General features: G+C 41.0%; 2 protein-coding genes across 2 annotated transcripts; both read right to left on the bottom strand.

Annotated features, from left to right (window-relative positions):
• Nucleotides 1-23711: 23711 nt before the first annotated feature.
• Nucleotides 23712-25611, bottom strand: kcne4 (potassium voltage-gated channel, Isk-related family, member 4). The gene is made up of 2 exons (XM_074679870.1): nt 25512-25611; nt 23712-25074 (listed from the first exon to the last, which is right to left on the bottom strand). The coding sequence occupies exon 2, from the start codon at nt 25035-25037 to the stop codon at nt 24516-24518; it is 522 nt and encodes a 173-aa protein (XP_074535971.1). The 5' UTR covers nt 25038-25074; nt 25512-25611; the 3' UTR covers nt 23712-24515.
• Nucleotides 25612-26757: 1146 nt separating this feature from the next.
• Nucleotides 26758-71544, bottom strand: acsl3a (acyl-CoA synthetase long chain family member 3a). Its single transcript, XM_074679605.1, has 15 exons — nt 71405-71544; nt 63432-63965; nt 59969-60146; nt 49641-49750; nt 49012-49150; nt 46130-46280; nt 43162-43285; nt 41419-41490; nt 34846-34985; nt 34575-34747; nt 33829-33903; nt 31178-31369; nt 30699-30813; nt 28225-28382; nt 26758-28133 (listed from the first exon to the last, which is right to left on the bottom strand). Exons 2-15 carry the CDS (start codon nt 63804-63806, stop codon nt 27976-27978), a joined length of 2160 nt encoding a protein of 719 aa, XP_074535706.1. The 5' UTR covers nt 63807-63965; nt 71405-71544; the 3' UTR covers nt 26758-27975.
• Nucleotides 71545-72089: the final 545 nt, after the last annotated feature.

The following is a 72089-nucleotide window of genomic DNA, read 5'->3' as shown; positions in this document are numbered from 1 at the left end:
CCATGCCATCCCAGGTGAGAAAAATGCATCCTGAATCAAGTCTGAGGGCTAAAACCTCTGTTTCGGGTATTACCACATAGAGCTCAGAATGTCAGGTCGGGACCTGAAATTTGGAGCCAAAAATCAAATTTTCAGTTTGGCTGAAAGTACATGAAATATGTGTCCCCCGTGGAAGCCCATGCCATCCCAGGTGAGAAAAATGCATCCTGAATCAAGTCTGAGGGCTAAAACCTCTGTTTCAGGTTTTACCACATTGAGCTCAGAACGTAAGGTCGGGACCTGAAATTTGGAGCCAAAATTCAAATTTTCAGTTTGGCTGAAAGAACATGAAATATGTGTCCCCCGTGGAAGCCCATGCCATCCCAGGTGAGAAAAATGCATCCTGAATCAAGTCTGAGGGCTAAAACCTCTGTTTCGGGTTTTACCACATTGAGCTCAGAACGTAAGGTCGGGACCTGAAATTTGGAGCCAAAATTCAAATTTTCAGTTTGGCTGAAATTACATGAAATATGTGTCCCCCGTGGAAGCCCATGCCATCCCAGGTGAGAAAAATGCATCCTGAATCAAGTCTGAGGGCTAAAACCTCTGTTTCGGGTTTTACCATATGAGCTCAGAACGTAAGGTCGGGACCTGAAATTTGGAGCCAAAAATCAAATTTTCAGTTTGGCTGAAAGAGCATGAAATATGTGTCCCCCGTGGAAGCCCATGCCATCCCAGGTGAGAAAAATGCATCCTGAATCAAGTCTGAGGGCTAAAACCTCTGTTTTGGGTATTACCACATTGACCTCAGAATGTCAGGTCGGGACCTGAAATTTGGAGCCAAAAATCAAATTTTCAGTTTGGCTAAAAGTACATGAAATATGTGTCCCCCGTGGAAGCCAATGCCATCCCAGGTGAGAAAAATGCATCCTGAATCAAGTCTGAGGGCTAAAACCTCTGTTTCGGGTTTTACCACATTGAGCTCAGAACGTAAGGTCGGGACCTGAAATTTGGAGCCAAAATTCAAATTTTCAGTTTGGCTGAAAGAACATGAAATATGTGTCCCCCGTGGAAGCCCATGCCATCCCAGGTGAGAAAAATGCAATCTGAATCAAATCTGAGGGCTAAAACCTCTGTTTCGGGTTTCACCATATGAGCTCAGAACGTAAGGTCGGGACCTGAAATTTGGAGCCAAAATTCAAATTTTCAGTTTGGCTGAAAGTACATGAAATATGTGTCCCCCGTGGAAGCCCATGCCATCCCAGGTGAGAAAAATGCATCCTGAATCAAGTCTGAGGGCTAAAACCTCTGTTTCGGGTTTTACCACATTGAGCTCAGAACGTAAGGTCGGGACCTGAAATTTGGAGCCAAAATTCAAATTTTCAGTTTGGCTGAAATTACATGAAATATGTGTCCCCCGTGGAAGCCCATGCCATCCCAGGTGAGAAAAATGCATCCTGAATCAAGTCTGAGGGCTAAAACCTCTGTTTCGGGTTTTACCATATGAGCTCAGAACGTAAGGTCGGGACCTGAAATTTGGAGCCAAAAATCAAATTTTCAGTTTGGCTGAAAGAGCATGAAATATGTGTCCCCCGTGGAAGCCCATGCCATCCCAGGTGAGAAAAATGCATCCTGAATCAAGTCTGAGGGCTAAAACCTCTGTTTTGGGTATTACCACATTGACCTCAGAATGTCAGGTCGGGACCTGAAATTTGGAGCCAAAAATCAAATTTTCAGTTTGGCTAAAAGTACATGAAATATGTGTCCCCCGTGGAAGCCAATGCCATCCCAGGTGAGAAAAATGCATCCTGAATCAAGTCTGAGGGCTAAAACCTCTGTTTCGGGTTTTACCACATTGAGCTCAGAACGTAAGGTCGGGACCTGAAATTTGGAGCCAAAATTCAAATTTTCAGTTTGGCTGAAAGAACATGAAATATGTGTCCCCCGTGGAAGCCCATGCCATCCCAGGTGAGAAAAATGCAATCTGAATCAAATCTGAGGGCTAAAACCTCTGTTTCGGGTTTCACCATATGAGCTCAGAACGTAAGGTCGGGACCTGAAATTTGGAGCCAAAATTCAAATTTTCAGTTTGGCTGAAAGTACATGAAATATGTGTCCCCCGTGGAAGCCCATGCCATCCCAGGTGAGAAAAATGCATCCTGAATCAAGTCTGAGGGCTAAAACCTCTGTTTCGGGTTTTACCACATTGAGCTCAGAACGTAAGGTCGGGACCTGAAATTTGGAGCCAAAATTCAAATTTTCAGTTTGGCTGAAAGAACATGAAATATGTGTCCCCCGTGGAAGCCCATGCCATCCCAGGTGAGAAAAATGCAATCTGAATCAAATCTGAGGGCTAAAACCTCTGTTTCGGGTTTCACCATATGAGCTCAGAACGTAAGGTCGGGACCTGAAATTTGGAGCCAAAATTCAAATTTTCAGTTTGGCTGAAATTACATGATATATGTGTCCCCCGTGGAAGCCCATGCCATCCCAGGTGTGAAAAATGCATCCTGAATCAAGTCTGAGGGCTAAAACCTCTGTTTCGGGTTTTACCACATTGACATCAGAATGTAAGGTCGGGACCTGAAATTTGGAGCCAAAATTCAAATTTTCAGTTTGGCTGAAAGAACATGAAATATGTGTCCCCCGTGGAAGCCCATGCCATCCCAGGTGAGAAAAATGCAATCTGAATCAAATCTGAGGGCTAAAACCTCTGTTTCGGGTTTCACCATATGAGCTCAGAACGTAAGGTCGGGACCTGAAATTTGGAGCCAAAACTCAAATTTTCAGTTTGGCTAAAAGTACATGAAATATGTGACCCCCGTGGAAGCCCATGCCATCCCAGGTGAGAAAAATGATTCCTGAATCAAGTCTGAGGGCTAAAACCTCTGTTTCGGGTTTTACCACATTGAGCTCAGAACGTAAGGTCGGGACCTGAAATTTGGAGCCAAAATTCAAATTTTCAGTTTGGCTGAAATTACATGATATATGTGTCCCCCGTGGAAGCCCATGCCATCCCAGGTGTGAAAAATGCATCCTGAATCAAGTCTGAGGGCTAAAACCTCTGTTTCGGGTTTTACCACATTGAGCTCAGAACGTAAGGTCCGGACCTGAGATTTGGAGCTAAAATTCAAATTTTCAGTTTGGCTGAAAGAACATGAAATATGTGTCCCCCGTGGAAGCCCATGCCATCCCAGTTGAGAAAAATGCATCCTGAATCAATTCTGAGGGCTAAAACCTCTGTTTCAGGTTTTACCAAATTGACATCAGAATGTAAGGTCGGGACCTGAAATTTGGAGCCAAAATTCAAATTATCAGTTTGGCTGAAATTACATGAAATATGTGTCCCCCGTGGAAGCCCATGCCATCCCAGGTGAAAATGCATCCTGAATTAAGTCTGAGTATAAAACCTCTGTTTCGGGTATTACCACATTGACCTCAGAACGTAAGGTCGGGACCTTAAATTTGGAGCCAAAATTCAAATTTTCAGTTTGGCTGAAAGTACATGAAATATGTGTCCCCCGTGGAAGCCCATGCCACCCCAGGTGAGAAAAAAGCATCCTGAATCAAGTCTGAGGGCTAAAACCTCTGTTTCGGGTATTACCACATTGACCTCAGAATGTCAGGTCGGGACCTGAAATTTGGAGCCAAAAATCAAATTTTCAGTTTGGCTAAAAGTACATGAAATATGTGTCCCCCGTGGAAGCCCATGCCATCCCAGGTGAGAAAAATGCATCCTGAATCAAGTCTGAGGGCTAAAACCTCTGTTTCGGGTTTTACCACATTGAGCTCAGAACGTAAGGTAGGGACCTGAAATTTGGAGCCAAAATTCGAATTTTCAGTTTGGCTGAAAGAACATGATATATGTGTCCCCCGTGGAAGCCCATGCCATCCCAGGTGAGAAAAATGCATCCTGAATCAAGTCTGAGGGCTAAAACCTCTGTTTCGGGTATTACCACATTGAGCTCAGAATGTCAGGTCGGGACCTGAAATTTGGAGCCAAAATTCAAATTTTCAGTTTGGCTAAAAGTACATGAAATATGTGTCCCCCGTGGAAGCCCATGCCATCCCAGGTGTGAAAAATGCATCCTGAATCAAGTCTGAGGGCTAAAACCTCATTTCGGGTTTTACCACATTGAGCTCAGAACGTAAGGTCGGGACCTGAAATTTGGAGCCAAAAATCAAATTTTCAGTTTGGCTGATATTACATGGAATATGTGTCCCCCGTGGAAGCCCATGCCATCCCAGGTGAGAAAAATGCATCCTGAATCAAGTCTGAGGGCTAAAACCTCTGTTTCGGGTTTTACCATATGAGCTCAAAACGTAAGGTCGGAACCTGAAATTTGGAGCCAAAATTCAAATTTTCAGTTTGGCTGAAAGAGCATGAAATATGTGTCCCCCGTGGAAGCCCATGCCATCCCAGGTGAGAAAAATGCATCCTGAATCAAGTCTGAGGGCTAAAACCTCTGTTTCGGGTATTACCACATTGACCTCAGAATATCAGGTCGGGACCTGAAATTTGGAGCCAAAAATCAAATTTTCAGTTTGGCTAAAAGTACATGAAATATGTGTCCCCCGTGGAAGCCCATGCCATCCCAGGTGAGAAAAATGCATCCTGAATCAAGTCTGAGGGCTAAAACCTCTGTTTCGGGTTTCACCATATGAGCTCAGAACGTAAGGTCGGGACCTGAAATTTGGAGCCAAAATTCAAATTTTCAGTTTGGCTGAAATTACATGATATATGTGTCCCCCGTGGAAGCCCATGCCATCCCAGGTGTGAAAAATGCATCCTGAATCAAGTCTGAGGGCTAAAACCTCTGTTTCGGGTTTTACCACATTGAGCTCAGAACGTAAGGTCCGGACCTGAGATTTGGAGCTAAAATTCAAATTTTCAGTTTGGCTGAAAGAACATGAAATATGTGTCCCCCGTGGAAGCCCATGCCATCCCAGTTGAGAAAAATGCATCCTGAATCAATTCTGAGGGCTAAAACCTCTGTTTCAGGTTTCACCAAATTGACATCAGAATGTAAGGTCGGGACCTGAAATTTGGAGCCAAAATTCAAATTATCAGTTTGGCTGAAATTACATGAAATATGTGTCCCCCGTGGAAGCCCATGCCATCCCAGGTGAAAATGCATCCTGAATTAAGTCTGAGTATAAAACCTCTGTTTCGGGTATTACCACATTGACCTCAGAACGTAAGGTCGGGACCTTAAATTTGGAGCCAAAATTCAAATTTTCAGTTTGGCTGAAAGTACATGAAATATGTGTCCCCCGTGGAAGCCCATGCCACCCCAGGTGAGAAAAAAGCATCCTGAATCAAGTCTGAGGGCTAAAACCTCTGTTTCGGGTATTACCACATTGACCTCAGAATGTCAGGTCGGGACCTGAAATTTGGAGCCAAAAATCAAATTTTCAGTTTGGCTAAAAGTACATGAAATATGTGTCCCCCGTGGAAGCCCATGCCATCCCAGGTGAGAAAAATGCATCCTGAATCAAGTCTGAGGGCTAAAACCTCTGTTTCGGGTTTTACCACATTGAGCTCAGAACGTAAGGTCGGGACCTGAAATTTGGAGCCAAAATTCGAATTTTCAGTTTGGCTGAAAGAACATGATATATGTGTCCCCCGTGGAAGCCCATGCCATCCCAGGTGAGAAAAAAGCATCCTGAATCAAGTCTGAGGGCTAAAACCTCTGTTTCGGGTATTACCACATTGACCTCAGAATGTCAGGTCGGGACCTGAAATTTGGAGCCAAAATTCAAATTTTCAGTTTGGCTAAAAGTACATGAAATATGTGTCCCCCGTGGAAGCCCATGCCATCCCAGGTGAGAAAAATGCATCCTGAATCAAGTCTGAGGGCTAAAACCTCTGTTTCGGGTTTTACCATATGAGCTCAAAACGTAAGGTCGGAACCTGAAATTTGGAGCCAAAATTCAAATTTTCAGTTTGGCTGAAAGAGCATGAAATATGTGTCCCCCGTGGAAGCCCATGCCATCCCAGGTGAGAAAAATGCATCCTGAATCAAGTCTGAGGGCTAAAACCTCTGTTTCGGGTATTACCACATTGACCTCAGAATATCAGGTCGGGACCTGAAATTTGGAGCCAAAAATCAAATTTTCAGTTTGGCTAAAAGTACATGAAATATGTGTCCCCCGTGGAAGCCCATGCCATCCCAGGTGAGAAAAATGCATCCTGAATCAAGTCTGAGGGCTAAAACCTCTGTTTCGGGTTTTACCACATTGACCTCAGAACGTAAGGTAGGGACCTGAAATTTGGAGCCAAAATTCGAATTTTCAGTTTGGCTGAAAGAACATGATATATGTGTCCCCCGTGGAAGCCCATGCCATCCCAGGTGAGAAAAATGCATCCTGAATCAAGTCTGAGGGCTAAAACCTCTGTTTCGGGTTTTACCACATTGAGCTCAGAACGTAAGGTCGGGACCTGAAATTTGGAGCCAAAACTCAAATTTTTAGTTTGGCTAAAAGTACATGAAATATGTGTCCCCCGTGGAAGCCCATGCCATCCCAGGTGAGAAAAATGCATCCTGAATCAAGTCTGAGGGCTAAAACCTCTGTTTCGGGTATTACCACATAGAGCTCAGAATGTCAGGTCGGGACCTGAAATTTGGAGCCAAAAATCAAATTTTCAGTTTGGCTGAAAGTACATGAAATATGTGTCCCCCGTGGAAGCCCATGCCATCCCAGGTGAGAAAAATGCATCCTGAATCAAGTCTGAGGGATAAAACCTCTGTTTCAGGTTTTACCACATTGAGCTCAGAATGTCAGTTCAGGACCTGAGATTTGGAGCTAAAATTCAAATTTTCAGTTTGGCTGAAATTACATGAAATATGTGTCCCCCGTGGCAGCCCATGCCATCCCAGGTGAGAAAAATGCATCCTGAATCAAGTCTGAGGGCTAAAACCTCTGTTTCGGGTATTACCACATTGAGCTCAGAATGTCAGGTCGGGACCTGAAATTTGGAGCCAAAAATCAAATTTTCAGTTTGGCTGAAAGTACATGAAATATGTGTCCCCCGTGGAAGCCCAGGTCATCCCAGGTGTGAAAAATGCATCCTGAATCAAGTCTGAGGGCTAAAACCTCTGTTTCGGGTTTTACCACATTGACCTCAGAACGTAAGGTAGGGACCTGAAATTTGGAGCCAAAATTCGAATTTTCAGTTTGGCTGAAAGAACATGATATATGTGTCCCCCGTGGAAGCCCATGCCATCCCAGGTGAGAAAAATGCATCCTGAATCAAGTCTGAGGGCTAAAACCTCTGTTTCGGGTATTACCACATAGAGCTCAGAATGTCAGGTCGGGACCTGAAATTTGGAGCCAAAAATCAAATTTTCAGTTTGGCTGAAAGTACATGAAATATGTGTCCCCCGTGGAAGCCCATGCCATCCCAGGTGTGAAAAATGCATCCTGAATCAAGTCTGAGGGCTAAAACCTCTGTATCTGGTTTTACCACATTGAGCTCAGAATGTAAGGTCGGGACCTGAAATTTGGAGCCAAAACTCAAATTTTCAGTTTGGCTGAAAGTACATGAAATATGTGTCCCCCGTGGAAGCCCATGCCATCCCAGGTGAGAAAAATGCATCCTGAATCAAGTCTGAGGGCTAAAACCTCTGTTTCGGGTATTACCACATAGAGCTCAGAATGTCAGGTCGGGACCTGAAATTTGGAGCCAAAAATCAAATTTTCAGTTTGGCTGAAAGTACATGAAATATGTGTCCCCCGTGGAAGCCCATGCCATCCCAGGTGAGAAAAATGCATCCTGAATCAAGTCTGAGGGCTAAAACCTCTGTTTCGGGTTTTACCACATTGAGCTCAGAACGTAAGGTCGGGACCTGAAATTTGGAGCCAAAACTCAAATTTTCAGTTTGGCTAAAAGTACATGAAATATGTGTCCCCCGTGGAAGCCCATGCCATCCCAGGTGAGAAAAATGCATCCTGAATCAAGTCTGAGGGCTAAAACCTCTGTTTCGGGTATTACCACATAGAGCTCAGAATGTCAGGTCGGGACCTGAAATTTGGAGCCAAAATTCGAATTTTCAGTTTGGCTGAAAGTACATGAAATATGTGTCCCCCGTGGAAGCCCATGCCATCCCAGGTGAGAAAAATGCATCCTGAATCAAGTCTGAGGGCTAAAACCTCTGTTTGGGGTATTACCACATTGAGCTCAGAACGTAAGGTCGGGACCTGAAATTTGGAGCCAAAATTCAAATTTTCAGTTTGGCTGAAAGTACATGAAATATGTGTCCCCCGTGGAAGCCCATGCCATCCCAGGTGAGAAAAATGCATCCTGAATCAAGTCTAAGGGCTAAAACATCTGTTTCGGGTATTACCACATTGAGCTCAGAACGAAAGGTCGGGACCTGAAATTTTGAGCAAAAATTCAAATTTTCAGTTTGGCTGAAAGAACATGAAATATGTGTCCCCCGTGGAAGCCCATGCCATCCCAGGTGAGAAAAATGCATCCTGAATCAAGTCTGAGGGCTGAAACCTCTGTTTCGGGTTGTACCACATTGAGCTCAGAATGTCAGGTCGGGACCTGAAATTTGGAGCCAAAATTCAAATTTTCAGTTTGGCAGAAAGTACATGAAATATGTGTCCCCCGTGGAAGCCCATGCCATCCCAGGTGAATAAAAATGCATCCTGAATCAAGTCTGAGGGCTAAAACCTCTGTTTCGGGTTTTACCACATTGACCTCAGAACGTAAGGTCGGGACCTGAAATTTGGAGCCAAAACTCAAATTTTCAGTTTGGCTAAAAGTACATGAAATATGTGTCCCCCGTGGAAGCCCATGCCATCCCAGGTGAGAAAAATGATTCCTGAATCAAGTCTGAGGGCTAAAACCTCTGTTTCGGGTTTTACCACATTGACCTCAGAACGTAAGGTCGGGACCTGAAATTTGGAGCCAAAACTCAAATTTTCAGTTTGGCTAAAAGTACATGAAATATGTGACCCCCGTGGAAGCCCATGCCATCCCAGGTGAGAAAAATGATTCCTGAATCAAGTCTGAGGGCTAAAACCTCTGTTTCGGGTTTTACCACATTGACCTCAGAACGTAAGGTCGGGACCTGAAATTTGGAGCCAAAATTCAAATTTTCAGTTTGGCTGAAATTACATGATATATGTGTCCCCCGTGGAAGCCTATGCCATCCCAGGTGAGAAAAATGCATCCTGAATCAAGTCTGAGGGCTAAAACCTCTGTTTGGGGTATTACCACATTGAGCTCAGAACGTAAGGTTGGGACCTGAAATTTGGAGCCAAAATTCAAATTTTCAGTTTGGCTGAAAGTACATGAAATATGTGTCCCCCGTGGAAGCCCATGCCATCCCAGGTGAGAAAAATGCATCCTGAATCAGGTCTGAGGGCTAAAACCTCTGTTTTGGGTATTACCACATTGAGCTCAGAACGAAAGGTCGGGACCTGAAATTTTGAGCCAAAATTCAAATTTTCAGTTTGGCTGAAATTACATGAAATATGTGTCCCCCGTGGAAGCCCATGCCATCCCAGGTGAGAAAAATGCATCCTGAATCAAGTCTGAGGGCTGAAACCTCTGTTTCGGGTTGTACCACATTGAGCTCAGAATGTCAGGTCGGGACCTGAAATTTGGAGCCAAAATTCAAATTTTCAGTTTGGCAGAAAGTACATGAAATATGTGTCCCCCGTGGAAGCCCATGCCATCCCAGGTGAATAAAAATGCATCCTGAATCAAGTCTGAGGGCTAAAACCTCTGTTTCGGGTTTTACCACATTGAGCTCAGAACGTAAGGTCGGGACCTGAAATTTGGAGCCAAAACTCAAATTTTCAGTTTGGCTGAAAGTACATGATATATGTGTCCCCCGTGGAAGCCCATGCCATCCCAGGTGAGAAAAATGATTCCTGAATCAAGTCTGAGGGCTAAAACCTCTGTTTCGGGTTTTACCACATTGACCTCAGAACGTAAGGTCGGGACCTGAAATTTGGAGCCAAAATTCAAATTTTCAGTTTGGCTGAAAATACCTGAAATATGTGTCCCCCCTGGAAGCCCATGCCATCCCAGGTGAGAAAAATGCATCCTGAATCAAGTCTGAGGGCTTAAACCTCTGTTTCGGGTATTACCACATTGAGCTTGGAACGTAAGGTCGGGACCTGAAATTTGGAGCCAAAAATCAAATTTTCAGTTTGGCTGAAATTACATGATATATGTGTCCCCCGTGAAAGCCCATGCCATCCCAGGTTAGAAAAATGCATCCTGAATCAGGTCTGAGGGCTAAAACCTCTGTTTTGGGTATTACCACATTGAGCTCAGAACGTAAGGTCGGGACCTGAAATTTTGAGCCAAAATTCAAATTTTCAGTTTGGCTGAAATTACATGATATATGTGTCCCCCGTGGAAGCCCATGCCATCCCAGGTGAGAAAAATGCATCCTGAATCAAGTCTGAGGGCTAAAACCTCTGTTTCGGGTTTTACCACATTGAGCTCAGAACGTAAGGTCGGGACCTGAAATTTGGAGCCAAAATTCAAATTTTCAGTTTGGCTGAAATAACATGATATATGTGTCCCCCGTGGAAGCCCATGCCATCCCAGGTGAGAAAAATGCATCCTGAATCAAGTCTGAGGGCTAAAACCTCTGTTTTGGGTTTTACCACATTGACCTCAGAATGTCAGGTCGGGACCTGAAATTTGGAGTCAAAAATCAAATTTTCAGTTTGGCTGAAAGTACATGAAATATGTGTCCCCCGTGGAAGCCCATGCCATCCCACGTGAGAAAAATGCATCCTGAATCAAGTCTGAGGGCTAAAAACTCTGTTTCGGGTATTACCACATTGAGCTCAGAATGTCAGATAGGGACCTGAAATTTGGAGCCAAAAATCAAATTTTCAGTTTGGCTAAAAGTACATGAAATATGTGTCCCTTGTGGAAGCCCATGCCATCCCAGGTGAGAAAAATGCATCCTGAATCAAGTCTGAGGGCTAAAACCTCTGTTTCGGGTTTTACCACATTGAGCTCAGAACGTAAGGTCGGGACCTGAAATTTGGAGCCAAAACTCAAATTTTCAGTTTGGCTAAAAGTACATGAAATATGTGACCCCCGTGGAAGCCCATGCCATCCCAGGTGAGAAAAATGATTCCTGAATCAAGTCTGAGGGCTAAAACCTCTGTTTCGGGTTTTACCACATTGAGCTCAGAACGTAAGGTCGGGACCTGAAATTTGGAGCCAAAATTCAAATTCTCAGTTTGGCTGAAAATACATGAAATATGTTTCCCCCCTGGAAGCCCATGCCATCCCAGGTGAGAAAAATGCATCCTGAATCAAGTCTGAGGGCTAAAAACTCTGTTTCGGGTATTACCACATTGAGCTTGGAACGTAAGGTTGGGACCTGAAATTTGGAGCCAAAAATCAAATTTCCAGTTTGGCTAAAAGTACATGAAATATGTGTCCCCCGTGGAAGCCCATGCCATCCCAGGTGAGAAAAATGCATCCTGAATCAGGTCTGAGGGCTAAAACCTCTGTTTTGGGTATTACCACATTGAGCTCAGAATGTAAGGTCGGGACCTGAAATTTGGAGTCAAAAATCAAATTTTCAGTTTGGCTGAAAGAACATGAAATATGTGTCCCACGTGGAAGCCCATGCCATCCCACGTGAGAAAAATGCATCCTGAATCAAGTCTGAGGGCTAAAACCTCTGTTTCGGGTATTACCACATTGAGCTCAGAATGTCAGGTCGGGACCTGAAATTTGGAGCCAAAAATCAAATTTTCAGTTTGGCTAAAAGTACATGAAATATGTGTCCCCCCTGGAAGCCCATGCCATCCCAGGTGAGAAAAATGCATCCTGAATCAAGTCTGAGGGCTAAAACCTCTGTTTCAGGTTTTACCACATTGAGCTCAGAACGTAAGGTCGGGACCTGAAATTTGGAGCCAAAATTCAAATTTTCAGTTTGGCTGAAAGAACATGAAATATATGTCCCCCGTGGAAGCCCATGCCATCCCAGGTGAGAAAAATGCATCCTGAAATAAGTCTGAGGGCTAAAACCTCTGTTTCGGGTATAACCACATTGAGCTCAGAATGTAAGGTCGGAACCTGAAATTTGGAGCCAAAAATCAAATTTCCAGTTTGGCTAAAAGTACATGAAATATGTGTCCCCCGTGGAAGCCCATGCCATCCCAGGTGAGAAAAATGCATCCTGAATCAGGTCTGAGGGCTAAAACCTCTGTTTTGGGTATTACCACATTGAGCTCAGAATGTAAGGTCGGGACCTGAAATTTGGAGTCAAAAATCAAATTTTCAGTTTGGCTGAAAGAACATGAAATATGTGTCCCACGTGGAAGCCCATGCCATCCCACGTGAGAAAAATGCATCCTGAATCAAGTCTGAGGGCTAAAACCTCTGTTTCGGGTATTACCACATTGAGCTCAGAATGTCAGGTCGGGACCTGAAATTTGGAGCCAAAAATCAAATTTTCAGTTTGGCTAAAAGTACATGAAATATGTGTCCCTTGTGGAAGCCCATGCCATCCCAGGTGAGAAAAATGCATCCTGAATCAAGTCTGAGGGCTAAAACCTCTGTTTCAGGTTTTACCACATTGAGCTCAGAACGTAAGGTCGGAACCTGAAATTTGGAGCCAAAAATCCAATTTTCAGTTTGGCTAAAAGTACATGAAATATGTGTCCCCCGTGGAAGCCCATGCCATCCCAGGTGAGAAAAATGCATCCTGAATCAAGTCTGAGGGCTAAAACCTCTGTTTCGGGTATTACCACATTGAGCTCAGAATGTCAGGTCGGGACCTGAAATTTGGAGCCAAAAATCAAATTTTCAGTTTGGCTAAAAGTACATGAAATATGTGTCCCCCCTGGAAGCCCATGCCATCCCAGGTGAGAAAAATGCATCCTGAATCAGGTCTGAGGGCTAAAACCTCTGTTTTGGGTATTACCACATTGAGCTCAGAATGTCAGGTCGGGACCTGAAATTTGGAGCCAAAAATCAAATTTTCAGTTTGGCTAAAAGTACATGAAATATGTGTCCCTTGTGGAAGCCCATGCCATCCCAGGTGAGAAAAATGCATCCTGAATCAAGTCTGAGGGCTAAAACCTCTGTTTCGGGTTTTACCACATTGAGCTCAGAACGTAAGGTCGGGACCTGAAATTTGGAGCCAAAATTCAAATTTTCAGTTTGGCTGAAAGTACATGAAATATGTGTCCCCCGTGGAAGCCCATGCCATCCCAGGTGAGAAAAATGCATCCTGAATCAAGTCTGAGGGCTAAAACATCTGTTTCGGGTTTTACCACATTGACCTCAGAACGTAAGGTCGGGACCTGAAATTTGGAGCCAAAATTCAAATTTTCAGTTTGGCTGAAAGAACATGAAATATATGTCCCCCGTGGAAGCCCATGCCATCCCAGGTGAGAAAAATGCATCCTGAATCAAGTCTGAGGGCTAAAACCTCTGTTTCGGGTATAACCACATTGAGCTCAGAATGTAAGGTCGGAACCTGAAATTTGGAGCCAAAAATCCAATTTTCAGTTTGGCTAAAAGTACATGAAATATGTGTCCCCCGTGGAAGCCCATGCCATCCCAGGTGAGAAAAATGCATCCTGAATCAAGTCTGAGGGCTAAAACCTCTGTTTCGGGTATTACCACATTGAGCTCAGAATGTCAGGTCGGGACCTGAAATTTGGAGCCAAAAATCAACTTTTCAGTTTGGCTAAAGTACATGAAATATGTGTCCCCCCTGGAAGCCCATGCCATCCCAGGTTAGAAAAATGCATCCTGAATCAGGTCTGAGGGCTAAAACCTCTGTTTTGGGTATTACCACATTGAGCTCAGAACGTAAGGTCGGGACCTGAAATTTGGAGCCAAAATTCAAATTTTCAGTTTGGCTGAAAGAACATGAAATATGTGTCCCCCGTGGAAGCCCATGCCATCCCAGGTGAGAAAAATGCATCCTGAATCAAGTCTGAGGGCTAAAACCTCTGTTTCGGGTTTTACCACATTGAGCTCAGAACGTAAGGTCGGGACCTGAAATTTGGAGCCAAAATTCAAATTTTCAGTTTGGCTGAAAGTACATGAAATATGTGTCCCCCGTGGAAGCCCATGCCATCCCAGGTGAGAAAAATGCATCCTGAATCAAGTCTGAGGGCTAAAACATCTGTTTCGGGTATTACCACATTGAGCTCAGAACGAAAGGTCGGGACCTGAAATTTTGAGCCAAAATTCAAATTTTCAGTTTGGCTTAAATTACATGATATATGTGTCCCCCGTGGAAGCCCATGCCATCCCAGGTGAGAAAAATGCATCCTGAATCAAGTCTGAGGGCTGAAACCTCTGTTTCGGGTTGTACCACATTGAGCTCAGAATGTCAGGTCGGGACCTGAAATTTGGAGCCAAAATTCAAATTTTCAGTTTGGCAGAAAGTACATGAAATATGTGTCCCCCGTGGAAGCCCATGCCATCCCAGGTGAATAAAAATGCATCCTGAATCAAGTCTGAGGGCTAAAACCTCTGTTTCGGGTTTTACCACATTGAGCTCAGAACGTAAGGTCGGGACCTGAAATTTGGAGCCAAAACTCAAATTTTCAGTTTGGCTAAAAGTACATGAAATATGTGTCCCCCGTGGAAGCCCATGCCATCCCAGGTGAGAAAAATGCATCCTGAATCAAGTCTGAGGGCTAAAACCTCTGTTTCGGGTATTACCACATTGAGCTTGGAACGTAAGGTCGGGACCTGAAATTTGGAGCCAAAAATCAAATTTTCAGTTTGGCTGAAATTACATGATATATGTGTCCCCCGTGGAAGCCCATGCCATCCCAGGTTAGAAAAATGCATCCTGAATCAGGTCTGAGGGCTAAAACCTCTGTTTTGGGTATTACCACATTGAGCTCAGAACGTAAGGTCGGGACCTGAAATTTGGAGCCAAAATTCAAATTTTCAGTTTGGCTGAAAGAACATGAAATATGTGTCCCCCGTGGAAGCCCATGCCATCCCAGGTGAGAAAAATGCATCCTGAATCAAGTCTGAGGGCTAAAACCTCTGTTTCGGGTTTTACCACATTGAGTTCAGAACGTAAGGTTGGGACCTGAAATTTGGAGCCAAAACTCAAATTTTCAGTTTGGCTAAAAGTACATGAAATATGTGTCCCCCGTGGAAGCCCATGCCATCCCAGGTGAGAAAAATGATTCCTGAATCAAGTCTGAGGGCTAAAACCTCTGTTTCGGGTTTTACCACATTGACCTCAGAACGTAAGGTCGGGACCTGAAATTTGGAGCCAAAATTCAAATTTTCAGTTTGGCTGAAAATACATGAAATATGTGTCCCCCCTGGAAGCCCATGCCATCCCAGGTGAGAAAAATGCATCCTGAATCAAGTCTGAGGGCTAAAACCTCTGTTTCGGGTATTACCACATTGAGCTCAGAATGTCAGATCGGGACCTGAAATTTGGAGCCAAAAATCAAATTTTCAGTTTGGCTAAAAGTACATGAAATATGTGTCCCTTGTGGAAGCCCATGCCATCCCAGGTGAGAAAAATGCATCCTGAATCAAGTCTGAGGGCTAAAACCTCTGTTTCAGGTTTTACCACATTGAGCTCAGAACGTAAGGTCGGGACCTGAAATTTGGAGCCAAAATTCAAATTTTCAGTTTGGCTGAAAGTACATGAAATATGTGTCCCCCGTGGAAGCCCATGCCATCCCAGGTGAGAAAAATGCATCATGAATCAAGTCTGAGGGCTAAAACCTCTGTTTCGGGTATTACCACATTGAGCTCAGAATGTCAGGTCGGGACCTGAAATTTGGAGCCAAAAATCAACTTTTCAGTTTGGCTAAAAGTACATGAAATATGTGTCCCCCCTGGAAGCCCATGCCATCCCAGGTTAGAAAAATGCATCCTGAATCAGGTCTGAGGGCTAAAACCTCTGTTTTGGGTATTACCACATTGAGCTCAGAACGTAAGGTTGGGACCTGAAATTTGGAGCCAAAATTCAAATTTTCAGTTTGGCTGAAAGAACATGAAATATGTGTCCCCCGTGGAAGCCCATGCCATCCCAGGTGAGAAAAATGCATCCTGAATCAAGTCTGAGGGCTAAAACCTCTGTTTCGGGTTTTACCACATTGAGCTCAGAACGTAAGGTCGGGACCTGAAATTTGGAGCCAAAACTCAAATTTTCAGTTTGGCTGAAAGTACATGAAATATGTGTCCCCCGTGGAAGCCCATGCCATCCCAGGTGAGAAAAATGATTCCTGAATCAAGTCTGAGGGCTAAACCCTCTGTTTCGGGTTTTACCACATTGACCTCAGAACGTAAGGTCGGGACCTGAAATTTGGAGCCAAAATTCAAATTTTCAGTTTGGCTGAAAATACATGAAATATGTGTCCCCCCTGGAAGCCCATGCCATCCCAGGTGAGAAAAATGCATCCTGAATCAAGTCTGAGGGCTAAAACCTCTGTTTCGGGTATTACCACATTGAGCTTGGAACGTAAGGTCGGGACCTGAAATTTGGAGCCAAAAATCAAATTTTCAGTTTGGCTGAAAGTACATGAAATATGTGTCCCCCGTGGAAGCCCATGCCATCCCAGGTGAGAAAAATGCATCATGAATCAAGTCTGAGGGCTAAAACCTCTGTTTCGGGTTTTACCACATTGACCTCAGAACGTAAGGTCGGGACCTGAAATTTGGAGCCAAAATTCAAATTTTCAGTTTGGCTGAAAGAACATGAAATATATGTCCCCCGTGGAAGCCCATGCCATCCCAGGTGAGAAAAATGCATCCTGAATCAAGTCTGAGGGCTAAAACCTCTGTTTCGGGTATAACCACATTGAGCTCAGAATGTAAGGTCGGAACCTGAAATTTGGAGCCAAAAATCCAATTTTCAGTTTGGCTAAAAGTACATGAAATATGTGTCCCCCGTGGAAGCCCATGCCATCCCAGGTGAGAAAAATGCATCCTGAATCAAGTCTGAGGGCTAAAACCTCTGTTTTGGGTATTACCACATTGACCTCAGAATGTCAGGTTTGGGACCTGAAATTTGGAGCCAAAAATCAAATTTTCAGTTTGGCTAAAAGTACATGAAATATGTGTCCCCCCTGGAAGCCCATGCCATCCCAGGTTAGAAAAATGCATCCTGAATCAGGTCTGAGGGCTAAAACCTCTGTTTTGGGTATTACCACATTGAGCTCAGAACGTAAGGTCGGGACCTGAAATTTGGAGCCAAAATTCAAATTTTCAGTTTGGCTGAAAGAACATGAAATATGTGTCCCCCGTGGAAGCCCATGCCATCCCAGGTGAGAAAAATGATTCCTGAATCAAGTCTGAGGGCTAAAACCTCTGTTTCGGGTTTTACCACATTGACCTCAGAACGTAAGGTCGGGACCTGAAATTTGGAGCCAAAATTCAAATTTTCAGTTTGGCTGAAAATACATGAAATATGTGTCCCCCCTGGAAGCCCATGCCATCCCAGGTGAGAAAAATGCATCCTGAATCAAGTCTGAGGGCTAAAACCTCTGTTTGGGGTATTACCACATTGAGCTTGGAACGTAAGGTCGGGACCTGAAATTTGGAGCCAAAAATCAAATTTTCAGTTTGGCTAAAAGTACATGAAATATGTGTCCCCCGTGGAAGCCCATGCCATCCCAGGTTAGAAAAATGCATCCTGAATCAGGTCTGAGGGCTAAAACCTCTGTTTCGGGTATTACCACATTGAGCTCAGAATGTCAGATCGGGACCTGAAATTTGGAGCCAAAAATCAACTTTTCAGTTTGGCTAAAAGTACATGAAATATGTGTCCCTTGTGGAAGCCCATGCCATCCCAGGTGAGAAAAATGCATCCTGAATCAAGTCTGAGGGCTAAAACCTCTGTTTCGGGTATTACCACATTGACCTCAGAACGTAAGGTAGGGACCTGAAATTTGGAGCCAAAATTCAAATTTTCAGTTTGGCTGAAATTACATGATATATGTGTCCCCCGTGGAAGCCCATGCCATCCCAGGTGAGAAAAATGCATCCTGAATCAAGTCTGAGGGCTAAAACCTCTGTTTCGGGTTTTACCACATTGAGCTCAGAATGTCAGATCGGGACCTGAAATTTGGAGCCAAAACTCAAATTTTCAGTTTGGCTGAAAGAACATGAAATATGTGACCCCAGTGGAAGCCCATGCCATCCCAGGTGAGAAAAATGATTCCTGAATCAAGTCTGAGGGCTAAAACCTCTGTTTCGGGTTTTACCACATTGACCTCAGAACGTAAGGTCGGGACCTGAAATTTGGAGCCAAAATTCAAATTTTCAGTTTGGCTGAAAATACATGAAATATGTGTCCCCCCTGGAAGCCCATGCCATCCCAGGTGAGAAAAATGCATCCTGAATCAAGTCTGAGGGCTAAAACCTCTGTTTCGGGTATAACCACATTGAGCTCAGAATGTAAGGTCGGAACCTGAAATTTGGAGCCAAAAATCCAATTTTCAGTTTGGCTAAAAGTACATGAAATATGTGTCCCCCGTGGAAGCCCATGCCATCCCAGGTGAGAAAAATGCATCCTGAATCAAGTCTGAGGGCTAAAACCTCTGTTTCGGGTTTTACCACATTGACCTCAGAACGTAAGGTCGGGACCTGAAATTTGAAGCCAAAATTCAAATTTTCAGTTTGGCTGAAATTACATGATATATGTGTCCCCCCTGGAAGCCCATGCCATCCCAGGTGAGAAAAATGCATCCTGAATCAAGTCTGAGGGCTAAAACCTCTGTTTTGGGTTTTACCACATAGAGCTCAGAACGTAAGGTCGGGACCTGAAATTTGGAGCCAAAATTCAAATTTTCAGTTTGGCTGAAAGAACATGAAATATGTGTCCCCCGTGGAAGCCCATGCCATCCCACGTGAGAAAAATGCATCCTGAATCAAGTCTGAGGGCTAAAACCTCTGTTTCGGGTATTACCACATTGAGCTCAGAATGTCAGATCGGGACCTGAAATTTGGAGCCAAAAATCAACTTTTCAGTTTGGCTAAAAGTACATGAAATATGTGTCCCTTGTGGAAGCCCATGCCATCCCAGGTGAGAAAAATGCATCCTGAATCAAGTCTGAGGGCTAAAACCTCTGTTTCGGGTATTACCACATTGAGCTCAGAACGTAAGGTCGGGACCTGAAATTTGGAGCCAAAATTCAAATTTTCAGTTTGGCTGAAATTACATGATATATGTGTCCCCCGTGGAAGCCCATGCCATCCCAGGTGAGAAAAATGCATCCTGAATCAAGTCTGAGGGCTAAAACCTCTGTTTCGGGTTTTACCACATTGAGCTCAGAATGTCAGATCGGGACCTGAAATTTGGAGCCAAAACTCAAATTTTCAGTTTGGCTGAAAGAACATGAAATATGTGACCCCAGTGGAAGCCCATGCCATCCCAGGTGAGAAAAATGATTCCTGAATCAAGTCTGAGGGCTAAAACCTCTGTTTCGGGTTTTACCACATTGACCTCAGAACGTAAGGTCGGGACCTGAAATTTGGAGCCAAAATTCAAATTTTCAGTTTGGCTGAAAATACATGAAATATGTGTCCCCCCTGGAAGCCCATGCCATCCCAGGTGAGAAAAATGCATCCTGAATCAAGTCTGAGGGCTAAAACCTCTGTTTCGGGTATAACCACATTGAGCTCAGAATGTAAGGTCGGAACCTGAAATTTGGAGCCAAAAATCCAATTTTCAGTTTGGCTAAAAGTACATGAAATATGTGTCCCCCGTGGAAGCCCATGCCATCCCAGGTGAGAAAAATGCATCCTGAATCAAGTCTGAGGGCTAAAACCTCTGTTTCGGGTTTTACCACATTGACCTCAGAACGTAAGGTCGGGACCTGAAATTTGGAGCCAAAATTCAAATTTTCAGTTTGGCTGAAATTACAATATATATGTGTCCCCCCTGGAAGCCCATGCCATCCCAGGTGAGAAAAATGCATCCTGAATCAAGTCTGAGGGCTAAAACCTCTGTTTTGGGTTTTACCACATTGAGCTCAGAACGTAAGGTCGGGACCTGAAATTTGGAGCCAAAATTCAAATTTTCAGTTTGGCTGAAATTACATGATATATGTGTCCCCCGTGGAAACCCATGCCATCTCAGGTGAGAAAAATGCATCCTGAATCAAGTCTGAGGGCTAAAACCTCTGTTTCGGGTTTTACCACATTGACCTCAGAACGTAAAAAAAGTCAATAAAGTAGATGTTTATGTGTAAACAACCATTTTTGATTACCCATTTCCCATTAAAAAGGACTATGCAGAAATGACTTTTCAGGTCTATATCACAATATTTTTGGCTTTATTAAATTCTTTTGCAGTTTCAGACCAATGGAAATGAATAGAATTCTTTATTTCGCTCCCATTTAAATGAATAGAGATTTATCATCACCATGGAAACCACTGGAGCAAAGACACATGTGATGTCACAAGGAAAACGCAGGCCGTTTTCAAATTCACCTACTATATACTGTGAATGAAAGCAGTATGTAGTAGGCACTGCGTACTGCCTACTACACTTGAAGTAGTATGTACTATGACTGTTCTGTTAGGTTTATTTCGTAGCGAAGCGGAAAAAGGATTTTTTATTTATTTATTACGATTTATTTTTCAAACTTAATTTTGATTGTACAAAACAAACTATGAGTAGCTGACATGTTGACATTTTAGTTATTCATCTGCAAAAATATTGCCAGAAGCAGCATTTTATATGAAACCGCCAGTTGTGGAGAATACTTATTCAGAGAGGAATTACTTATCATTTTGTGACTGTGTACAGCGGCCTATTAGGGTCACTCAAAAGAAAAAAACACATCAAGGATAAACATCTCACACACAATTCAGTATTAAGAATGAGGTGAAGCAGGAAAATTTAAGGTGGTGGAAATATAGAGCTGAAATACAGAATGTAACAGTAAAATGTCATACTATACTTGGCAGTGGTTTACACTAATAATGCCGCAGTCTGGCCGTTACAAACTGTTAATGGAAAAACAACAACAGACCTTTTTACAAGTTATTACATATTAAAACCTGCTTGGAGTTTCCTCCAGCTGGCATAGCTCTTAAGGTTCACTGAGGTACTCAAGCTCCCTTACCACGACAAGGTGCAAATGACTGAATGTTGAAATGCTGAGACCTATATAACTTTTGCTCAAAGGAATAATGATATCACAAGGGAAAAAGAATGTCCCATCCAATCAATTTTTTTTTTTCATGTAAACAAGCAGGAGAACACTGCTGCCGTTTTCAAATTCGCCATCTATACTAGCAGTGCATACTTATTTTCCCAAAATGTAGCATATAGTATACAGTATACAAACAAAAGCAAAGTTGCAGTATGCAAAAAAAATACCCAGATGACGAACTGATTCAGGAAACAATTCACAGTATGCATTAGACCAGTCTGCTTCGCCTACTGTTGCAGGCAAAGCACCTGAATTGAAAATGACTGAGAGCGAAGCTTTAACAATCAGAGCAGCAAAATATACAAATACAAGAGCCTCTACTTGTTATCTTTACGTTTTCAACACGCAAGAGTGTGTAATAACTTCTAAAAACTTTTTTAACCTAAATTGTGTATATATTTTTATTGTACTCTGGACAAAGTTCTTGACTTTTTGTAATATTTAGTGTATCTCTGAGGGTCTTTCTATTCATAGCAATTGTACTGAGAGAGTGCAGTTTTAACCGGAGTCAAATACCTTGTATTCTTAAAAATACTTGGCGAATAAAGGCGATTCTGATTCTGATTCTGAAAAGGTCTGTTGTTTTTCCATTAACAGTTTGTAACGGCCAGGCTGCAGCATTAATAGTGTAAACCACTGCCAAGTATAGCATGACATTTTACTGTTACATTCTGTATTTTACCTCTATATTTCCACCACCTTAAATTTTCCTGCTTCACCTCATTCTTAATGCTGAATTGTGTGTGCGATATTATCCTTGATGTGTTTTTTTTTCTTTTAAGTGGCCCTGATAGGCCATCATACACTATCACAAAATGAGAAATTCCTCTCAGAAATAATAAGTATTCTCCTCCACTGACTGTTTCATATAATATGCTTCCTATGGCAATATTTTTACAGATTAGTAACTGAAATGTCAACATGTCGGCTATTTATGGTTTGTTTTGTACAATCAAAATTAAGTATGGAAAATGAATCCTATTTCTGCTTTGCTACGAAATAAACCTAACAGAACAGTCATAGTACACACTACATTCAAGTGTAGTAGGCAGTACGCAGTGCCTACTACATACTGCTTTCATACACAGTATATAGTAGGTGAATTTGAAAACAGCCTGCGTTTTCCTTGTGACATCATACGTGTCTTTGCTCCAGTGGTTTCCATGGTGATGATAAATCTCCATTCATTTAAATGGGAGCGAAATAAAGGAATCTATTCATTTCCATTGGTCTGAAACTGCAAAAGAATTTAATAAAGCCAAAAATATTGTGATATAGACCTGAAAAGTCATTTCTGCATAGTCCTTTTTAATGGGAAATGGGTAATCAACAATGGTTGTTTACACATAAACATCTACTTTATTGACTTTAGATGTTATTTCTGTGAACTTTAACTGTATATTACTCATCATTAGCAGAGCTTCCATTTTAACCTTATAGAGACTCTGTAAATATGCCCCCAAAACAGCAAAACTCCCCCAAAATACCCTAAAAAAACACCAAAAGTGGCAGCCATCTTGAATTTGAAGGTTCAAATAAGGTCAAATCATTATCCAACCCTGAAATATGTATTTCTCAACAAAAATAAGGTCTGAAAACATGGATTGTTCATCATTGTAAGTCGAGCTTTTAAAAAGATCATTTCCATGACAGCCATTTTGGATTTTGGCCTCTAAAAAATTTTCCCCACCATTTTAAAAAATGCACCCTGGCTAAATTTGTTTTTTAGCCCTCCTAGGTGACAAATCCATTGAGAAACGGACCTTCTCTCACCGCGGTCGTGTTTCGCTCCAAAATGACCCAACTACACACTCTCCAATCTGTGGCAATTCCTCCATAGCAGTGAGTGTACAATACAAAATAAAAATAAAATACTTATTTAAAACAAAAATATTGATCGTGTAGTGGATTTTTAAACTCATTTTAACTATTTTCAACAATGTGTATTCACAACACCTTTTAACTTGAAAATTCATCATGAATTAGCTATAGTGCAAAATACATGAAATTAAAATTTGTGAATGTTTTAAAACCCACAACATTTTGTCAGACTCAGTCCAGTTACATACCTGTGTTAACAGAGACAGATGCAGGATAAAATGGTGACACAGGGCATTGATACACACTCTCCAATCTGAAAGAGGGATGTTGCTAACATTAGCCGCTAGCTAGCGATCTTTTATATCGCTTTAAACATACAAAACGGAAGGGTAAACTCATTATAAACATCGTGAAATGAAAGTTAAGAGACTAAAAAATGACTCAGATCTCATTACTTTCAGCTGTGTGTCTATTTTAACGTGAAGTTAACTGATCATTCTCACAGAGAGATATGGGCACGTTACCTGCGGCAATTTCTCCATAGCAGTGAGGAATTACCCGAGATGCATTACCATATTTAGCCTGAGGCTGAGCTGTACTTGCATATCCAGAACAGCAGGTGTCACTACTGAGCCATTTAGCATGGATTTAACAATGAGCCTGTTTAACTAGGCTATGTTACATAAGCATAGTTAGAAAGCGCCCTCCACTGGTTAAACATCAGAAGACAAGACATAAAACAGACTTGTATCAACTCATTTATTATTTCAGACACTCTACAAAGATTTATCTTAAATTAAAGCTAACAAAGTGAAAAATATAAACAGTTTTTACAGTGCATGGCTTCCATCAAGTAAACCTACATCACTGACCATGTTAGAACAGTGTCCATCGTGAAGCTACAACAAACACATCCCAGTTCAGACAGTCGTTCAAGTGGGTTCCAGGTACGATTCAGTGCTCCCACTGATTGATGGAGGGAGCAAGTCAAGTTGTGTCCAAACAAACTAACAGTTTCTATCAGCATCAACAGTGGTTCAGTCCTCAGTATAGAGCGAGGAGGGGGCCCAGGCAAGGAGACGTCACCGTCACATGAGGCACAGTTATGCAATACATCAAAACTTCATCCCCCTGTAAGGCTCGATTAGTTGGTGTTTTCTTTATCTTAGTATTTAGCAGCATTTATGTCCCTTATATTTAAAATTCTGTACAAGCCAAGGGCTGAGCTGTTGCACTCCTGCCTTGCAAAAACGGGGAAAAAACACTCAAATTTTGTACCAATTGTGTCTCCTTCTCTCAATGATTTATTGTTTTGGACACTGAATTTATAGAAAAAGTGGGCGGAGGCCCACATGTGAGGTTATCTGGATGGCGTTGGCTAAAAATGTGCCCAGTGTTGCAGGTTTGAGAAAAAAAGGTTATTGGGCTGATGGTTTACAGTTTGGGCATGCCTCTGCGCCCCCCCTCCAGGTGATGTTCCGCCCCTCTTCTTCCTTGTCCTTCATGTATTTTTCTTCTCAGGAGAAGACCCGGGTCGTCTTATCAGTGCTCAGCCCGAATCATCTCCGCTGTTCTCAGAACCTCCTTTCATGCCCTCCTCCGGCTCCTCCGCCGTCCCGCTGTCCGACTCCTCCTCTATGGCGAAGCGCGTGTCCGCGGACGAGCACAGGGAGCTGATGCTGCTCTGCTCCGTGCACAGTGCGCACGCGAGCGGAGAGGGTAGCACACCTTGGCAGTGGAAGTTCCCAAAGTGGTTGCTGTGGTTCCCACAGAAAGGCAGGGACACCTGGACCGAGTGAAGTCCAGAAACAGCAGCGGGGAAGGTGAGGCTCGGTTTCTTTGGCAGTGCGCCCCATTCCCGCTGCTCTTCCTCGTGCACAAGGCGCGTGAAGATGTTGGTCCTCCTTTTCTCCCTTCGTTTGGAGCGAAAGTAGCTCAGCATAATGCCGCAGAGGAAGACTCCGTAGAAAGCCATGACCGTTGCTATGTACAGGTACGCGTTGTCGCCGGGTTTGGCTGCCTGGGTGCTCGCGCTGCTCTGTGGAGCTGTTGAGTTTTCGAGGTGTTCCATTTTCAGTCGAGTCTACAGGGAGGACCAACGACGTGTGCTGAGAGGAGAAAAAAACCCCACATGTACTGCCATTAATGTTTGATTTTTCAACATCTACGCACACTTTACGCACATTTTACGCACAGCGATATAGTTGAGTTTTTCCCCCCAAGTGATCACAAAGGATTGTCTAACTATAGAACTCACTTGCAGGGTCTTGAAGAGAAATTTTACAACTCAGTCATGCGGAAAAAAGTAATAAACCACTTTTTAATGATGACACCAAAACATTAAACAAAACTGTTCTGGCATTTTCGTCCTAGATTTTAATTAAAATTTTGTAATTTTTCCCGGGCTTTTATCGCTCTAAGGTTAAAATTTTCACTGGTTAAACATTTCAGGCTACTCGAAAAGTTCCAAACCGTTTAAGGAAACTGTTGATTAAAAAGGGTTAACATAGTTTACATTAAAGACAGTCATTCATCGAACACTCACCAAAGCTCAGACAGAAGTTTCAGGTGAACCTTCCCTCTTTGCCTCTTCGCTGTTTCAATGGTGCTCAGCAGCTCTGTCGAGGAAGAAGTCATTTATATAAAGACCCTGGGAGTGTCATCATGTGTCATGTGACGAAGGCTGATTGTAAGATGAGTCCTGTGTGTATGGAAGCCCTGAAGAGACGTCAATTCAAAAAGAGGAAAAAAGATAAAAAAAATTAATTCACGCCTCTTCGGGGAAGCTAATAAAATTAATAAATTCCCAAAGTGTAATCAAATGACCCAAGTACTTCATGATCTCTGGAGTCCAACAGAAAGAGGCCCAGAGGGATTAAGATGGAAAAATACTGTAGGATAGAGAACTGCAACTCCTCTTTTTTTTAAACATGCATTTAAGATGCATAGCTGTTTCCACAAACCCTACTTTACATCAAATCTTTGCATCAAACAACATCAGTGGTTTATTGTCCCATCTCATCGTGCAGGATTTTCAATATCCATGCAAATGCATCCAAAGCTCATGAATGAAATTACGCAAAAGACTCGTATGCGTTGGTGGGAATGAAACACAACCCAGGCTAAAAAACATGATTCACAAGTGTTTTTCAGGGTCATTCTCATCTCAGGGAGGCAAACAGTTCCTGAATGAGATCTTTAAGTGACTGATTTAATTCGATAGTCAGACAGAACTCCTCCTCTGTCACCTAACTTCAGTCCGTCAATGATGGGAACTCACGCCCTGATACGGTCACAAATTATGATGAGCACTGGATGCAGAATTGGATTAAGTCCCTCTTAATGATGATACATTATGAAATGGGTGATTTCATTCAGTCCTTTTGGTGCAGCTGTTGAGAAAAATAGATGTCATCATCTATCTGTTTTTTGGTAACATAAGCATCAACATTACACTTAATGAGTTGTGCTTAATACTTTAAATTTGATTAATTCTGGAGAAGAGTTTGTTTTCGTGCATCTCTCCTTTTTCAGACAATGAGAATAAGTAACTCAAGTATCTCTAGTGAGGGGAAAATACTACATGAGGTCAACCCGATGCAAGTAGTGAAGCTTTGTTGGAATGAAAATGAGACAAAAGGGGAGCAAATCTGATCAGTCTGATTACATTTGGCTTAAATATTAAATGAACGTTCAGAAAATAATGGACAACATGTGTTTGTAGACCAAGCACAATCTTTATTTTCTTCCTTTGACAATTTTCCAAAGGTAAATTACAAATAAATAGCTGGATCATTTATGTTACAAGGCAGTCTGTGGGAACAGAGGGTGGAGCTCCAGAAACACATTGATTTAAACAAGTTAAACAGAGACCTGATCACAGCTCCACATACCAACACTCGGGGTTTAGAAACGTGCGACTCACAATCACAGGAGAAGGCAGCAGGTGAGAGATGCTGGGGTCACGTTTGTGCTATTTATGCACTTCTTCATTCACATGTGCAGAAAAAAATGAAGCTGGTAGAGACAGTCCTGCTGAATCAATAAGTGTTAACCACTACACACAGAATTTACACTCATAGTGTTCTTATTTTTCAGTGTGTGCACCCCAGAGAAAGTTTCTTTTAAAATCCTTTCTGTAACCGATGACCTTATTTGGACAGAAATGCTAAATATTGCACATTGATTTACCAAAGACGACACGTTTACACAGTCATTTCATCTGTAATACAAGCAAGAAAATGTGCTCTCTTGTGTTTGCAGAGCACATAAAGGAGAAGTACACACGCACACACACACACACACTTTAGGAAAATACAGCAGACTAAACAGTGCATATTCATTTCGTTTCGTGCAATTTTTGTCATGTCTTTGAAAAAAATCTGGTAGGAATCTTCACTGGTTTGCCCTCAGATAACTGTGCTTTTGGTTTTAAAGTGCTGACGGAGGAAAGACGTCCAAGAAACCACAGGAGTCGAAGTCAGACTGTAGGTGGGAAACAAAATAAATCACTGACTGAGATAAAAACATGCAAACATAAGAGGAACGAACCCTTCTCCTGACCTGCAGGAAAAGAAAGTTAAGAAAGCTGGAAGTTAAAAAGAGTTATTTAAAAATGATTATGAGCATTTTTCTTCCTATTGGCAAACAGATCGAGGCAACAAACCTGAGCTTCTGCTAAGAATGAGCTCAACAGAAAACCTCAGTCAATCTGTTTCATAACTCACATCTGGGAAAACAGAGATCCCTATAAGAGGTCATACACCTGGGCACAGAAACAGGGGAAGGCATCAGTGGATGAAGTGTTTTTGTATTTTCTTGAAGCATTTTTCAGCCCCTCTCAATTTAAAAATGAAATCTGCCCTCCTGTCCTTCATTCCAAGAAATCCTATGATTTCAAGTCAGTGGCTCCTGTGTTCTCGGGGAGGGGTTCAGGGGTGCTGGGAGACTTCGGGATCAGGCGTTGGTCTGTTTTTTGAGAGTGAATGATGCCGTGCTGGCCCTCGCTTTTATTTGCCGCCGTACATTCTCTCAATGTCGTCCTGGTACAACTTTTTCAGCTCCTTGCGTTTGAGCTTGAACGCATCAGTCACTAATCCTGTCTCTGGAGTCCACGGGTCAGGGCTCAGGCGGATCTTGCGGGGGATCTCGAAGCGCTCCAACTGGGCTAAAAGAAGAAGATGAAAAACATTGTGAAGTGTAAAACCCTTTATTTCAGTAAAACCCTGTCCCTGTACGTAAAAAGTGACTCTTCTCACCTTTCAGAGCAGCTTCTGTGAGGATCTTGAGGACCAGCTCCTCCATGGCCTTACTGTTGCACAGCTCCTCCCACGAGTCTTTGATACTGTACTGTTCAGCCAGAGCGAGCAGCTGCTTCTGATTGGGCACCACAAAGCCAATCACGTACGTCTCATCACTTCAGAGCAAGAGAGGGGAGAGGACAATAGTGATGTCAAAAAGTAGAAAAGTGTCAAATTAAAGTACAATGATCACTGAATTTAGAGTCCTCAAAGTTTCAACTGAAAGTCAACTAAACTCTGACTTCAAATGAACTCAATCAGCTTTCAGAAATCCTACACTAAAAGAAAACATTTTTCTAAAAACTGTCTGAGCTACATTTCCTGAATTCGGAAATGAGTGTGAACACTCAGGTAGTGCAGTGTGAGCGCTTTACGTTTGAGTTTTATAAGGTCTTACAGTGCGTGTCCAGCCTTAGAGAAAATTTTATTCAACAAATGCAGTGCCTTAAGTAACAATAATCTCAGAATCAGAAATACTTAATTCATCCCAGGCGAGAAATTTGTTTACTGAGATTATATCAGAAAAACATGGAAGTTGAAATGTTGGTCGATATATCTGCTACAGATGTTTCAAAGCAACTATTTCCTCGTCCTTCAAGTAGAAATTGGAATTCAGATAAACAAGTTGATCTAAAGTTTAGGAAACTTTAGATTTAAGCATAATTGATTTAACACAGCCAAATCCAAGATCGCAGAGTCTGTGGTAAAAAAGAAATATTGACGAATTGGTGTGGCTAACATTACGGAGACTTTCAGCCCTCATGCCTGTGCTGGTAACACATTAATCTGAGCGGGTGGTTAACCTAAGCAGCAACCTTGGGTCGTGGGACATGTGGAAGTGTTAAAATCTGCAGTTCATCGAGTGTCTACTTGAGGCTGGCTCCAGAAGTACCAGAAACCACATACACACCAAGCCAAAAAAAAAAAAGATTTCACAGCAGAACTAAACAGGTTCACAGTCTGGTACAAAAGGGTCTACAGTCTGAATCGCTAATTTCTCTATTGGTACACACTGTACAGGGGGTTAACCATTTTCTGATATGGCAGTTTAGAAAATATTAAGAACACAAGATCACCCAATGACAGGGACAGCTCAGCTGATTGTCAGGCAGGTGCCCAAGAGCTGTTAGTGTGCAGTCTAAAGCTCGTTTCCACCAAGCAGTCTGGTTTAGATCAGTATGGTTGGGAACGGGTTAAACCTGATCTTGTTTGCATTTCCACAGCCAACAGTGCCCCCTCCTGGTAGGTGGCGTATGTGCTGGATGCCGACAGCCGTATATAGTGTGTCGCCATGGCAGCACAACACAGTGTACCCCACTAATAAATCCAATGAAAAAGAAAAATGCGACAAAGTAAACAAAGAGCAACGATGAAAGACACTTCTCCTGTGCCGCCAGGAGAAATGCAGCCGCTGTCGCACGGTAAGTGATGTTTCTTTCGACCAATCAACGGTCTGCAGTGTTGCAGCTCCACCTTCCGAGAGCGGATTGGTTCAGTCTGGCACCCATACAAAAGGGTCCCAATAGTGGCACGGCTCGTCTTGGTTATTTGGGGGTCTGTCACGGGATAAGTCAGTGGAAACGCCACAAAATGCGCGCTGTACTGAGACGAACCGAGACGAACCGAACCAGACTGCTTGGTGGAAATGCGGCTTAAAAGCCTGCTCTATTTCCAACATGAAACCTTTTTAGGATTTGCTTCAAAACTCAGTTTCAGAAACAGACGGGGGACATCAAAGAGACTATGTCGATTTATTATAAGGCTCATGGGTTAATCAGACACAACCAACGTGCAACTGTATTCACTAGATGGATAGATGCCAAAGCACTCTACACCATGAGATGTGATCTGTCATCTGTGCTTGATCCTGTCCAGGTATCATTGCAGAATTATGGCTCAAGACACTAACCAGAGCCCCAGCGTCCTCTACTGGCTAGTGGTTGTGCTACAGCTGACATACACAGCACATGATGGCATTTCAGGTCTACAATGAAGAAAAAAACTCACAGAGTCTGCTTTTGATTCTGGTATTGATAAGTGAGCTTAACAACATTCACTTGTTAAGTAGATTAAATCTACTGGCCCTTTACATCGACCATACTCCACTGAGTGTAGTGTAGTGTCCCCTTGCTGGCTACCAGAGGTAAGGCAGGTGAATGCTTTTATAGACTCTGCTTTCGTTTAGTCATTTTTTAGTCAACCTATCTAGTTTTTCTTACAGCTTAGTCTTTACATGTTTTGGTATGCTAGCTATTGTTAGGCTTACACATTTTATGAGAAGTAACTTGGTTAAACTGAGCATAAACTACATTTACAGATCCTCTGTCAGCTAATTAGCGTGTCAGTCAAAAAGATATTTATACATATGAGCCATGAAACCACATTATTGCCTTTTCTATGAATGAACCCACACACAGCAAACACACACACACCTGTTTGCGTAGGCACAGATGTTGTCAACCAGAGAGCAGTTCTTCAACACGGCCTCCACCTTTCCCAAAGACACGTATTCTCCAGCCTGAAGCTTCACCAAGTCTTTTTTACGATCTGGAAACACAACAGAGATGCTTTTACTGACAGAAAACGTTTTCACGTGCACATCTTTCAACGTGGGGAGGACGGAATCTTCTTTCTGAAATGTGCTTATCTGTCCAACGTCATTGAGATAACAGAGAAGATCCAGGGGTTCTGGCTGACGGAGGTAAACATCTCTGTGGGGTAATTCTGGGAAGTGATGTAGGAAATTATTTGTTAAAAGGTTTCCTGTCAGACTGATGGATGGAACTGGAGCAGGAGTTGTCTGGATAAAATCCAGGGATCTGGGGCACAATGATGATAACTTATGCTTTGATGTAGCAGCACGAGAGTAATCTGCACCTGATAAATCACCTTCACTATAAACACTCCTCACCGATTATTTTAAGGCAGCCGTCTTTGTGGAACTCTCCGATGTCTCCTGTGCAGAACCACCGCTGGCCATTCTCATCCATGAAGAAATCCTCCTGGTTTTTGGCCTCACTCTTGTAGTATCCTTGGGTCACATTGGGTCCACCGACCAGGATCTCTCCTCTCGGATGTGGCTTGTCAGTGCTACGATAACCACCTGAAGGCAGAGTTTAAATTGAATACTGTTTCAGTTCTCCTGATGCTGCTTCATAATAATTTTATGATGATAAAAAAACTGACAGCCTGTTTACTTTTTCTTCTTTTTCTGCTCTGGGAGCCAAAGCAATAAACTGAGCCTGATAAATATCAAGATTTAACAGATTGCAATAAAAATGAGCGATGAGCCCTTACATAGAGAGGATGGAAGCTGCACAGGAGTGAATGGAAGAAGTATGTTTTCCTTACAAGGTCATGGCTCGGCTAAATAACATCCTGACCTGGGAAAATGTTTGGTGGTATAATGTAATGTAAGAGAGAGAAAAACACTGATTTCATTTATGAGAGTGGAAAAATAAACCATCTTTTTCTTTTATGTAATCAAACTGCAGTGGTGATGACTTTGCAGCTTGGTGAGTTGTCTGATTGGCTGACTGGAAACAGATTCAACACAATGACAGCATGTTGGACCAGTTGGTAACTCAATAACATGTTCAAACAACACTATTGTGCATTTGGTGCATGTGTAACCGAGTGGAATGGCTGAATATCTTGAAGTAACAGATTGCAGATGACGTCTGGACATTATTCTTATGACAAGAAACTTGACAAGTACGTTTTTCTTACCTCACTGGCCAAAGTTATACTCAGTACAAGCATCTTAGGTCTCATTTTTGACTAGTTATATCTTGAAACAATTTTTTTTATCTGGAAGTTTCAGGTTAATGTGGCTCAAACCAGTCTAACAAGACAGTTTTACAATAAATAGTTCAAAGGCACTTGCTTATTTTTGAGTTTTTGTGTGAAAATCAACTGAATACTCTGGGATCTCTTCTCATCACCAGCTTCTCTGCTTTTTGGTCCATTTTCCTTCGATCAGACAAAGACTGTGCAGTTCAACGCTGGTTCTGACCTGAATTTTTGAGTTGAATAATAGTTACTGATTTTTTTAATGCGTCTTTAATTTTAGCTTCGACCACCTAGGTGCTTGGTGCTAACACTGGAGCAGCTAGTGATGTGAAGTTTGTGACTGTGCATATCTAGAAGGGAGACTTTTTCAAGATCACTTTCAAACTCCTCACAGCCCCTTTAACAGTCACAAAAATGTATGTGCTTTTACAGCTCCTGTCAGTTTGCACACAGCTTATGCATGCCTCAATTTTACTCAGCTTACTGTTTCAACATTGTGATTGTGTGTGACAGAGGATCTAAGCTCAGTCAGTCAGTCAGCCAGTCAGTCAGTCAGTCAGCCAGTCAGTCAGTCAGTCAGTCAGTCAGTCAGTCAGTCAGCAAACGTGATGAATGAAAGCTCTGACATGAATCACTTACTGACTGTTGTTCAGTGAACAAACTGAACAGGTGCTCGAACAGAATCAATGTGTCTGTCATTCAGTGAATGTACTGAACAGAAGCTCCAATAAATCACTCACTGACTGTCGTTGTAAACCAACTGATCAGGTGCTCCAACAGAATCACTCAGTGACTGTTGTTCACTGACTGAACGGGCAGCTCTGCCTCCGTATCTCTCTCCTCCTCTCAGTTACACATTTAGTGAATGATTTATGTACAAAGCTAATAAACAGGATAATTGGGGAAATGATTGTTTAAGCAGCTTTCAGTACGCAAAATGTAGCTTCGTCCTACTAAATTCTCAGGAAATTGGCTGATAATTCACAGCTGGCTCATCTCAGTTTGATTGCGAGATGAACTAAACATTTTGGCTGTGTTTCAGCTTATTGATATATATTTCAGCTGTGGAAAGTACTGAACGATTCAGTGAAACAAATCTTTTGGATGAATCACTTTACTGAAATGATTCTAATGATTCATTTCACATAAAATAACTGCTTTTCCCATCACTAGGTGCAGCCCAAACAAGCCAAAGATATCAAATTTGGCTGATTGGTCTAAAATGAGACTACCTACCAATGTGCCCATATTAATGTGCTTTCTTAATTAATTTGCCACCACTGTTTATAACTTTTTTTTACAAAAGTGGATGACATATGCAATTTTTAGTATGTTATTTATTAGTTTTGTGAGGTGTTTCCCAACCCCCACTTTGGTTAACCATCAAATTAAGGGAAAAAAAGTCTCAGTAAAGTTGATTGTGGAACGACTCCATATTTTGAAAGTCACTCTTTGAGATTTTTCTTTTTATGTCAGTTGTACTCACAGTTTTTTTATGTGTCTGTGATTGATCTTGTTCTTTTGTAGTTTTTTTTTTCTTTTTTTTTCCTCTTGCATCAAACATGTTTACTCACTATCAACAAACCTTCCCTCCAAAGTTCCACCAATCTCAGTTTGAAGGCACCACAGCTGCATTAGAAAGTGTAGACAACTGATACGTGTCCTCATGAATCCATGTGACACACTGGATCACTTCATCAAGAGTTCTGTGTGTGTGTGAGTGTGCTCGTGTGTTTGTGTGTGAGTGAGTGTCCTCTTGGTCTTACTCACCCTCCACCCAGTCTTTGAGCTTGATCTCACAGCAGACCAGCGGTCCTCCCACTCTCCCAGTGCTGTAATCCCACACTAGAACACACGAACACACACACACACACACACACACACACACACACACACACACACACACACACACACACACACACACACACTTAATTACAAATCACACAAGCATCATGAAAGGACATTCATTACCATAGCAACACGACCTCACATGTTCCCTCGCTATGGAAACTCCATCCCAAAGGAACTTCCACAAATCTGTTTTTGTGGCTCAGATGACCACAGAGGAGAGTGACGGGAGGGTTTTTATCTGCCTGGGAAAAGGCTGCGAGTATTTCCATCATTTCAAAACCTGGTTGGACACTTAATAGATAAGCTTCAAAGTTAAGACAGATCTTTAGAAGAGCTGTCACCGATATGACTGACAGTTCTGCACAAACCAACAATACACACTGACGTTTGTTCTGACATATTGCTGATGTGGTGGAAGATTTCAATCACCCTGGAATTTACAGCATAATGATGACCCCAGCACAGGACTTCACAAATATTTAGATTTCTCTGAGGTTTGTTTAGATGATGAGCGGAGCTGGGAAATGCAGCTGTCTCAAAAATCTTATTCGAGCCTAAGCTAAAAAATGTCATATAATTTGTCTCATTGCTGTAGGAGTCGCACAAAGCATTTACCATATGAATAAATAAATAACATAACATAAAAATCTTGAAAAAAAACTTACATTCACTGATAGTTCCAGCCCCGCAGGTCTCGGTCAGACCGTATCCCTGACCCACCGGGCAGCAGAAACACACATTCATGAAGCGCTGTGTGGCGGCAGAGAGCGGGGCCCCACCTGAGAGCAAGACTCTTGTTTGACCTCCAAGGAGGGAGCGGATTTTCCTAAACACCAGTCTGGACGTGCAAACAGAAGGCAGAGGGTTAACAGAGGATACAGGATGAGAATAAAACAGTTGTCTATATAACTGTGGTGTAAAGGGTCAAACACACACTTGTCACACAGAGGTGTGCTGTATCCTTTAGCGAGCTGCTCCAGTTTGTAGTTATACGCCAGGATGAAAAGTGTTCGCTGGACACAGTTCATCTCCTCCACTTTTGTCATCACGTTTTTGTAGATTCTGTCCATGATTTCCTGGAGACAAGGGGTGAGAAAAAAGCCTGACATTTAGAGCAAGAACAGTAAATCACCATGAGAAAACTGTACAAAAACATTTTAAAGTGATAGCCTTGGACTGAGCGGAGAGGCCTTGGAAGGATATCCTAAAAACTGGAAACCTCTTGAATAACAAATTTCAGCAGTCTCATTTATGCAAAATGAAAATAACTTCATGCTGGCATATAAACCTTTATTTACTCCAAGTTTTAGTGAGTTTTTGGATTACAATTCTTCAGAAACACCTGCTCAAATGACACAAGGACATTTACTGTTGAAAAAGAAGAGTGAATATAAGGAATAAAACAGAGGTAGAGTTTTGTAAAGCAGAAAAAACACAGTTAGGCACCATGGGAAACATAACACAGATGTTAATCAGTAACCCCTTTTTGTACTCTTGTCTATGGTGTTAAAAATAGTTTGAGAGATATGTGGTGCAGCACAGTTGCATTGCCTCAACAGCTCCTAAAAAGGGCTCTGGTTTTCTTAACCTAAGGCTAAAATTACCGAAAATCAAATTTAGGAGGGACAGAGCTTGTAAAAAAGGGAGCACAGAGCAATGTCTTCTAAATACAGCGGGGTCAAAACTTAGTTTAATGTGGAACAAATATGTTCTTTAACTTTGTTGCATAACAGCAAGGCTCCCCAGTGGATTGACTGATAACAAGTGACCCACAAAGCTGAGAAAAAACCAAAAGAATCCACGAGAGCAAATCTCCGAGTCAATTCAATCAGAGACAGACGTGAACTGCAGTGAACTTTGACATCTGGAGGCAACTGCTTCATGTTGAATACAGACTTGAATAAGATGAATGTACGATAGGTTGACTGTGTTTATGGTAAGGAATTACATATAGCAGAAGAAAGGCTGATGGTGAGTTGGTGAAAATTCAACAATATTTTCCTAAGGTCTAAAAACCAACAAAACCTTGTTGACATCCACACAGCAATCAGCAGAGTCAGGACTGGACTTTTCTTCTGCATCCTCTGCTGATCATCTGTCACGAAATTCAACCATTTTCTCTTCAATGCTCTGAGAGTGTTCAGGTTAACTTCAGCAACATTACAGGTGGTGACGGCTGTTTCTTTTATGAACACATGATGCTCATTTTTAGTTTGCAAAACCAACATTTAAGCTCAAAGATGTATTTTCTTTTTGTCTTTGTGGCTCTTTTTGATGTTTCTCCTCTCATTCATCAGTTTTGTTTGTATTTTTGTTTAACTCTACCAAAAAAAACTTGGGTGCCGATAAACTGGACTGGTTTGAAAATTAAATTGCCTTTTAAAAGAGGCAACAAGCAGACCGTTTCTGCTCAGGAGACTCAGGTCTGTTGGTGGCAGAAGACTCTTACATCACTGGAAAACCCGTTCAGTGGCAGGCTTCTTCATCTGTTGAGTCTCACTGAGTTATATCACAAGCCTTTTCTACCCACTGTGGTCAGACTATGAAAATTTACAGCAACTGTAACCATCACCTTTTTCAGAAGATTTTTTTTTGTTTTATGCTATACTTGATATGTACATATTTTTTCTGCATTACACTTACAATATTATTCTGTTTAATATATTCTTCTTGTAACGTTTTTACTCTATACATTCTTGTTTGCTGCTGTAACTCAGTAATGTCCCCTTGTGGGCAAGTAAAGAAATAACTTATCGTATCGCATGGTATGGTATGGTATGGTATGGTATGGTATGGTATCTCATCTCACCTAACCTCACCTCGCCTCATCTCATCTCATCTCATCTCATCTTAAATACTTGCTGACTAGACCGAGGATTGTGTTCTGCCTGCTTTTGCCCTCCATACAGGCTGTTTTCCATAAATACACCAAAGCTTGCTGATACTTAATTGGTCAATACTACAAACACCCTACAAACACCCTACAAACTAAAAGCGAAATAATTACTTAAAATTCTGACCCTTGGGTACAATTTACCCATTTTTGTGCTGATAACCTAACCCAGCAGAGATTAACCTTTGCTTGACCTCTTGCATCACAAGGACTGGACGACTTAAAGAGATGAGGGGGTGAAGATGATGATGCATAAGTCTTCAAGTTCAGGGAGCCTCCTGCTCATTTCTGGGCGTGTATTCTCCAGTCCAGAAAAACTGTTTCAACATCAAGTTGGCAGCAGCCAGTGGGCTACTTTCCCGCAGAATAGGGGAGAACTGATGTTAGTCCAGGAGGGAGGCCTTTGTAGCCATGGTGGGTTGATCCATATTGCATTTAACAGGTTGAAGGTATGAGCATGTTAACAACATACAGCCAAAACTGTCACTAATGTGAATTCATCATGTCCTCCTCAAGCTTGATTCTGGTTTTGCTGATTGGTCCTTTAAGATTTCAACAGTTCATGCAGTAACTTTGGCTTGCTGGGATTTTTAGGTAGAATAAATGCATTCTGTTTAAATTTATCAGGAGTAAACTTTGAAAAAAGGCTGAAGTTATGAGAAATGAACCAGGAAGGGAAAAGGTTTATCAGATGAAATAGTGTTATCACTCATTTTGTCTAACTCGACTCTCATTTATTGTTCCCTGAAGTCCAATGGACTGATGTACAGAGATCGTGACCACCACATCATCATGTGTTTTCAAATGCTGGACTCAGAGATATATGGGTAAAAGGGGACAGACATTAAAAAAACAATGAGAACCAGCTGGAACCAGTGTGTTTGTGTGTGTGTGTGTGTGTGTGTGTTTGTGTGTGTGTGTGTGTGTGTGTGTGTGTGTGTGTGTGTGTGTGTGTGTGTGTGTGTGTGTGTGTGTGTGTGTGTGTGTGTGTGTGTGTGTGTGTGTGTCTGATTTAAGCTAAATCAGAGAGAGAGGAAGTGGACACAGGATTCAAGCAGCAGCCCAATGTCATATGACAGCAAACAAATTGTATGCATGAGTGTGTGTGTGTGTGTGTGTGCGTCTGTGTGTGAGTGTGTGTTGTGGGGATAACCACATGGGGCTTTCTCACGTTCTGTTTACAGCTGTGAATGGTTCCAGACACTGGGGCCCTCTGCCCTTTACACTACGACCACTGGGAGCTGAGGGGGGATGAGCAAATGATGTGAAAGAACACAGCGACGGGCACAAAGTCTCAACCGGGGAGCGGTCCAACGTGAGCTTCACATCTGCTGACAGAAGCACAGGCTCAACAAGTTTCTGCATGGAAACAAAACATGTCTCCTCAATCCTTTAAACTTTTAAACCTGTCTCTGAGTCTCAGCATTTTAGAGAGCCTTCATAATATCAGCAAATGTTAAACCTAAGGGTCGCGGAACAAGAAGGATGTTTTTGCTTTCATTTACAGTTTGAAGATTGCTGAACAGACAAGAGTCAGCAGGCTCTGCAAAAGCAGCCAGAATAAGATCTTGTGGCATCCCAGGGCCCACTGCCAATGATCTGATGATGCATTATTTATCTTTATAAACAAACACACACATCCAAGGGCAGCTAGGAATCTGTTATGAAACAAAACTACTTGACCCATTACATTCCCGACTAACTGGACAAGAACTGAAATCTTAGCGAGCTTTTGTGTCTAATTTTAGGTAACTGTGTCTTATTAGACTTCATATGAGTCACATTCACCTGATAAGTCCAGGACAATGTCTCATTTCAAGAAATTAAAAGACAAAAATTATGCCTGAAATGCTTGAAACTGTGAAAATATCTGACAATGGGTTAAGAAAGACAAGTCAAGTTTTTAAAAAAACAAGCTTTAATTCCTCTACTTTTAATACCTTGTCAGGTGAATGAGGCTCATATTAAGTGTGAGATGACTTTTTAAAAAAAAATCAGACATAAACAATTGCTCATGTTTCAGTTTTGCAGATGGATGCATGGAATTATTAATGTAGCATCTATTCACTAAACATAAGTGTCAAAAGTTCCGGGTTTTTTTTTCCAAATCTGCAGCATGATTAGTTGTGGGTTGTCACCAGAAAACACTCTGGTGCTCTTGTTCTTATAGAGGAATGAATATTGCCAAATTTATTTATTTTCAATAAATTTCCTCCAAAACGTGCCGTGCCTAAGCACGATTGCCCCCCTGCAGCGCTGTCCCCCAGCTGTAGAGTACAGCCGGCGGTCACACTACCCCTGTATGAACCAGACTTTAGCGGGTATCACAGACGCGCACAGCCCGCCTACGTCATCGTGAAGCATTTGTTTACATGAAGCGGGATCTCATCAGAGTCAGCACAATGAGACACAGAGAGCTCTGCTACAACTTTAGAGACTTTTGGACTTATATTAAGTCGTTTTCACCCGACACAGCCCTCTAACACCCCCACTTTGTTTAAATTGATTGTCGAGAGATGCGCTCGCTGTGATTATACGTAATGGGTCGCACGCGCTGTCCGCGTGCTTGTGCTCGTGCATGAAGTAAACTATGCCGAAGCCCACCTCGTGCCGAAGCACGGAAGGGAATCGTGCTTGAGCACGGTACAGTTGCGGTCACACTGGCCATTCCAAACGTGCTTTACAGCTGAAGCGTGCTTAGGCACGGCACGATTGGCCAGTGTGACCGCATCCTTAGAGCTCCCCCTGCTGACTGGCTGCACTAAAGGTCAAAAACCCAGCCTCACTAATGTTAACAGATGGAACTGAGGCCAAACTATAAAAACAGAGCAAGCATATTTTTCTTAAGCTAGTTTTTATTGCTGAAAATTCAGCAATGCATTTACAGCATATGTTCTTCTGTTACGAAAAAAAATCTTCCTCTTCTTCTTTATCTTCCACCTGTTTTTTTGTCCCCCTACTCCTACAAACTTCAACCAATTTTCATTGTTCAAACTGAACTGTACTTTTAGAGATATTTCACATTTTATGCGATTTCTGCCTTATAGAGATGAATGGGAAATTTTCAAAATTTTCTCCCTTCAGGACATTTTTGGGCCTGCTTCAAACCCTTCTCATTAAGTCATATATTCACCTAGAAACTTCATTCAATCTTCAGAATATTCAGCTATCTTTTGGCTTTATTCAGCGGCTTCCAAATTCTCCCTAGCATTCATAGTGTCTTCACAATGACCCTTTAAAGGTCATGATGCATTCAGCCCTTCAAGCCATTTAACATTGGTGTGTATTGGACGGAATGTTTCAGCTTAGAGTGGGAGATTCAAACGACAGAGTGGGGAGAGGGGGAAACAAAACCTGGAAACTCTCTGGAAATACTGTCGCTATGGCCACATTATTTGCCCCACCAAAACATATAGGGTATCAAAACTTAGGTAATTGTGTCCAGCTTCTGACAAAGTGGTTATAAAGCAAAAGGATGGCGTACTTAACCACAAAAAGGTCGACTGTCAGGAAAAGTAAAAAATCGCCCCATCTACTCCAATGTTAATTTCTGAGGGATTCCCTCAGAGATCAGTGTCTCACTCATTTGTATCTCGCCATCAAGGCTACATTTCTGGGTCTATAGACATGAAGCTAACATGGACAGCTTCCTCAGGGTCTCACCATGGCATCTGGCTTCAGATGGGCCTCAGCTGACAGGTTTACATGATTAAACTTACACACAGCACACAAAGTATCACACCTACACAGCATTTTCAAGGTCAGACTTCCATTTTCCCTCAGTCAGTTCATTATTTCCATAGATATTCTTTAAAATTTAATTGATTCCTTTAATTTTTGAACTAATTCAGCCATTTAAACTTTTAAATTCATTCATCTATTTCTTTGATTCATCCTTTCATTTCCTATCATCCAAGAGTTCATGGCAGACTCCTTCAGCGTTCTGCTTTAGCAGTTCAGCACAAGCTTTTCAGGACTTCATTCAACTTTTTTCACATATCTTTAGTCATTCATCTTCAGCATTCTGCATTAGCAGTTCAGCACAAGCTGCTTTAGCATTCTGTATTCACAGCACAATTTCTTCAGAAATTGCTTTTTGAGTTATAGTTTAAAGTCCAGTTGTTTTTCCGAGCAGTTTCCTACGTTAGTGACGAAATATCTCAAATTCAAAGATTGGGACACCCACATTTTTCTCATATTCATGAAGCCATGCTAAGTTTTGAGAAAAGCCCTAACCCTGACTCATTTTGGTGATTAATCAGTCAGATAAACCTCAAAAACAAACCAGATGACCGAACCTCAAATATGCCACTTTATATCCCCTGTGTGTCTGACATTGTTCAGGGATGTGGAGCAGCTCTGCTCAGCGGCAGGAGGCAGAGAGTATTTACGTCACAGTCAGTCATGAGACAGCCACAGCAGATCCAGGCCTGCTGGACTCCACAGCTGGACCTCTGCTCAAAAACAGAGTGAGATCTGAGGCGCTGCCAGAAGAGGTCAAACAGCACTGTTTGATACACAGGCTTCAGAGAGGGTGAGTCAATGAGAGAGAGCGTAAAGCCAGAGACTTCTCCAGCTTTTAACTGCTGAGTGCAGAGTGTATTGTCTCGACTTACGGGAACAGCTGCCATCAGGGTGGGCTGCAGGACGCTGGTGTCTCCCTTGCTTCCTTTCTTGATTTTAGTTGACTTGATGGGAAAAAGAAGCGACATCATAATTATGTGGTTAGATGAGGTTAAACTGAAATGTTCCCAGAAGCAAAAGACTAAGCAGGAAGCTAAACTGTATTCCAACATGCAAAACAAACAGATGCAATGGAAATGAAACTTTCATTTAAAAGATAAAAGTTAGTTTTAAAATGTCATATTGGTGTGGTTGTGGTTGCTTTTTTGAATAATATTGTTAAATGACCAGATACAGTGGTGGAAAAAAGTTTTCAGACACCCCTTGCATTAAGAATCACTCCAAGGTTTTTAAGTGTGATTCCTTCAAGTAAAGCCACAGCTAAGCAAATCCTAAAAAAGACATCAAACGTGTAAAAGTGATTGTTTCCTTAAGAATATGTAAGAAATTTTGAGTGTTGGCTCATTTTGACACGAGTGATTAACTAATGAAGGTCAAGACTTTGACTAAAAGACAGTTTTTGTTGTTTCGCATTGTATCTGAATAAAGCCAGCATATTCTAAATATGTTTTGAGACAAACATGTCTAAAACAAGGAACCTAATGCAGCAAACATGCCTGAAGATAAAGATCCTCAGCTAGGAAGGGTACAGGTGCTGCCAGATAGCCAGAAAGTGTAGACGCAGTCCTTCAGCAGTTGGATCCACTCAGCAGAAATACAGACCAACCAACAGCTTGGAAGACAAATCAAGATCTGTGTGTCCAAAGGTTTCTCCAGCAAAAAATAACTGCATCCTGATCTGCATATGCAGGGAAACTGGTGACTGACATCCCAGAAGCCACTATATCAGGGTAAAGGGGCGCATGAGTGCTGTTGGTCATCTCCCTGCCTGTGGTGGTTCATTGAACTCCAGCAAGTATTATGCCATTCTCCAGCCCCACATGCTCCCTTCTGCAGATGCCCGGTTCTGAACAGATCAAAACTGGATGTTTCAACAACACAATGGCCTTTGCCACACATTCAGGGCCAAGAGAAATTAGCTGCAGGAGCCCAGGATCCAGGTCTAAGAGTGGCCAGCTTGATCCCGATTAAAAACCTGTGGTGGATTGTTCAAAGGTCTGTTTCAAAGTTCAAAACAAAGAATTAAAAGGAGTCATTTAAGTAGACTGGGACAAGCTGACCCCTCAACAGTGTTTTCACACTGTGAAAACTGGTGCACACACTGGAACACTGGTGGAGAACACGCCAGCCAAGATTAGGGCTCAGCTGCATGCTAATGACAGGACTACTAAATATTCATTTGATGATGCAATAATTTATTTAATTGGTCAGTTTGAACACATTCTCTGTCTTTTGTTAATTTTGACTGGGACAATATTGAGAACTGACATAGTTAAACTGTCAAGAATTAGGCGTTATTAGTTTTTCTGGTAAAAATTAAACAAAAAAATCATTTGTATTATGTCTGTCTCATGCAGCTGCAGCTTTTGAAACACACACAAAATGTTTTTTCACAAATCTATTAATAAATAAATATTTTATGGTTATATTTGAGATTGTGTAAAATTTTAAGGGTGTCTTAAACCCCTTTTCCACTTCTGACCTTCAAAACAAAATGTTTGTAGAGAAATGTAAGCTGATTTGAAACCTTGGGTGTAAACTGTTTTTTCCTCATCAGCTTGCAGGGACTGCATGAAGGTTGTGATGTGACACAAACAAGTGATGCTTCAGTTTACCTGGTCAGCCAGAGTCTGAGGTGACGAGTAGCCAATCCTGCAGCCATGAGAAACACACACCAGCTCTGCACTGAGCTCCAACACGTGTGCGAGTGGGAGGTAGCCGATGTATGTATCCTCCTCACTGTGAACACATGGACACTGTTTCTGTCAGCTCTGACAGTAATCAGGTCAGAGTCGTTCAATCACTCTGGTTAAATTCATCAAGCAGTGATAAAAGCAGCGATTACAACACGTCTGGTTGAGTATAAATAGTCAGGCTCTCTGGAATCATTAGTCAGATGATAGTGATCTCTCTGGAAGGATTAGGTGTATACAATACAGAGGCCAACTTTCCTTTGTTTGGACTCCTAATGATGGACTTGTCTCAGACTCAGTCCTGGATCCTCGGTATACTCTGGGATCACGTTTCACCACATGCAGGATGAGGAGGTTTACACAACCGTATTACTTAACAGCTATCAATTTCATAAGAAGTCTGATTGATATCGCAACATCCGTGACCCCTCTGACCTCCATCCTTCTCACCCTGACTCCCTCCGTCCCTGTTAGTTTTTCCTCCCTCCTTCCTGCATTTCCTCTCCCGTCCCGTTCCCAAGGGAGCAGAGCTGGTTTTTTGATTTAATGTAAACTCACGTAGAATGTGATTGTATGAGCTGGCTGACTCATTCTTGTGCACGTGCTCAGTTAGCATGGGTATTTTATTCATTTAGCATTTAGTTTGAGCACAACGTTGAGACGGCAGCAGAGATTCATCTGCTCATAAGGAGAGCTGAAAACAGCAGATGAGGGGAAGTTCATGTCCTTACTGTGCTGATATTGTATGATATAAACTGTTTATCTCCTGTTTGAATACACTCTGCTGAGGGTTTTTTTGTTTTACTTTTGGGCTTTTACCCAGTTTGTGAAATACCCAGCCCCACCCTAACTAGTGCTCCAGTACCAGGCTGAAGTTTTACACAGCATGGAGTACACAAGACCACAAGTAAGCATGTACACACTTTAAACACACATCACTCAGTCTGGCATCATTATCAACAAAGCTGCACAGCTACAGGAACTCAGGACACCCGTGCTTCCCTCTTGTGTGGGTGCATGCTCGCACACATGTACACATACTTGATACGAGCTTTATCAGAGACAATATTCTCCCTAATTATTATGTCTGAAGAAATTATTTACCGTTAATTCAAATAAACATGGCATGCTTTGAAATGGCATTAGTTTTGACAACAGTGAGTGAAAAAAATTATGATATATATACATTTCTCAAGAGACCCCCCCAAATTTTGCACTTGAGGTTATAAGGGGGTCTCTTAGGTCCCAGACCCACCAAGACCCCCTTTTATTTTACACACTGTTTTTATTTATGCGGTTTGGTAAAATACATGGTCAGTTGATGAAACTGATAAAGGTCAGTTGGTGTGACCATTGTTTCTCAAAAAACCTGATACTATACAAAAACGTTATTAAGAATATGATTTTATCAATCCACTACACTGTATAAAACTAGTATTTCAAATGATTTTAAAACAATAGTCAAAGTGGGACTTGGAGTCCCACTCGTGGCGTGCGAAGGAATCACTGATAAAATAAAATCAAGTAAAACTGATTTAAATTAAATTTAAAAAATCAATTAAAACTAGATAAATAAAATACATAACACAATCAAAAATACAAGATTATTTTTAGTTTATGTTGGAAAAGAAATATATATATATATATTTTTGAATCTTAGTGTACCAATGCTAATGTGACATCAGTGTCAGCAGCAGTTTTGTGAATAAAGCCACTGTTGCTTGACCTTTACCAATAATAAATGGTAGTACAGGCTGTGTTAGTGGAGGGTTCATGGCTTCAATCTGGGAAGAATAGAATGGATTAGGTGGAGAATGACTCAAGCATTAAAACCAAAGAGGAGGAGACTAAGACCAGCCAAGGTGCTAACATCAGCGCTGCTAGCATCGGTGATCATGGTGGTACTTGGAGAGCCAAGTCATTTCTGAGGTGGTATCTGGTGTAAAAAGTTTGAGAACCACTACCTTAGACTAAGATCTGTTAGATATATAATCTCATTTTTAAGTATTTAACTTTTTGTTAATATTTGAATTTATGTTATAATGTTAAATTGAGCATTGAGATTTCTTTTTGTCTCAATTGGTCAACAGATCTCAAACTGTTGAATGAGCTAAATTGGTTCTGTTACCAAAAATTAAAACTGGTAAAGCCCTCAAGTGTTTCCATTGAGTACTAGCGCATAATACATCAGTTAAAAAACACATTTAAACCAATTAAACTGCTCAGATTTGTAGAAACAATATGGAGGAGACATCAAACCAGCCAAAACACTACTCATAAAACCTTTAAATGCCCTGAGACCCATTTTTATGCATAAAAACTATATATTTTTGTCATAAACACATTTACTTTAAAACAGAAAAAACATCCAAATTATACTTCTCTCATACAGAGTCACACTGATTTTTGGATTTAATGTTTTTATTTCAAGATCTCTTGTTAAGTGAAATCAACTTGTTGCATAAACAGATGATTTCACTGTGTTTTAAGAAATTTTCTAATTAAACTCAGTGTTCTACCTTGTGTTTTGGCTCCTTTTGCAGTGTGAAAGTTTGCTGATGCTCTCACTGCCATGAATTCTCATCAAAGAAAAGGGAAGTGTGCGCTCCCCCCCTTAAGCTTTTGCATTCCATGTAGGCATGTGGAAGGGCAGGGAGCTCCCAGAACAGAGCCACACCACCATATTCAACTCATTGCAAGCAAATCAAAACATCACTTCTCTAGGGTAAGAGTGTTTCACCCTCTCGGCTTCTTTGCTGATATCTACCATGTGTAAGTCGCTTCTTTCTAAAAAATCTCTTTCTAATTCTTTTTAAATTATTTATCTTGATGGTTATGCCCATGTTTTTTCCAGTTCATTAATTGCCCCATGTTTTGCTGTTCAGCCTACCACAGGTTGGGGATCCGCTCAGCCATGCCTGTGATGCCAGCGACTATGTTGCTGTGGGAGATCATGACACCCTTTGGTATTCCGGTGGATCCGCTGGTGTACATGATGACTGCGATGTCTGAGGGAAGCGGCTGCTTACGCTCACGTGCTGCTGTAATGTGAACAGAGGAAAGACAATAAAGGCATAAGAGAGATGAATCAAACAGAAGTTTATCACTGTACCGCCTTATAACATTACGCAGTGCTTTCTTTAGACTCAACACAGACTAAGATATTACAGCAACACCCAATGATGCTCCCATGTTTAAACAAAGTCCGCATGATCACATTACTTAAAAGTAAGAGCCTCTGTCTGCTCCATTTGTTGTGAGTGTCCAGGAAATATTTCAAAGTGTGTGTCTACTCAGTTTAAGAGTGAATATACAAATGGAAAGCTGTGTTTTTAAACAACAAGGCTTTTCCTGGCACAGCCTTTGTCTGAGTGTTGGACTAAAATAATACCACCTCCCCTGTCCTCTAACTTTCCTACCCATCAGTCTTTTCTGACCCAGTCTTTCCACAGCAGTCCCAGTCATAATTTAACTCAACTTTGTGCACAACTAGAGCAAACTTTTTTAGGTTATCGGGTGATTGTGAACTCTGTCTTTAAACTTCTTATTCATCTGTACACCTGAATCTGTTCTAAAGCTGGATTTATGCAGGTTTTGAGTGCTAAAGTGGAAAACTGAAAAACCAAAGATGTGGGTCATGCTTTGTTTTCATTAGATGTTACCAAATTATACTCAAAGGCTGAGATTCTAAGCCATTTGAAATGGCCGCTGTAGTAGTTAAGAAAAAAAAGAGGTTTCGATGAGACTCTTCTTAATGTGATTTGTGTAACTCATTTATCTACTTACACAGACATTCTGGCATTATTATCCCTTTTTTGTGGGATGATCCTGTGTTGTTTGGAACAAGACCAAATTCTTTTGATTCTCATTGTGTGGCTCTTTTTGCCTTTGTTTTTGTCAATGGATTGTTTGTGTTTTTTGTGAGTGACAACCATAGATTGTAAACAAAAAAAAAAGATGTTATCTTGCTCAGCTTGAAGTGAGGTCGCCACAAAAACTGCTCCCCCTGATGGCTGGCTGCAGTATAGGTCAAAAAATCTGGCTCTCCAGTCATTCCAGATGGGCTGTGGTCAAACTTTAAAAAATGAATACACATCAAAACGTTTCTTACGTCTGATTGCCATGGTAATTTGAAAATATTGTTGAGCTGCCTTGTATTCAAGTCCTTTTTTTGGAAGAGTTTCATTTTCATTAGTTACAAGAGGGTTAAAAACGAGGCTTTATGTCACGTTTACTGATGATTGACAGCTGCCGTTCTCATGCATTTTTTTCAGGGATTGAAAAATATGTCAAGAGGTAGAGTCAAGAGGTGATTTGACTCTCGAAAGAAAAAAAAAAAAAAATTTGTCACCCAGCTCTCAGAATCCCTATCAGTCTCTACTGCGCAGACTCTGGCTGCACAACTGCTACCAATGGCTGCGCATGTGAGGGCTTCAAAACCATACAATAATAAATGGGGGAGCCACGCTGTTCACTCTAGACACAGTCTATGGTGACAACATCCAGGGTCAAAAAAGGAGAAGAGCAAATGGATGAAGAGCAAAAACTGTAGTTCCTCAAATTTTAACTGTAACTCATTTTTCTAGATCAAAATACAACAAACTGACAACCAACGTGGCTCAAGATCTTGGTCCTTGTTTCCACAAAACCCGTTAACTTCTTTGGTCAATATCCAGACACCAAAAAAACACCAAAGAAGTCTCACAACCACCTATCTGCTTGCAGGAAAAACTGATTTGTCTTTTTCCCCTCTGTTCAGCAGCATGTAGATTAAATAAAAAATAAAAAGAAGGATGATGTGTGGGTGCAGCCCTTAACATAACAAACAGAGAGTAAAGGGAGGCAGAAATCAGAGGAAATGATACGTAAATACTCTCAAGTCACAACGGGATGTCCTCCCTTCCTCCTGTTTCCTCTTTCACGACTCAGAGTTGATGTCATGTGAAGTTATTCATCTAAAATGTAAACAAAAACCTCTCCTATATCCCAGTGCTGTCCTCCCTTCCTAAATCTACTTCTCTGCGTTTTTATCTGCATGTGACACAGTCGGCTCCTCTAGTTTTGGGTCATACAGTTCAATCAGGCGCAGAGAGGAGTCAGAGATCTTTCCTCATCCATCTAATCCCCGAGCTGAACGAGCATCATATCAACATTAATCTGACACAGATGGGAACACTTCCTTATTCACATGACCTAATGGGACTGAAACCAACCCTGACCAGATGAGTCCAGTCCACCATCTGGAGATTTAGACAATGCTAATCATGTCAATAAGGCGAGACGGATGCAGAAGATGGGGTGAAGCACTGGATCTCAAACTGTATGAAAGTGGTTTTTCAGGCTGAAACTGGATTTCTGATTTAATAGTGGATATGTTTCGTTTTTTCTTTTAAGATAAGCTGAGCTCCTTCTGCTTTTTCATCTTCCTGATCAATGAAAGAAACTGATCTTCTCGTGACATACTTACATTTCACAGATTTAAAGTTTGCTGAGATAAAATGATGCCAATTTGTTGAAGCAAAATCAAAAGATACATGTAAATAAAATAAATGTAGATCATTGCTAATGTTAGCAGGGATGTCATCATTGCTTTTGCATTTAACACAGACTGTTTTCTTGCCTATATCAGAGTCTACTTATCAGTGATTGGTAAATGGTGTAGAGTTTTTACTGCACAACTCCACTGAATTATGCATTTTTATGTGATTTTCTTTACAGCAAATGGAGTTAGATGCAATAATAAGGGAAAAATCTAAATACACACAAGCTTACCATTCTCAGGTCTGACCCCCAGCTTCTGAACAGCAGCCATGTTGTGGACACTGATGCCGCGTGCGTAGCTGGGCCATGACGTTGGTGTGCTGTCCACTACAATGATATGCTGCAGCTTCGGGATTTCAAGCAGGATGGCCTGAATCACGACACAAAAATGTAAACACGAGCACAATTATGCCAAGCATTCACGTGCAGTGACAAAACCCAGGTTCCTCCTTAACTAATAAAACCCAAGAGCTTCTTCTTCATCAGTATTTGGTCTGAGAGGGGCTGTATGAGACAGAGCAGAGGAGCTGTGTTTATGTCACGGAGATAAAAGCAGAGATGAACTGTTGGAGAACCATGGGGCCAAACTTGAAAATAGTCATTGACATCCAGCACGTGCACTTTTCCACATTTTTACGACTCTTTGATGATGCACTCGACCTGTACTTCCCTTAAATCAGCATTTCTGAGATACCTCAGGGTCTCTCTGACAGATAACAGCAGCCTTCACGTTCTGTGGTCATGTGCACCAGAATGATTTTGATCACAGGAACCATAAAAGACCTTACACCATTCATGTCAAACCATTGTGCTTAGCTCAGAGAGAAAATACTGTTTTATGAGTTGGTGTGCATCTTTACCTTGAGCCTCGTCTCCAGGAGCTCTCTGCTGGTGATGATGTGGGTGACCTGAGTCTCATTCAGTCCGTGAGCGATTGCTGGACCTCCCAGTGTGGAGTAAAGGGTGATCACTGTGAAAAATACCCCCCCCCCAGAACACTTTAATCCAAATACTGACAAGAATTATTTCTTTGGTGCATTTACACAACCATCACACTATCACACGAACCATGACTTATCAAGTCCAGACTTTATCTTCGAGATAAACAAGAAGAGACTCCTTAAAGTTTCTAGAGAATTTAAGGACATGGTTTCTACTGAAGTTCACTCGAGTTCCCCAATCCTGCACGTCTCTCACTGAAAGTAGTTCTCTCTACATCAGACAGGAGAGGTGGTCTCAGGGAGCAGAACAGGACTCAAAGAGGTAGAATCAATCACTGTGTAATGTAATAAAAGAAAACTGTACTTGTTTTCTTTTATTAAGACTTCTTTCAAGAAAGTTTTCTAACCACACTGTCAGAGTTTTTATTCATTCAGGCATCATTTTTGGCTTACAAAGTCTTGAAACGAGACATTTTTCTGGACTTTCTGGGCACATGTAGGCCTGGGACGATAGTCAATGATTCAATAAATGAAATGACCGCAATAATTTTGCCGGCCTCAATATATCGCCATGTGCGGGCATGTTTGTTTTTGTAATTTAGAATGAAGCTGATGAGGATGATGAAGCCTCATGGATGAGAGGAGAAATGTCTTTACAAACTCTAAACAGCCCAGTTGCCTCGGTTTGGAGCATTTAGATAACTCTGACCTGGTTGAATAAGAATTTACATGGACACAGAGAGTGTAGTTCACAAAAGAAATGCTGCCCTTTAACACAATTTTTTTTTTTATTCAAGTGCAAATTTCATTTTAGTTGTTTTTTTTTTATTTTTATTTTTTTTGGGGGGGGGGGGGGGGGGGGTTGAAAGTTTATTGATATTCCAATTACATAAGTAAAAACACTCTTGAAAAATAAAAGTTTACTGATTTGGAAGGGTTTATTACATTATTATGATATAAAATTTTATATAAGTGGTTAATTTTTGTCTCAAAACAATATTGCCAATAATAACATTTATCATCAATAATTGTAGGACAAGACCCTCTCCCCCTTCTTCTGACATATGTGGCTCATATTGGATCTCATTCACTAATAATTGTGCAGAAATGTTCTTAATCTGCATGAAATCAGTGTGTACACAAAATCCCTGTCAGTTTCCCGACATTTGGGTGCCAGACAATTTTGTTTTGAACACCTTGGCTAGTGAGTCAGAATAATCCTTAACTGAGAGGCGTGTCATCAAACTGTGACATTTTACTTTGTACATTGTTATATTTTTTAAATCTGAACACAGTATTTAATTTGAAATATGAGATTTTAAGTATGAGAACAGTGAAAAGGCGTCAATTTCATGGTAATGTAATACATTTAGTCAATTCACAGTCTTTACTACCGAATTCTTATTAAAAGGCTTTTTTCTTGTACCGACAGTGGTTTTAGGATGTCATGCATTAAGTTAAAAAAATATGTGTTTACAGTTTCTGAGAAAGTTGGTTGTCATCATTTGTGCATATGCACGGTCTGAGGTGTACTTTTGTTCGAAATGTAAGAATTAGTGCTGTAAGAATATAATGCTAAATCTCAGATTTGTGCTTCAAACATTCATACACAATGGTAGTGAATGAGGCCTATTGAGTCCAATAAGATCCAACTAAAAACAGGACCAAGACACTTGCTTAGATTTTTTTTATTTCATATTTCTGCCAAAGCAGACACTATATTTTTTGTTAAACAAATATTACTTTGAGAAAGTAATATTTTAGCTCTTGTGTGTGATTAATTGCTGTCACTAAGTCATATTGTATAATTTATGTCTTTTTTGTGTTCAAACAAATCACCCTCATAAAGACGTATATAACTATAGTATTTTAAACTAATTGAATAAAATTGAACTGCCTGAATTTGGATACTCTCCCTGGTAAGAGTTCATCTTTTTCACTGATTAATACAAACAACACAAAGCATTCTTCTGTGTAATGTGCGGTGTGGTAAGACTCACTGACTCACTCATTGTATGTCATCTAAGAAGTCACAGTTCTTGGAATTTACCAACAGATTATTGTTTTTTTCCCATGATCTACATCATATCTACACCATTTCCCCAAAATGTCCTCATGATGTTTGAAGCAAATTTAAAGGAAATATGTTTCCACAGAATTAAACTCAGAGCCATGGTTATATGTAGTGGCTCGTTGGGCTGTGCGGAGATACAGATATGAAAGATGTTGAAATAGCCTCAGAGTTAACTCAAATTTTCCATTTGGTTGAGACTGGTGCTATTTCTGTGTGTGGCTGTATTTATGGTTTGTTTGGAAGTTTTACTTTAAAATCTATTGTGTCATACTCCTTGGGGTTTTTTCATCTGTTGGAGGCACAAAAAAAAGAGATGTGGATATTTCCAACATGGAGACAGAAGATAAAGCACATAAACAACATTCCTTTACACTGCTTTAGTGAAATGTCAACGTGTGTATGTGCAGAGTCAACATACAGACAGTGAAGCATGTGCAGTGATGGAGATGCTACGTGCACTCAGTCTACACCACTCTGGTTTCTTATTTGGCTCCACCAACATTGATGACATCATCAGCCTTCTCAAGAGGCCTTTAAGCCAATGGGACTGGAACTCTCGCTGCCTAAGATGCTCTTTGGGGATACAAACAATGCTGGTATGTGAGGGAGTGTGTGTGTTGTGACTAAGTGCATATGTCAGATGGTCACTGGTATGTCTGCTAGCAAACGTGCACACATGGGAGCAGAGGATATTAAAGTAAATGCAAAGTTTGAGCATTTTTGTCTGTTATTTTAGGGAGGACTACCTTGGCTTCCTTAACTCTGGAAAACTGTGATGACATTTTGGATGATAGAGAAAAAACCCTGTCGTGATACACACATTAATGAACTAAGCATATCCAGTACCATGCGCTTTTACAAGTTGACAAACAGCCTCTGTTTTTGAAGCTTTTCATATGAAGATTACAAGATATGGCAGGTTTAAACTTAAATTTCAGTTTTTTCTAAATATCTGCAAAGTTTTTGTTGCCACATTTGTCACATCATTAGAGGGCATGTGCCATTGCAGCTGTTTGTTCAGAGGCTAACTTGTTGCCTGTTTCTGGACTGTTTGAAAATTAGGTTTATCTGGCATTTCTAAAGCAGTGACTTCCACCTTTGGGCTTTGGTATCACCGAAAGACCGAGTCCATATTTTATATAATCAATTCAACTTTTTTGGCCAAGACCTAAAATCAATCCAGAAAGAATCATTTCATTACCTACAGATGTAGCCCATGTTAATCTCAATGTAGTTGACGGCTAGCTTGAGCTTTATCTGACAGAATTGAAATAGTATGAAAGCAAGGCCACTGTACCGAGTACCGCCATCTAAAAGAAAGAAACATCACCAAGCTGAATGAGAATCATCCAGGGCTCCGTGCACTTGAGGACTACGCGGCTTTTACACATGCTAAACCTGCATGAAGGAGCCAAAAAGACCGTGTCTTATTTACAGAGTTTGTGCAAAGGATTACATGCATCACAAAGTGCACTGTAGAGCAGCAAGCTTCATTTTGCAGCGGGCATTCAACAAAATATGTCTTTCTTTACGCTAATGCAGCTCAGTGCAAAAACAACTAACTAACTTACAATAGCACAAACAGGACTGTACAATTGGCATGTTATTCTGTTAATGTTGTCAATCGAAGCTCCAGTCTGTCTGTTTTTTAATCACGAATATCATAAATCCCCTTAATCATAGACAAGAGGACTTTGTTTCTCCTTCTAGATTATCATACATGCATGTCTATTGTATTTTTTGGACTATAAGTCGAACTTTTTCGTAGGTTTGTTGGCCTGGGACTTATAGACAGGGGTGACTTTTATATCTAAATGTACACAGTTTAACATGAATCAAGGAGTAAACATTACCTGAGCAGGGTGAGCAACATTTTCCACTCCTTGCTCCCAAATACGTTGCTCCCCGTTTAAAGTCCCACCATGTCGCTCAGCGTATTACAGCTCAGCGCTCAACCAAGATTACATCCTGTTCTGCTCAAAAAACATGTTCTGATTATGATTCTAGGGGGTTGTGTCATTATTTTCCCTGACTCCTTGTCTGTTATTCCATTATAGCGAGTGTGCATGTCTGTGTGTGTGTGCATTTTTGATTGTCTGTGTACATATCAGGGCCGCCTGTTGTTCTATGTGCTATTCTGTTGTTGAATAACTTGCCTTTCCAGATTAAATTTATGCTCTTGGTCTTGGATGTTGTGTAATTAATTTCTAATTAATGTGACTTATAGTCCGATGCAACTTACACATGATTTTTCCTCTTTATGAGGCTTTTTTGACTGATGCAACTTAAACTCAGAGCGACTTTTAGTGCAGGAAATACAATAGATAGAAGTCAGGGCCATCAGGAATAGAGTGCACAGTGCAGCTCTGCACAGCAGAGAGAGCAGATGCTAATGTCTCAATCACACAAAATCTTCAGGAAACTGCACAGAGCTGCAGAACTCTGTTTGCATTTTTTGAGGCTTGAAAACGGGCTGTGAATTTGGCATCAAGCAAATCTGAGGAGTGAAAGAATAATGATTCTTGATTCTGTTAGTGGCTGCAATCCAATTTTATTGAATGCAGCTCAATGTTTATTCTACTGTTTTCTTTTTGCTTTATGCTGTGATGAATTTGTACTTTGCACAGAAAAAGAAAAGAGAAAGTTCTTAAAGTGACCCATCAAAACATCAGTAAGCACAGGGCCAGAAATCAAGGTAGTGAGACACAGAAAAACATACAGTGACACATATATAACCTCCCGTCCCCATACTGATACAGACACATGGGTTTATGGGACAGGGCTTAGTGACATCACAATCTTGCGTCATGGAGCGTCTTTCCTTCCTGCTCTGCTGATATGTGTGTGTTTGTGAGTGTGTGTGGATGAGGGCCGTGACACCTCCAGCCGTGAGATCTAAACACTTGTTGGACCCCAGCTTGACTGGAACACACACACACACACTTACACACACACGATTATCACAATGAAACAAAATGTTTCAAGATCCACACTCCACAAAAACAGCGACATGTCAGCCTTGGTCCCACTGAGTCCTTCAGTTAAGAGTATGTTTTATTTTTATTTTTTTTCGAGGGTCTCAGGAGTGAAATATCAACAACTCCAAAGAAAAACATGAAATCCCTCGCCTGTCATCATAAGACTTAATACCAAGCCATCACAACTAAGGGAGAGAGCCATGCTCTGCAGCATGCCAGGTCTCATTGTTTCACTCACTTATTATTGTTCGCGCAAATCTCCACAAATGAGCACATTCACATTTCAGTACAGAGGCAATAAGCTGCTGATATATAATCAACACACAGACTCACACACATGCACGCACACTGAGTGTTTGAGTTCATTGGGGGCCTTTGGCTGACTCCTTGATGCCTCTGTCAACATCAGATGCTCACGTAGACCCTCTCCCCCCTCTTCTGACGCCATAGCCCCTCACTTCTCTCCCTCTCTTTCCTCTCCTCCAACCTTTAACTCCTCTTTTTTCCTCCTCCATGTGTTACCCCTGCCTCCGGGCCTTCACTGTCTCAGTGTTTGTGTTTGCAAGCCTGAAACATGCTTTATGAAGATTTGAATCCGCTCGTACATCCAGCGTGCTTATAAAGCACGACACTTTAATGGAGCATAGAGTAAAGCTTGCAGAGAAAATGAAGGGTCCTTCAAGGACAGTTTCACAGATATAATGAGTTCATTAGAAGCTCAAAGTAAGCAAGACAGAATTTTTTTTGGAAGATAATGTTTGGGATTGAATAAGAAGGACATTCCTTAGGACAGCTGTACTGCTTTCTGTGAGTTCAAAATGCAACACTTAGAAGTTTGTGGTGTTCACTTATCCTTCATCATCGCCTGTGTTACGCCACCAAGCTACGCGGCCTACCCAAGCTTCGCGGGCCCACACCTAGCCAAGCGGGTAACCTTACCGGCTCCTGTGTTTTCCCTTGCGTGTTGTCGTGAACCTGGACGTGTTGGCTGCCTTACCCTGCATGTATGCAGCATGTCCCTGTTCTGGAGGGGGTTTGTCTGTGTGGTCACTCACCCCGGTCGACCATCCTCTCACCCGGACCAGCCCGTCCTCGATCCGTCCGTCGTCTTCTCGGCTACGTCGGTCCTTTGACCGGCCAGCCCGCTCTCTCGTGTTCTTGTTCAGATTTAAAAATGTGTATTTACAGTTTTCATTCTGTGGGGTGACCAACTGTGCTGCCATCTCCAGTTTGTTTCTTCTGCCGTCGCGTCTCTTCTCCAGACAGAGCCAAAACCTCAAAAGTCCGAGCTACCCTCCTCAGGTGCAACCCATTGATAATTAGTCCTCGAGTTTGCACACCACGCCCCCCCTCTCTCACGTTTGCATGTGCGTCTGGCCCTGTCACTCACCCTAAACCACACCTACCTACACAATGGCAGAGAAACCTCTCATAACAGCCATACTGTGTCAAATCTCTGATTCTAGTCTCATGGCAATAGGTCAGTTTCTCCTCAGTAGAAGGGATCACTTCTCAAATCAATCAACATGCAGTTCAGCACATTTCCCCTCAGCCAGACACTGAGGCCAAGTCAGTCCGCCCCAGGGTGGTCTTAAGAGTAGGGAAATATTAGCCCTGTTTCCACTAATCAATCCAGTTTACAACAGTACACTTTGGTACCAATTGGCTCGGTTAAGCTGAAGAAGAAAAACGCGACACAGTAAATAAAGAACAAATATTAGAGAAATCCAGCAATTTGCCTTCTTTTTGATAGGCATGCAGCTTTTTGTTACAAAGCGCAATCAAGTTTTGTTTCAGAGAAGACTGTGTGCCGCCAGGAGAAATACTGCAGCTGCTGCCACATAGTAAGTGATGATTTTTTTGATCTATCAATAGTCTCCAGTGTTGTAGCTCAACCTTCCAGGATCAGATCAGTGTAGTCTGGTAGGGTCCCAAAAAGTGGGACAGCTCCTCTTGGTTATTTGGGGATTTGTCCCGGGATTAGTCAGTGGAAACGATGTAAAAAGGGTGCTGCGCCAAGACGAACTGAACTGAACTGCATGGTGGAAACAGAGCTATTGACAGTAAGCAGGCCCAGATGTGAGAACAGCCTGAGGAGCTATTGGACCCTACAGATCTCTGATGGTGGAACAACATCCTGTCCTGCAATCCAGACACAGAGCAAAATGTATTGTTTTTTTGTTTACCAAACCCTGGCTCAATCTATGACTGTATTCTGTTTGAGAAATCTTTGATATTTCTACAACTCCAAGTTTATGAGCTGAGAAGGAACTCAAAGAAAGTTGTAGGAGGAAACTTTTAAGTCCTTCTCACATGAGCTCTAAATATTTTCTGGATAATTTTAGGATTTTTTTTCAGGAACCATGCACCTCACACCAAGAGGTTATCTTTGTCAGATTACATCTCACAACCCTACATGCTGCTTTTTGGTTTGGGGACCTGTGTAACACGTGCAAAGGAGAAGGTGGAGTCCACTCCTATGATGTCTGCTTCTTAGTTAACAACAAGAAAACAAAATGCTGATTTATCTCAACAACATCATCACCCTTAACGTCCCCTGATGTGCTGTGCTGCTGAACCAACGTTTACTCTGCTCAACAGAGAAATTTAACAGGGTTGCTGGAAAAAGTAGTCTGTCTTAAACTGCAGATTTAGCTGCCCCTTGAGGGTTAAAGTCCACCTGGACAATGTCTGAAAATGTTAATGAAGGCAGAGCATGACTAAAAGAGGCTACCAAAACTTCTTGAGGGTATGTGCAAGTTGCATAATTAAAAAGTCAATTTTGGGTCTGGGATCCAGGTTTTTGTAACATAATGCTGCTGCTGATGCTGCTCCATTGGAGTTTTCTTTAAACCTGCAAACTGATTAAAAAAACTGTCCATGAGCAACAATAGAGTTTTCAGGTGGATACTCAACTTATGACTGATTTTATATAATGTTCCGTACAAAAATCTGTCATGTTCTGACATGAAATCATTCAGAAATTTAAAATACTTTGAGCTGGAGTGTGTCCTTTATGTTTTTGATTGTGCTCCACATGTGGAATGATGTCTTCTCTGTTATAAGCTGTAAGAAACATTTCAGAACAAAACTACAAAAGCACTTAGAGAGCGCAGACCTCCATCAAGCATATTGTGATTGTCACCAACACTTAAGTCCTACTTTAATGTTATACTCCCTTTCAGCAGACTGTCTGCTACAATTTGGTGTTAGTTGCAGGTTTATATGATATTTTTTACCTGACAGTGTTAAAAATGATGATGACCCAGTACATATTTCATATTCTGGGTCTTAGTATCCAGAATATTGTCAGTATCTGGATCGTACTTTTAAATCTGTCAGAAATTATGGTGACCTTGTCTTGTATTGTTTTGCAAAGCAATCTGACCATTTATAGTGGAGTTATATACACATATGGTGAAAACAGCCCTATCTCACAATGATAAAGAATCCTTTAAAAAAAGTCCTGGATCCAGACGGTGATCCAGATCACCTTCAAAATGTAATCATTAATTCTTTTTCCCATTTTAAACATTTTCTGAAAATTTCACCAAGATCTGAGTTATGTTGTTTACAGACAAACTAACTGACAAACTCTCCCAAAACATGACCTCCTTTACAGAGGTAATAAAGCTTTTTCTTAAGAATACAACATAAGAGTAGATAAGCTATCTGAAGTTTTAAAAAAGGCATCAGAATCCAAGTGCTCCCATCACAACAAACTGAAACTGGATGGAAAGAAAAGAGTGAAAGAGGAGGAATGGGACACTTATATAACAACAAGGCAGAAGGGACAAGTTGACCTTTCTCTGTCTCAGCTGGTTACAAGTTACAAGTTGTCCACTGCAACCACTAACATTTCCACGCACATATAAACATAAAACATGGCTTCAGAAGAGCTCAGTGGGAAAGATCATACTGGAGAAGACAGTGAGTACAGAGCAGCAGAACAGTACAGCACAAACTGAAGACAGTACAGGTAGATTTCTCCTGCTGCTGACATTTATGCCCATAAATTAGATCTCTCTTTGCCTCCTGAAGAATTTTAAAAAATATTATTTCAAACTGACAGAATGACAAGGATATACTTTTTAACAAACAGAAAGTTCTGCTTCAAACAAATGTGTCTCCAAAGAAGATTCAGTTTGCACCCACACAGACCTGTTTTCACACTGACACTCCTAAACTTTACTGACTGAGCTGCAATCGTGAACTCAAACAGTTGAAAATGTCACGCCAGCTTTACACACACTCTTTCCAGCCATTCTGCCAATAAATCTTAATGTAAACTTGGGTAAAGCTGATGTGAGCTGCAGCAGGAAATATCCAGAAAATCTCACAGTGAGTGAGCAGGCAGGGGTCGTGTTTATATCATGCTGCCGGTGCAAAACCCAGAGGGGCAACTTGAAATGCAATGAGCTAAAACAACCATGACTGAGACGAAGAAGTACTTTCAAAGAAAGAACAGCAAAGGGATTCCTGTTTGTGTAAATAGCACTGACAAAAAATGCAAAAACCTGTAGTCATACTGTAGCTCTCTGTTGTTTCATCAACCATGATGACTTTCTTGTGATTTGCTCACTCTTCTTGCAGATTTTTAAAATGTGAAAGTTCAGGTTTTGTCAGGTCTTGAGGAGAAGAAAAATAACTACTTACATTTTGTAAATCGGAGGTAAGATTTTTTTCTGGTCCATTTCAGGAGAGCACAAAATCTTAACATTGACTTTTCTAAAAAAAAATCAATCAGATTTGATGCTAAAGATGAAAGCTTTTATCTGTTGTGAGTCCTTTGCTGCACTTGCATGCAGATGTTTGTCTAGAGAGATAAATAAACATCAGACTACACTGGAGCCAGGCTGACACTACAGTGGGATTTATTGCACCTATCTTTTTGATTTCCTGCATACACCAAACCTGCTGCTACACAACTGTAAATAGAGATTTGTTTCATAATAATGCCATGTGAAAAAAGGCCAAATGAGGTTTTTCCCGGAAATCATTACGTCAGAGTGGATTTGACCTTTGACCTCCTAAAGAATGTAATTACTTCAACCAAAGCATATCTCATTCATGATGGGTCAGTGGATGAACTTTTCAGCCAGAGGGAACAAAAATGTATTATGATCAAGTTTGATTTGATCCACTATTAGAAGAATCAAGTGAGAAAAGTAGTTGAGGCTTTGTCACACACTCACGTGGGAAGTTGTACATGAAGCAGGCCTGGGCAGCGATGATCCACTCGGCTCGTGTCTCACAGAAGATGGCGATGTTGTTTTTTGGCCGCTGACCCAGTGACGCCAAACCGCTGCCCAGCTGAGATGCTGCTGTGAGGACTTCTTCATAGGAGATCCAACGGTACTCACCCAGAACCACCTGCAGAGGGGGGAGAAAGAGGGGCAGTGGGAGAGAGGAGAGACAATTAAAGGAGGAAATCTATGACGGGATGGAAGTGACAAAGACACATGGGCCATGGATGAAGCCAATGTGACTTACTAAAACACTGAAGTTTCACATGTTGATGGTAGATGATCATCTGTCCTATATCAATCAATAAATTAAACTTTATTTATAAAGCACTTTTCATGCCCAACAGTGGCAACACAAAGTGCTTGACAGAAGAAAAAAAAGAAAACAAACAAAAAACATAATAATAACCATCCTAAGTGACCTGATAAACTCACATAAACACACACATCAGTGGACAACCCTCCACCCATAACCCACCAACCCACATTCCTAATGCACAAGGTGAATACAGTTTAATTAAAATCTGTACAAATGACCTGTGGAACTGCGGAGATGCTATCTGGAGACCTTAATGAGGAAACACTGGGAGTAAAGTTAAATGTTAAACTCACAATAAGAAAATAAAACAACCAAATTAAAAGGGACAAATAAAATAATAAAATATTAAAAGACAAAAGCAGTAAAAGAGGAAATGATGTAAAACTAAAACCTTAAGATACAGAATTTAAAAGCTGAAAGTTGCAGTGCAGAAAATAAGAAGATAAATAATTAAGTTCAAACAGATAAGAAGATAAATAAACCTTAAACTTAAGGTTAAGATGATATTCCTTTAAGAAGAAGAAGATATGAACTTATTTAGATAAATAGATAAATAAGTAAAAGTAAAACTCAGTTAAAAGCTGGACTAAAATCGTAGGTTTAAGTTTACTTTTAAAAATGTTTAAGCTTTGAGTGGAATAGGAATTTTTAGGAATCCTACCAAAGCACAAACAACATAAACAAAGCTCATTGAGTTTGTTTGCAGCAGGCTGTAAACTTGTTGGAGTCTGCTGTAGACTTTTCATTATGGGGCCCTGATTAGAGCAGCCTCATGTGGTCACTCAAAGAACTGCAGCTGCTCATGTTTAACAACTGGCTTAATTTCCCAGCCTCAGATATCAGTGCGTGCAAAGTCCCCACTCGTTAGTCAACGCTCAGAGAAAAAAAAGATAATTAGCTGGATCACTGGAACATTTAAGAATTCCTCTTTTTACAATGTACTGGTGGCTAAGTTTTACAAGAGGAGTACAGTACAGTGAGTAAATCCCACAGTCCCATGTTCTGCCTGTTTCACATTAAAGTCACAGGAAAGGGAGCAACAGTTGCCAAACAGGACAACTTCCTCTTCTTCTGTTATTCTCAGGCTGCAGCACCTCCTGGTCATCATCAGCACAAGAAACAGAGGATAAACACAGAGCTCTGGACCCAATCTGCAACACTCAAACACTGGTGACACTGAGTATTAAGGACACAAACACAGAGGAGCTTCCTGCATGTATCAGCAGGGTTATACTGGCTCCTAGTGGTTACAAGATGGCATTGAATATGAATATGTTGAGTATTGCGTCCACCATTGGAAAAAATCAAGGATCTAAAAATGCCAATTCACGTTCTCTTGCAGCAATAAATGTTTCACCAGTGGGTATTTATTGGATTAGGAGGATCAGGCTGTTGGGATTAGCTGGGTAATGTTGTGGCACTTCAAAATAGAGGACCACCTGACTGTACAAGCACAATGCAAGCTCCAAAAAGGGGTAAATGAGTGTTTGTTTTTCTTGGGTAACATTTGCACTGAATTATGACGTAACTTTTTAAGTAATCCAAGACTTTTTTTTTTTTTTTTACCATTAAACCATTTTCCAATAAAAGACAAATGACATAACACTAAATGCCAGGGCTTTGCTTTCTGGTCATTCTTCTGATCCTCTATTCTGTATACACTCTTTGTCAAATACAAATTGCTCAATTCTGTTAACTATTTTCCATTTTCATACTCTGCTCAGTTCTCTTTCCATGTGGAAGCACAAAGGACTCCAGGCCAAGATGGAAATAACAAGCTGTCAGCTGAAAAGAGGAAGAATTACAGAAAGAAGATTACTGCACTGATGAACCAAAGGTCAAATCTCACATACACACCATTGTTTCTTTCGTAGTGACGATACCTGGGTGCTTTTCCACGATTCACTTGTGTTTATTTTTTTATCTATATTTGATTACCCTCAGTGATTTGTGACTGATGATTAATCATCACCCCTGAGTAAGTCCCTACTGTTAATTTTTGCAACGATTTCTCATGTTATACATGAACTTTCTCATTCTGTTTTAAATCAACCTGCAGGTTGTTGCTGCAGATATTCATTGTGCACCATTTCAATTGTGGATCTTTATGAAATGCAACATCATATACATGCCTCATCCAAACATGAATCGCCTTTTACAATAACAATATATGAGGGAAAACATTTCAAAACACGTGTTGTGTTATTCTGCGTCTTTACATAGAGCTGTATCCAAAGATCAGGTGCTGATCAGTATCATATTGACAGGCTGTGTTAAAGATGAGCTTTGATCTTCAAATATTCAAATATTTGTTGAAAAATTACAATCATCTTATCTGTAAATGTATTTTTTCGAATGTTTGCACTAACAGCTGGTTGTACTGTGATATCACCACCAGAAGGTGGTTAAAGAGCATCTGGAGGCTGTCTCCCTTTGCCATTGAAAAAACACATAAAAAAATAAAATAAATAAAACAACAAACAACAAACAGACATTTCAAATAACATGAGAAAGCACAGGTATCAGTTGCAGGGAAAGCATTACTCTGTTGGTGCAGAGATGAAGATGATTTTGACGTACTGAGGAGGAAAAGTTGTTAAAAAGTGGTGCTTGCATCCAGAACTCTGCAGCCAGGTATCCCATCATGCTCTGTGCAGGAAAAGGAGCAACTTTATAATGTGAAAATCTATTTTTTAAAGCAAAAAGATGTGAACTGTAAGTTAGAAAACATCACTGGGTGTTGGTTTTACTGAAGAAGACTGAATTCAAGACAATCAGTGAGTGGGCGGGTGTCTTGAGGCATCTTGGCTGCCTTCAGTGTTTCTGCACCGCAACACTGCACCCGTGCTTAACTGTGCACATACACTGTCCTGCAGCACACAACTTTGACTCAACAATACACTACCATGGTGCAAAAGAAGCCTAACAATCCTTTTGAAATGGGGAACATAAAGGTAGCTATAGATACCATGAGTTACAGTTAATATTCACTCTGAAATTAGTTTATCATTTCTTACATTTTCACAACAAGACTGAATAATAAAACCACACATCATGCATTCTCTTATTCTGCAACATTATGTCACTCTTTACCTTCTTGAACACCTTTCCGTTGCTCTGCCGCTCATCCTCCTCACTGATCACCTCCCTCGTCCCCAGGCAGTCCCTGCGTGGGAACCTGGTGGCTGCATACTGAAACATCTTATCCAGGGTGTCCGTCCCCGGGTGCAGTGATGTTGCTAACCTCTTCATGGCACTCACTGCTCTGTAGGGTCCCTCTGGACATCCAAGCACAGAGCGGGCTTTTGCTCTCTTGGCACGCTCGGCCTCTGACCCGTAGGAGTCTCCATCAGGCGAGGAGAACCAGCTGAGGAGGTAAGACGGCAGGAAGGTGATGAAGGTGTAGATCCAGACCATGAGGTGGAAGAGTAGCAGCAGCATGGGGTTCAGGTCTTCCTTCAGCTTCATCCTGGTGAAGCTGTGGGGATGTTGGAGAGCAGCGAGGAGAGTCTGGAGGACGATGTGTTGTGGGAAAAAGTTTCTTCTCCTTCTGGTGCCGTTTCCCTCTTCTTTCAGTACGCTTCACTTTTATACCCGGACGAAGCAGCCTTCAGGTCCACAATACGCCTGGAAAAAAAGTGGCATAGGTGTGGCATCAGAGCAACTTCAATAAATGATGTCTTATTTTCCAAATTTGATTATGACCCTGAGCTTTAGTGACTCTGAATACAGGAATCCCAGCTCATTTCGAAAGTGAAAGAATGGATGGATCACGTGTACTTTGCATAAGCAGAGGACAAATTTCTGGCAACCAAGGCAAAAGGAAAAACAGATGTTATTTCCTCCAAGAACAAAGCCAGTATATGGCTCAAGAAACTGCCAGCATCATGCAGGTGAGTGCCCAAGACAATAATGAGACAAGACAACAAAATGAAAGGGAAACTAGGATGAAACAAAGGAAAGGTTTAGAGAAGACTATAAAACAGGAGGAAGTGAATAAATGGAAGGAAAGAGGATGATTTAAGCAGACAAAACAAGAGTGAAAAGGTGTCCTTGAGGTTTTTTAACAAGCATACAAGTGTTTGTGTATGTGTGTGTGTGACAAGGTAAAAGCACACCACACCAACAAAACAAGATGAAGCTTAAGTGTGTTGCAGTTCAAGCGGTCTCAGTAAAACTCTGTGATGTAACGTTTAAAGGTGTGTTAAAGGCTGTGCTCAGCTGGAGTGCAACACACCTTGTTTAATTAGACTGAAGGAGTATTTTTTTAGTTTTTCATCTACACACACACACACACACACACACACACACACACACACACACACACACACACACACACACACACACACACACACACACACACACACACACACTAAAGGTGGCAGAGTTTGGGATCTGTCCATGGTTTTGAACCTAAATTAAAGTCAACATATTTTTCCAAACATAAGTTTTATAAACTGAGCTGTACTTAATTTTCTCAATGAAGTGTTCAGAATGTTAAAAATATAGATGTGCCAGTCTTTCAGAAACAAGTAGAGATGGGTACCCTATAGGTACTTTTAAAGGTATCGACCCAATTCTGTCAAAAGTAATGGGTACCAATTCACTTAAAATCAAAAGGTACCATGTTTAGGTACCTAAATGCATCCTTGTGACTGAGAGGGAGTGGAAGAGTAGGTGATTTTCCATACTGGAGATGAACACAGCTTTACAAGGTTATATTGAAGACTAAATATGTTAAATTGAAAAGAATATGCATTTTATCATTACAAAAATAATATTTTTTACCACTGAAACACAGACAGTGTTACTGAAAATTGGTACTGAGGAGTGCCAATACTGATTGCCAGGTACTGGGAATTGGTACCGTATCATTTCAAATGTAAAAGGTACCCATCCCAAGAAACAAGTGAGTGAGGTTTACCAGTAGCTTGAGATGTGTGACTCTTCCAGAGCCAGTAACATGATGGTTATAGCTCCACAAAAGTGAAGTGGTGCCCCTCATATTGACCAGCTGAAAAATAGCCTCCCAGAGGGGAAAAGTGCCATCTTGCAAGAACACCACCATCGCTTTGGGCAAAGTGCAGTTTCTGTGAATGAACTGCGTAGCTCTGTCTTCCATCATCAGCTTTTTGTCATCCTGCTAGCAACCAGCGCAGCTGTGGAGCTCAGCTGACAGCAGTGTTTATAGCAACAAGTTACCAAAACAGATCACTCGTCTAAAATGTAGGAACCTTTCCAGTCAAATCGGCACTCTACCATAAATATCTACTCTAGTAATGATTTTCTAAATTAATAATTTTAGTTTAATGAGGGAAAAACTGTTGAAGTGTCTCCTATCCAAAATTTTGGCCCAGTAACTTTCATCTGATTGCTTAAAAAAACATGTCCTGTTTCATAATGTGAGTGCAGACAGGCGCACAAACACACACTAATGGCCTCAAACAGTCTATTCTAGCAGCAATAATTCATTATTCATATGAAGCGTCACATCCTTCCTGTCCCAAAACCGACACAAAGCATGACTGCTCTTGTCTTCTAAACACACTCACTATTCAAGTGTCCCTTTGAGACTCATAAATAAATTAAACATTTTACCAGCCCTGCTCTCTCAGTCTACCATCTGTTCCCTGTGGGATCCTCTACTGTGTACATTTTTTCTCATCACAGGACACTGCGGCTAACAAAGCTGCACCCTGCTGGAGCACATGCTTTACCCCGTCCTCTAACTTTACGCTTGTGGGCTTCTGCAACTCATGCAAACTAAGATCAGTTTTAGAGATAGTCCATGAAAAAGAGGCCACAGAGCGGTAGTGTGGTCAACTGGAGAAACCAAACCACCAGACTCAACTGTAAAAATAATAGGCTCTAAAAACTGTGACTGCCCTTGGGTAAAAACTGAGCATTAGACACTGAGGAGCTTTATTCTGTGAGCAGAAACTTCCAGGAATGAGGAAACGGTGCAGAAAGCTGCAACGAAAGGAGAAATCATAGTTTGTTAAAAAAGAAAATGCTAAACCCTCATTTTTTAACAATTTAGGGATTCAACTCAAAAAGAAAATGAAATGTATTTAGTATCTATGTGACACGATGTACACACAATACTTTCTGAGAGTATCCAACACAAAATATGTGTCTGGTCTCGGCAAAAACAAATAATGTTTGAAAAGCAATAACAGTGAGGTGCTTTATGCCAGGAAGGAAATGGGTAACACATCAACTACATCAGTTCAGCCACACCTGTGAACATTTCCAATCTCTGGGCCTAATCTCAGGAGAGCTAATTTTCCCTTTGAGGTGTTTTGGTTGTCCCTTAGCCTCTGGGACTATAACTGTGCACCGCCCAGTTTAATCTTCATTATGATGTGCAAACAATAGAAGATCATGCCTGAAAACAAAACTCAACATTTTTTCATTTTAGGTAAAAATAATGTCAAACAGCTGCAAAAAAACAAAAACAAATAAAGGATTATTTTGCTCACCCCTGTCAGGGTTCTAATTCACATTATCCCTACTCACTAAAACACAGCCCCTGTTCAACAGATAACTTGTGATTTTATGCCATCGTGATGGAAAGATGCAGCAGTGGGAGTAACTTTTGTGTGCAGTGAGTGGTTCCACTGGTCAGACTATGTGGGCAGACAGAAACCATGATGCAGTCATAGAGGGGAGGAGGCTGAAACTGTCCTGAACTGTGAGGGACTGTTTCTTGGCTCTTTACAGATCAGGCATCAAACTGATAACAGACCAAAAGCAGCAATACTCATATACATAGAGGCATATATACAATGATTTCTTCCCTCAAAATAAGCTCTGGTAGAATAATGTTTTTGATTCTTGAAATGTGCATTTGGCTCCTGCTCTCATCACCTCAATACATTTACAAATGTTTTAGTATTTATAAGTAAATCAACTTTGTGTAACATGACTCAACTTGTTTATTTTTGTCTTTGCAAGAACAGTAAAAATTTCATTCACAATGTACTTAGTTTCTGTGGCACATACTGTCGAGGACTGAACAATGCCTGGAAGAAAAATTTTAGCCCTGGGATATTGGAAATTTTCAGGGTTTTGTTGCTGTCAACCTTAATTATTTTTTTTATTTTTTTTTCTAAAAAAATCCCTGAGAACTTTGGCTTGGAAATTTTGAGAAAAAAAACTAATTTGACTTTTCTTATCAACTTGAATGAGTTTCAAAAATGATCTTATACAAAACATTATGCTTGGATGCAAATTCAATGGTGTACCGTAAATCACTTGAGCAAACAATTCCAAGCACATTTGATCTTTATCGGTCACTTCTTCACCAGCCTAGAGTAATACCACTGAGACCACATTTCTGGATTTGAAATTTAGAAGTCCTGTCAAAGTAAGTTTTGATAGTACTGAGGCTAATATATCTGATGGTATGGTTTAACTTCTAGTAATGGAAAAATTAAAGTTAAACTGACAAATGCTTTCTTTGAGGGGTGCTGAGGGGACGTGAGGAAAATGTGTTGGCCATTGTAAATACCTGAATCTTCTTCTTCTTTTTTTTTCTTTTACCATTCATGTTTTTTTTGCTCTTTAGTAACAGAGACCATTAATTTTTAAAACCTTCCTCATGTCATTTATAATATTATAATATTATATATATGTTGTATCAGGCATATTTGCTGTATGTTTTCTTATGACAAATATTTATGCCTATACTCATGATCATTAGACTCAGGGAAAATCACAGCAATACCTGAGAATTCATTTATGATGTCACTTAAAAATATTGCATTAGACATATTTACATGTATGTCTACATATAACAAACCAAAATGTTTAATGTTTAGACATGTACATGACCAGGTTAATGCAGTTAGTATAAATTTCCTAAAATTCCTATGAAGTTTCTAAAATTTCCATGGAAAGTTTCCAACTTCAAATTTTTTTGTGTGTTTTGCAATCCGAGCCAGAACTGAAGTTACCCAAAATGAAATCTTTGCCTATTTTGAGTTGACACACAAGTACTAAGTACCCTATCAAAAAACAGTTTTACATGCAAATTTGGTTCCAACTTTTTGTCTCCTCTATCTTTTTTTTCTTCAAAGTCAGATACTTTTTTTCCTTAAAATTATCAGTGATTTTTTTTTAATGAACACACGTGCTGATAAGGATTTTATTTTGAAAAACAGTTTTCCAATGAATACATATTAAAATGGCTCAATTTAACCTGTTTTAGTATTTTTCAAAAATCATATCTCAATAACATTCAACTGTTACTCAATATTGTGATTATTTTATTGTTGGGTCTCTGGTGATTAATCCCCTCCCAAATGTTCACTTACTCCTTTGACAAACACATTCACAGATGTAAAATTAAGGAAGTTAAATCAATCTAAACTTTCTTCTCTGGTAAAAAATTATATTTGCTCAACTGGGTCTGAGATAACAAGCTGCAGCTGCTGTGTCATGTAATAATCTGTATCCAAGCAGGCTTAACTGTAATCTCTTACCTTTAATAGCTACAAACAGGTAGTTATAGTGGTTGCTCAAACAGTAGATTTGTAAAACAAGCAGGCGCTTTGCAGCCAGCAGCCTCTACTCTCTGGATTAATTGAGTAATATTGTGACATGGTCAGGGTAGCAGTGGGGTGACCAGGCATGTGTGTGTGTCTCAGTGTGGGAATTGAAGCTTCCTCAAGAGATTATGTGAATGGTTCTTTTGTGTGTCAGACGTCATGGTGCTTTCACCCACCCAGCTAAGCAGGCAGGCTGAAGTCTTGCAGAAAACTCAACATGGCCATTGTGATGAAACGACGCAGCAACGCACGACTCAGTCACAAGGGTCACACTGCCCACAGGGTGTGCATGTGGTACGGAAAAATGGGCATGTACGTGGGTGATTTGCGACACATGAACTGAATTTGCCGCTTTCGATTAGTGATGTAATCAAAAGCTTGCAAAGAGTTTTAGGAATAATTAAGAGTGAAGGTACAAAACACAATTGTGTTGATTATGTGGATCAGACCGCAGCTTTGTGTGAACATGGTGACATAAAGTGCTGGCACACATGCCAATCACCCTGCTTCTCAACTGTAAGCCCTCTTGATGTGTTTGGTTTGGCTGTGTGGTTAATTATATAGCAGCTTAATGAACATACTGGATCACGTTTCACATAAGTAGGCCTTATTGTTAAGACGGGATGTATCATAAATAAGGGATAATTACTGAAGTTACACCAAAACTGGCGAGTTTTTGTTTTGCATAATTGTCTTCTGCAAGGTTAAGTTGAGGTTGCACCCCATGTTGTGTTGATATGAAATAAGCTCATCTCAAATCATTTAAATTGAGTCATTTTTCTTGGGTATATGGTTATTAATCCATATGATATTTTCGATAGAACCTCACTTTTTAAAACCAAACACTTGCGCTAAGATGGCAGTCTTAAATGGTTCTTGTGTTGTGCTTTGCTAGCAAGATCGTATCCACAGAAATGTACTCCTGTCTCTTAGCATCATTATTCCCAAATTACTGAAATTATTATTGCTTTCTGTATTCAACATTTTCTCCAAATTACTACAAATACAAATATGGTAGAAAGCGGGCTAATGTGCACCTGCTGTCAGAATAAACCGCATCTGGAACAATTCATTTTGTGTGCACATATTAACTTTCGTGTCATCATGGGATAAAAATGATCACTTTTATAGGACAGCAGGGGGTCTGTAAAACTCACATCAACGACAACGACACAAAAATACTATAAAAACAGAAACAGCAGATGACTTACTAATAGTCCAGTTTGGCTTTTTTCAGGATCATGTAGAACCATCAGTATTAAACTGAGACTGCTAATGACTGTTAATGACTGGTTAACTGTTCACTTTGGAATATTCATCATTACTTGGATTTGATTGCATAGATTTAAAGTACAACAGGACAAGAAAGACTGTGAAAGTCAGCAGTTATAACTCACATTAAACAGAGCATTTCCACTGATACAGTGCTAAAGTGTTTACTTTATCCACCACCTTCATTTTGTAGATTTCTCTATTTGTTGATCACATTGTTTCGTCTTAATTTGTCTTTCCTCAGCGGTTTTGGTGTTATTTGTGGCAATAGTATGTTATCCAGAAATCACAGGCTGCTTACTCTGGAATATTCGCCAATCAGAATCAACTATTGAATACAGATGAGTAAAAAAAAAAAAACATGATAAAAAATATTAGCACTCTACTGATGCTGCACTTTCTGTGCAGCTGTTACCAGCTTAGGGGCGAAAAGGTTGTGTCTGTGTCTGTTGTGTTCATGTCAGACTGATTCTGCCAGACAAACACATCTCTGTCAGTAGGCACAGCGGTATACTCTAATGGACCTGCATCATTTGATAACCACTGCCACAGGCTGATCCACTCCAGCAGTGTGAATATAGACTTTTATAAAGCAGACAGCCTGGGGTTTTAAAAATTGGAGTCTGCTGGGAGATAACAAAACATTTTTAGATCTGGTCTTTGTTTTACACAGGGACTGATACTGAAACAGTGCTCGTTTTCATCTGTCCTCAAAACGGAGCTTTAAAAAGTGTACTTTTATTGTAGAGCTCTTCACTTTGTTGTAAGTGCAGATTATAATAAGTATGCAAGAAAAAAAGATTCATATTTGAAACTATTCACAATATCCCCCCTTATTTTTGGGAAACTGATATAAAAACGCCCCCAAAAAACTAGTACAGCCACAGATGTTCAAGCTGCATCACCTAAGTGTAAACACATAAACACTTCAATTTCCGTTTGAGATTTTCAAAATAAGACGACTCGCGCTCCACAAGTCCGTCTTTAAATTTCTATTATCATCATCACTAATGTCGTTGAGAAATCTGAAGCGCTTTTCAAACTTGTTAATCACCGAACTGGTTCCTGAAAATGTACTTATGTCAAAATGGGCGTGTTAGTGGTGTAGGCTAATGAAGCCGTTAAACGTTAGCGTTAACCGGAATTGTCTCTGTCGATCACTGGGATCTGCAGCATCCAACACATCTGTTCAGGCTGTCAACGAGCATCACACAACTCTACCTAAGCAACAAGAGAACTCACCGGTTAATGTGTCCAGACTCTCAACCCCGCTGTGCAGATGAACTCATCTACCGGCTCAAATGGAAACGCAGATGCTGCCCTGTGCGTCGTGTTGTGTATGAGGATGGATGGATGGCGGGAGAAGGAGGGGGGAGGCTTCCTCTGCGTTATGATTGGACTCGTGGAGGTGGCGCGTGCTGTGGGTCGGGCCTGACGAAAGGAGGGCTGGAGGTGGCTGCATGGGTTACTCCGTGTCACAAGAACCAGAGGCCAACATCTCTCACTCTACAGACACGCACACAACTATACAGCCACAATGCATGATATGAATCAGATTATTTCTTCATTGGGAAAATATGTACAGCCAGCTGAAGATAATAGATGACACCAGAGGAAGTCAATAATGTTATGTCATATTAAAGACATGCATCCACATTGTAGTTGCTCCATTTTTAAGTAACAAATTAATGTCTGTTGTGTCCTCAATATCTCAACTTAACATTTAATCATTACAACTCTACTAACAAATGCACAAAATACAGTAATGAGCTTAACTTAGCTCCTTTGTGTTGCAAGACAGAGTCTATCAGAGTTTTGTTTTGGCCAGAGGAGAAGAAAAAATGAGGAGCCATAAGGCATCACTTATCCAATGAAAAAATACAGTTTAATGCAGGATTACTAAGGAATGAAAATTTAAAAAACGATG

This window comes from Halichoeres trimaculatus, unplaced genomic scaffold, assembly GCF_033239565.1.
Source record: "Halichoeres trimaculatus isolate MK-OKI-2021-1 unplaced genomic scaffold, fHalTri1.1 fHalTri1_scaffold_9, whole genome shotgun sequence".
Taxonomy (NCBI): domain Eukaryota; kingdom Metazoa; phylum Chordata; class Actinopteri; order Labriformes; family Labridae; genus Halichoeres; species Halichoeres trimaculatus.
The sequence above is the reverse complement of the archived record's forward strand: the minus strand, read 5'-3'. Positions and strand labels throughout refer to the sequence as shown.

Coding starts and splice junctions, on each gene's coding strand:
- acsl3a (XM_074679605.1), bottom strand. CDS start 63,806: ATGAAGCTGAAGGAAGACCTGAACCCCATGCTGCTGCTACTCTTCCAC. Junction 34,748..34,845: donor AGCACACCTCTGTGTGACAA/GTGTGTGTTTGA, acceptor TTGCACGTCCAG/ACTGGTGTTTAGGAAAATCC. Junction 30,814..31,177: donor CGGCTGCCTTAAAATAATCG/GTGAGGAGTGTT, acceptor TTGTGTTTCCAG/ATCGTAAAAAAGACTTGGTG.
- kcne4 (XM_074679870.1), bottom strand. CDS start 25,037: ATGGAACACCTCGAAAACTCAACAGCTCCACAGAGCAGCGCGAGCACC.